We start from the raw sequence: 65,445 nt of genomic DNA on the forward strand, positions 1-65,445 counted from the left end.
CCTTATACTTTCGTTTCTTTCCTTTATCCTTCGAGGTAGAGGCATAATGAGCACTTTCTGTCTTGTCTTACTTCAACCTTTCCTCTTCCTGGACACAGTGCGAGATGAGCTCATTCAGAGACCAAGTCTCTTTCTGACAGTTATAGCTCACCTTGAACTGGTTAAACTGAGGAGGAAGAGATATCAAACCAGATGCACCAGCAAGTCCTCAGAGAGGTCAAGCTTCAGTGCTTTCAACCTTGAAGCAAGATGAGACATTTCCATAATGTACTCCCTGATATTGACCTTACCTATGTACCTCATTGAAACTAGGCTTGCCAAAAGTGTACCAATTTCAGACTTTTCACTTTTAGCAAACCTCTTTTCGAGGTCTTGAAGGAAAGCCTTAGCCGTAGCAATGTCGTTAGACATTGTGCCCCTGAATGTTTCTGGAATGTCCCTCTTCATGATCATCATACACATGCGATTCGATCTCTCCCACCTTTCAAACTCCCTCTTTTCATCAGAGGTACTCTTATCCGTAACGGCAGAAGGAAAGTCAACCCTTATCGCAAGGTCCAAATCCATGACTCCGAGAACTATCAATAAATTTTATTGCCATGATTTAAAACTAGAGCCATTTAACATAGGAATAGAATTTATGTTGGAGTGAATATTTGCAGGAGTCAAATCTGAACAGAGAACAAAAAACCAAATATACATGCTCAACCAAATATCCAAATAAAATAATCAATAAATTCAAATAATGTAAACCCCATAAAGAGAATATCGAACACTCCATTAATGTTTCATCTTTGGACAAAAGATTAACTTGTAAATGATATCCTGGCGCAGCAGTCAAACACTGATAGTAACTATCATGTCAAATAACAACCTTCCTTTGGGCCGATTTATTATTCACATGAAACCGAACAACTATCACATGTTTACCACCACAAGTGCATATGTAATTATATTAAATATTAACCTTCCTTTGGGCCGATCAGTATTCATATAAATCACATATACCCAAAATCCTTTTGTATTTCAAAATAAAATTAATTTCAATAAAAGAGGTCACTTTGGCGACATTTTATTTCAATTAATCAATTTTTAAAATACATATAACCTTATCATTATTTGAATTAATGAAAATTTAACCTTAACCGAATAAATCTGAACTGAAAAAAAAAATCGGAAATTCCGTACGGGTCGGGTCGGGTCGGCCCGGATCCGTACGACCCGACCCGAATCAGTATTTGTTTTTAAAAAAAATAATCCGAATTTTTCGATTTTCCTCTAAAATATTTTGTTGAACAAAAACCGGAAGGAAAATCGAAATCTTATACCAAATCTTTAAAATTTTACAACTAAATCTTTTTACCAAAACTGAAACTTTAAAAGATTTGGTTTTCAACCAAAATATTTTCCAGATCTGAAACCATATCAAAAATTTTCAGATCTAAACGAAAATAATTTTCAGATCTGAAACCGTATCAAAAATTTTCAGATCTAAACCAAAATAATTTTCAGATCTGAAACCGTATCAAAATATTTTCATATCTGAAAACATATCAATATATTTTCCAGATCTGAAGCCATATCAAAAAAAAATTTTAAAAAAAAATTTATTTTATTTTTTTTTCAGATCTGGATCCAAATAGTATCCAAAAACTTTAAACAAATCTCAATGATTCAAACATGAATGGCTCTGATACCACTTGTTGGGGAAAACTCATAAACCGCAGAATCCATCATGATAAATCATCAAGAATTTGACTGAAATCTTAAGCGGAAGCGTACTTGAAGCCATAATCCTGAATTCTTTAAAACGTGTCTTGATCTTCCAGATATACGCGCTCTTTCCTTGAGAGAATCCTTTAGTTTCTCTTCAGAACTATTTTCTTAATGGGGGAGAGAATAGTGAAAGTGACAACGCGAGATCTGGGGACCATGACCCATATTTATAGATAATGTTTATCAATATCTTCTGATATTTCTGTTTTAGCCCATCATAAAAACAGAAATTACACTTATGTTTCTACACATTAAAGGCCCACAGCCCATTAGATACATTAAAGCCCAACAACCCGAAACATTAATTGATCACTTTATTTTGGGCTTAACTTAATAGACAACCCACAATACATAATTATTCATATATAAGCCCATATAAATAAATTGATCCAACATCATTACATGAAATTAATTTATAAACTCTTTTATAAGCTAGGGTTGGCAACTTTTCCCACGGATTTGGGGCTCTGCGGGGAAAACCCGAAATGGGGATGGGGATCTCCGATTTTTTTCGGGTTTGGGTTCGGGTTCGGGGATTTTTTTAAATCCCCGATGTAATTCGGGGCGGGTATGTGATTACTATCTCATCCCCGAAATCCCCGAACCCGCCCCGAAAATAATATCAATAATAAAATAATAATATTATTAATATTAATAATATAATAATATTATTATTTTTTAAAATATTAATAATCTTATTATTATTAATATTATCTCTAATAATAATAGATAATAATAAGTTTTGGTTTGAGAAAATCTCCGAATTCGTTATCGTCTTGCAATATTAATATTTTTGAAACGGGGATGGGGGCGGGGATGGTAAGTTGATCCCCGAAGTTTCGGGTTTGGGGATTCCCCGAACCCGAAAAAACGAGGATTGGGGCGGGGATGAGGATGGAGATGGAATTCGGGGATGGGGATGGGGATGGCAAACCCGCCCCGGCCCCGGCCCATTGCCATCCCTATTATAAGCAATATGATAGTGTCTGCAAGAACATTAAGTTATGGTTAGCGTAAAGTATAGATTTTCAACTCATATATCCGAATCGAATCTACAAGCATTGATATATCGAGAGTTGCAAACGGATTCAATAACGATGTGATGTATCTTTGAGCAAAACAGTGACATGGTATATGCAACCGAGGAAACCACTTTCCAAAATGCAAATGTTTTACACTGACCAGGGATTCTTTATACTATTAATTCATCAGATCATATATGATATCTTCACATGTGGGTGGCTTGTAAATCCATGATTACAATGCATTGACTCTAATGTGATTCGAAACTATACCCAACCTCGCCACCTGATTTCTCTTTATAGAGTCGATAAACGGATCGAAGTGTCAGCTAGTACGTAGAGTATCCACGTTATCTCGATTCAAATGATTAATGGTGTACAATCATAACTATAGAATTTTTCACTCGACAAATGATAACCACTTGGAAAGTTCTAGGGAGGGTTGTTCAGTGCACCATCAAATAATCATCCATCAGTATGAATGAACCTCTACATGTCCTTACCAATGAAACATGACGTTTATATCACACATGCTAGTCTCAAACTTGAGAGAAATTTATCTTTATTTTAGGTAGCTGAATTGACTAGGAACAAGTTTAGAATTTACAACACTTCTTAATGAGTTTCATGATCTTACGTTGAGAGACAGACTTCATGATACCTATTATATATTCATAAATTTTATATATGCAGCTTGCATGAGTATATAAATAAAGCAAATGACATAATTGAATAAAACCGTAAAATATTATTAAATAAAGATTATTTTAAATAAGAGTCAATAAAGCCCAAACCACAAATTAGCTCACTGAAAACCTAATCGAACATCAAAAAGGCTAATTGTATTCGGATCATCAACTCCCACTTGCTCAAATTTTTGGGAAAAATGATTTGTAACATGCATATATTTGATATAAGCCAATAATCTTTTTTAAGATTGCAAAAACTAACTCGAATTCAATGAATAGTAAGCAGTGATGGAGCCAAGAGGGCGGGTGGGTGTAGGGGTGGTATACTGTACCGTACCGTACCGAAAATCCTATACCATACCGAAAATTACGGTATAAGAAATTTCATACCGATATCGTACCGAAAATTTGGCAAACCGCGTTGGTCCACTGCAGAACTAGCTTTGAGCGATCAAATGATAGAGCCAAAGGTAAATTACTTTCGAAGATAATAAAAATAGAGAGTAGCCAACATATGTGCTAGTCATTGTTTGAGTCATAGTTTTTATCTGTATTGCATGTATGGTTCATTTGTTTTCCACGGGTTTAAAAAATTTTCAAGTTGAAAAAATCAATTTTTGATATTTATCCAACCATTCACGTGCATATCTGTATATTATTGGACCTATTACATGACTTGACTTCATTGAAAAAATTAACCATAGTGTTGATTTTATTTACCACGTTTAATTAGAAATATTGGTGTCACACATTGATTTTCAAAATTATAAGGATACTGAAACAAGGAAGAGATGAAGAAAGAGTGCTTCTGCAATGGCAGAGCTAGAATTATGAATCTATTCGAATTAGAATTTTAAACTATAGAATTTTTTAATACTTTTTGATTGAGTCGTCCGAACTAATATCAAATTAAGCCAAAATTATATATATAAACTGCTTATTTGTGGCTTCGCTAAGAACTTAAAAATAAAAGTTAAGATGTCAAATGGAAAGGAGTTTATCCTAATTATTTAACAATACATTATGATATCGCTTAGTTTGTCACGCCCCGAGACCGGGATTAGTCGACATCGGCGTTGTTTTACAATCACACAATAGAAAACAACAAGACTGTAGTACAGTATAAACCAAAAACCAGTTTATTACTCATAATCAATCATAGAATTGTCTTTACAACGTAGATTCTTAAAATGATAAAAATATGCGGAATCGTTAAAACTGAATCAAAAGTTTAAACTTAACTAAAATCTTGAAATCTTGAATCTCACCAGCCCCAAAACTGGTATGAATCTTCGTCCTCAAGCTGTTCTTCGGATTTATCTAGGAGGGGAGAGTAAGGGGGGAGAGTGATATGGTTGTCACTCAGTAAGCGGGGGCCGTTCGAGCACATATATAACAAATACACATGAATTTCGAAAACCACATAACTTGCATAACGTAATTCATATCGCATGCGTAACATTGACCAGCACTGAGATTCATCTACTTTCTATGGTTTACTGATATCAGTCCCTAATTTTTACTTCTCTAAGGGACGAGGCCGTATAGCGGTTATATCCCCCACCGCGTAAGGTTACGTCATGGTTGGGATTCCTACCCATATCCAGTCGACTCCTCACAGTGCTCAAAACCATATGACAATCAACACAAGAAAGAAGTAGGAGAAGAATGTACTCGATCGTATTTTCAAAAACGAATAAGATAATATGCATAACGAGATTTAATCTTTAAAACAAGCCCATTTACCTTAGACTGGAAGAAAACATGAAGAATTCGAACATCATAGAAGAATCATGCAACCGGTACTTCGAAAACACATCAGCACATCTATCAAAAAATCAGCCGCCTTGTAAAATTCATTATGCCTTATTGCACCGTTTGATCGGGCTCAAACTTGATATATTTGGGCTTTTAATTTTTCTTTTTATAGATTACATATGGAACATTTAAATAAGATTTGACATTATCCATTCTATTTATCTTCTATATATTTTATCACAAAAACTTATATGAGATGATATAACATATCAATTTTATGAGACGAATCTATTATCTGATTCAACAAATGAAAAATATTATTTTAATGTTAAAATATTATCTTTTTTCTACAAGTATGTACCAGACTGACTCATCTCTCTGATATATATTCGTGAGACTATGTCATATAAGACCTACTCTTATTTTATTTAGAAAGAGACCATTATTGGAACGGTTGGTCTCTGGTATAGTTAAAGTAAAATTGCTAATTTAACCCTAGAAAATTTGAACATAAGAAAAATGTAGAGAGTGAGAAATAACTTTCCAATTAAACTAATTTTCTTTTTAAAAAAAGTAAATTAATTGTGCCCGAAGTGAAAAAGAACATAAGTTAAATCAAAATAGTTAATTATTTTTTTAAAAAAATTGATGTAAAATGTGTGAATTTTGTCGCTAGTATATTATTGTGGATAAGAAATTATTTCAAAATTGTAAGAAATCAGTTTTAAAATATAAATAAAATATATAGTTACCGTAAAATCTCTATAATTTAATACTCGATAAATTAATAGTAATTTTAAAATAATATTTTTTTTCTCGGTCCTGACTTGGACCAATGTATTAAATTAATAATTTTGATAAATTAATAAGATAATAATTTTTCAGAAGATCCTTGTATAAACATATAGTCCCATCAATAGTATAAATTAATAATTCACTAATATTACAAAAATAAATAGGACAATTTAATAACTATGATTATGTTGTTGTTCATTTTTTCATGAAATTTAATTCTATTATTGTTATTTTTGTTTATATAATGAATTTAATTTGATTAATCAGTACAATGAATATTATTTAATTAATAAAGACAATGAGTATCACTTAGTTATATATATTAATTCAAATAATATGATGTAAATGGTGAAACACAATAAAATTTTATGTGATTAAATTAATGTTAGCTGAATAAAAAAAATATCCTAAAATAATAATTATTAATTCATCGATTAATTAATACATCTTTAAAATTAATAAAAGTTCATTGTCTCGATATTATTAATTTATAGATGTATATTGGATTATTTAATTATATTGAGTAAATTGACTATTTTCTTCATATAAACTAATTAATATTTAAATTGATAAAATAGATAAATCATCTAGTTTTGATAACGTCGTGAAATTTAAAGAATCGAACTCTATATTATGAATTTAATATAAATAACTTAACTCTTCAATCAATTTAAAATTTTTAAAATATATTCTTTATCATAAAAACTCCTATGAGAAGATATCACATGTCAATTATATGATACGAGTCATCCATTAAAAAAAATTATTATTTATACCAAGAGACCATTTTTTTTACCTCATATTCAAGTTTTTGCGACCCTTATTCCGAACAAAATTTAAATTCAGAGAATATTTCTAATATTATTATTAATGTTTAGCATTTCGTATGATTATTAGCAAGATTTGTTTTTTTTTTAAAAAAAAAAACACTAATAAATTAAAAAGACATAAATCAAGAGAATAAAATTAGCTTAAATGTGATAAACACTATCGTCTTGGCAGAGGATAATGACATGCTCCTTGCTCCTTACAGGATTGAAGAATTTAAAGAAGCAGTGTTTCAAATGCACCCCGACAAATCCCTAGGTCCGGACGGCTTCAACCCAGCGTTCTATCAAAAATTTTGGCATCTGCTGGGGCAGGATGTATATAAAAATTGCACGAAGTGGATGGAGCGGGTATCTTTCCCTGCCGGCCTAAGTGATTCAAATATTGTGTTGATTCCGAAATGTCAAACTCCATCCTCTATGAAAGATTTTCGTCCGATTGCTCTATGTAATGTACTCTACAGAATTATGGCCAAGGTGATTGCAAATAGACTAAAGAAAATTCTGCCAAAAGTGATATCTTCATCGCAATCCGTCTTTGTTCAGAGTAGAACCATAACTGACAATATCTTGGTCGCCTTTGAGATTCTCCACCATATGAAAAGGAAAACAAAAGGCAAGGTGGGCGGTGTAGCTTTGAAAGTGGATATTAGTAAGGCATATGATAGAGTCGATTGGGGATATCTTCAATGCATCTTGATTAAAATGGGCTTCAACACCAGATGGGTACAACTTATTATGAAATGTGTAACTTCTGTCCGATACTCCATCCTGCTCAATGATCAAAGTGTTGGCCCTGTTCAACCTCAACGTGGCCTCCGACAAGGTGACCCTTTATCGTCTTATCTATTTATTCTATGTGCCGAAGGCCTGTCTGCACTAATTCGAAGAGCGGAAGCACATGGGTTATTGCATGGTTATAAGGTATGTCAAGGGGCACCCATTGTATCTCATCTGTTATTCGCGGATGATAGCTTTTTCTTTTTCAGATCCACAACTGAAGAAACTACTATCATGAGGAATATTCTCACAACATATCAGGAGGCATCGGGGCAAGCAATCAACTTTGGAAAATCAGGTATTTTCTTTAGTGGCAATGTACACCATGAAGTAAAAAAAAAAAATATCTCATCAATTTTAGGGGTGAATTCTCCGCTGGATACTGGAAGATATTTGGGCCTTCCATCATTGATTGGGCGAAGTAAAAAAATGGTCTTCAGCTATTTAAAGGAGAGAATTTGGCTGCAAATACAGTCTTGGAAAAATAAGCCATTGTCAAAAGCAGGGCGTGAGATACTCATTAAGACAGTAGCACAAGCTATACCATCATATTGTATGAATGTTTTTCTATTGCCGGAATCTATAACAGACGAAATCCAGCGTATGTTAAATTCGTTCTGGTGCGGATCCAAGAAAGACAGCCAACACTGTATTCATTGGCTTTCTTGGGACAGGTTGAGCGTTAGAAAAGAGAAAGAAGGTCTAGGATTCAGAGATCTCTACAGTTTCAATCTGGCAATGTTAGGGAGACGAGGCTGATCATTTATTTCCAGCCCAGATACACTCGCAAGCAGAATCTTCAAAGCTAGATATTTCCCTCGAGGGGACTTCCTCACAGCCCAATTGGGCCATAATCCAAGCTTCGTTTGGAAAAGTATCTGGAGCTCTCAATCATTGTTACAAACTGGATGCCGGTGGAAGATCGGAGATGGAACAAAGATAAATATTTGGAGCGACCCTTGGCTACGAGAGAGAAATAATTTTCGGGTTCAAACCTTGCGGGTCTCTGGAATGGTGGCTGAAGTGATGATTCCAGGGCGCAAGCAATGGAATGTTGAGCTAATCAATGAATTGTCTGATACAAGAGATAAATGTGAAAGCTTGAAAATACCTCTACAAGAGGCTTCAATGACAGATATAAGAATATGGCACTACAACAAAAATGGGAGATATACTGTAAAATCGGGGTATTGGGTGGTTTCTGAGATTATGTCGTCCAACATGGAATTTGGGACTTCGGGGGAATGGGAAAATGTCTGGAAATTACAGATCCCACCAAAAGTCAAAACTTTCTTATGGCGAGCAATTAGAAACTGCCTACCAGTTAGAGCAACGCTTCAACGCAAAGGTATTCCAGTCCCCCTTACATGTGTACACTGTGATTGTCATATTGAAAACACATGGCATGCTTTTCTACTATGCCCTCTTGCTCAGGAATGCTGGAATGAGTCCCATCTCTCCTATATTATAAACTCATGTGCAGCTAAGGTAGACAGCTTTGCAGAAATGATATTCTTGATGCTCAAAACACTAACGAATATGGAAGTCGGGAAGTCTGTTATGATCATGTGGGGATTATGGAAACAAAGAAATGATAAACTATGGAACCATAAGCATTGCACATCAGCACAGTTGGTCCGTGGAGCTCTACAGACATTGTACGATTGGCTACAAGCAAAAGAAAGAGGCCCTATCTTCAAACCAAACGTGCAAAGGGTTGAATCAGTATGTAAAAGATGGCACAAACCTCCCCCCACTTGTTCAAATGCAACACGGATGCAGCCATCTTCACGGACAATAATACATTCGGCCTTAGTTGTGTCTTGCGAGATGAAAATGGAGAATTTATGGCATGCCGAGTGCAACACGGCCCTCGAAATCCAATGGTGAAAGAATGTGAAGCACTTGCTCTACTCAATGCTATAACTTGGATCAAAGAGATGAATCTGACAAATGTGATTTTTGAACTTGATGCAAAGACTGTTGTGGATGCTATCAAGTCTTCTGCCGACGATGCTACCGAGTTTGGATCTCTTGTGCCCCAATGCCAGCTGCTACTGAATCAAGGAACCGCACTCTCGGTTCAATTTGCCTATAGACAAGCAAATGGTGTAGCCGATGCTTTGGCAAAAGCTGCTCATTTTTATGCTAGTCCTTCGATTTTCTTTGACAGTCCGTCTTATTTGATTGAACACTTAGATTATTGTAATTCTTTGCATGATTAATGAAATTTCCTTTCAAAAAAAAAAAAAATTAGCTTAATAATATATGGGTATTTTGACTCATCAATTTCTTATCAATAAAATGTCTTTATTTCAAGTTTTGCACAAGTTTGTTCAATTTTCTTCTCTCGCACTATGTTATGCTCTTCTCTCAGATTGAAGCAGCAACAAGTCATCATTGGCCCGGACCCCGGACTCTCTCCACAGCCTTGGAAGCCTAATTTCCGAACAAAATGTGGTTTTCATCCAAAATAGATTAGAATCAAAATAACTACATATATGGAGCAGAGTGCATACCTCTTTATTCCAATTAGCACGAGTCACGAGCACAAGCAACACCACAGTTTGAAGCAAACAGCCAGATAACATACCTAACCAGATCCCTTTCACACCAAGATCGAACTTGTAACCGAGCAACGCCCCGAGAGGGAGCCCAAATACATAATAGCACCCAATATTTACTAGTGCGACAGATGCTTGCCACCCTGCACCTACTGCAACTCCTACACAGTCGAGGAGCAAATCGTCGGTAGGCTCAAAACCAAGTGACTTCACGGTAATAGGTTCTGCTAGCAACTACTTTACACGTGCTTTTGGTTTATGAAAATAATTTACCCAAGTCGCGAGAAGGCTAAATTATTCAATCTTATAAGGTTATTCACATATTTCTTTATGATTTGATATGAGATATATATGTAGAATATTGTACTACCCACCATGGAGTACAGGCTGAATGCTGTTGAGGAGAATGGTTGCAGCCAAGAAATAACCCAACTTGGATGTCTCCTTTATGACTTCTGCTTTATCAGAAAACATCCTGGGAAACACATTCTTGGTTGCAAGAATGGAGACTGCGAATACAACTCCAAACAATATTGATGTAACGACAACTACTACGACAGAGAATTTCGCTGCTTTGGGACAGTTAGCTCCAAGTTCGTTTGAAACACGAACACTGCGAATCGTCGAATTGAACATTAAATGGTGGCAAATAATTCAACTATTTGTATCAATGAAATTAAAAGTGCTTTGTTCATGCTTCTCAAAAGGTATAGGCTGAAGTTTCACACCTGATTGCAGCATTGAAACCAAGAGTGATCATTAAAGTCCAAATTTCCAGATTCATACTGTCACAAAGGAAATATTAATGCATAATGAATCGATAATAGCTCAAATGAAGTGCTCGGTATTCAAATTTATAACAAACTCAATGCATTTAGACCACGGTGAATCCAGGGACTCAGAAAAGAACAGGCAAGACGGGACGGTTGACCCTCTCATCGAAAGCAGCATTCATTTTTATATTTAAGGTGTTGAAACCGTGACAGAATTGAAGAACTAACCAGATGGAAATGGCATCAACTGCAATTTCTGGATTCTTTAACCAGCCAACCATAAGTAACACCACAGTATAATACCATAGCTCCAAACTGCATCCACAAATAAATCGGAAAGAATTTATAAGCAATCACCTAAAACAAAAGAAACAGATCTTAAACATCTACATTCAAAATCCAACAACTTACCAGAGCATGATGGCTGATGCAAGAGACAATTTCACGAATCCAAAAAGGGACTTAAATGCCTTGAAAGATAATCCAGTCCATGATTCGGGGAAGAATCCGGATACCACATAAACCATTTGAGCTAAGACCACAAGGCACCATGATATGTTCCCCACCATAGCAGCACCAAACAAGCCTTTCCCAAGTTTTATCACGACTAGCCAGTTCAAGAAAACGTGGAAACCCAATACGAGTAACGAAATCACAGCCATAACCCATATTCTGCTCTGTGCTTGAAGGAATTTTTGAAGTGGGAAATTCAATGCATAAGCGAGTAACTGAGGGATCACCCAAAGAGCAAACTTTCCAGCAAGACTTGAGATATTTTCACTTTGTCGGAAAAGTATTAGTATCGGCGACGTAAAAACGTAAAGTGGGGATAGGAACAAGGCGGTGACAAGAGTTATAACGCATGATCGTTGGAGATAGATTCCAAGCCTAACATATTGTCCAGCACCAACTGCTTGGCCACAGAGTGTTTCCAGGGCACTTCCCATTCCGAGCTAATACAAGAAAATCAACAAAATCTTGTATAAAAACTAACGCTTTTGTGCGTGTGTGTGAGAGAGTTTTGGGTTAGTTTCACCCCAGTCTACTAAAATCTTGAATCCCATGTTTTTGTTTTTCAAAAAAAAAAAAAAAACACTGATTTATTCAAGATTCAAGACCTGAAATAATATTCGAAATTACATTTTATATTTCCCATCTCATCTATACAAAACCATTGTGATCAATAAAATAATGTAATATTATAAAACCAACGACTAAATTTTGTCCACAATAGAGTTGATCATACCATGATGCCAAACACAAAGCCCTCGAGCACATTCTGCACAATTGAAACAGCAGCAAGTTCCACCTCTCCAAGATGGCCGACAAACGCAACAGTCACAAACGCGATGGAAAACTGTGCGACGGAGGTAAGAATCGCCGGCGCCGCAATCTTCCACAACTTCTTTGATTCATCCCAGGTTCTTGATCCCTTTTTTCTGACATCAACGCTGGAGAGGTGAGCTTCTCTTTCTGTTTCGATTTCTAAAGAAGTGGGTTTCATGTTTTGTTAGCTTTCTTGATTTGCTCAGTTTCATGCAGGAATGTATAATATAATTAAAAAACCAATGTATTTTTTTTTTTTTTTGCAGTGTTTATCACGTACTAGTTTTGACCAATTTTAGTTGAAACTTGGCTTTATCTCGAAGAAAAAAGTCTTAATTTCTGGCGCAGAAATTTGTTGGTATTCGGATATAGATACAAATGATAAGGTGTACTTCTTGGGAATCTGCAAAATATTGGTTATTTTGACAGAAGCAAAATAGCACCGATTGCGAGAACGAACGAGGATATGACGTCTAGTCTATGTTCAAGACTTGTCTTATGGAGCTCTTACTTCATTCCGTCGGGGGAAATATAAAAAATTAAAATAAATAATTTATTGTTCAATTAATTAATAAATTATATTAATTTTAATTACTACTTTACTAATATTTCATATAATAAATAAAAAGGTAAATATCTTGTTTATTAAAGTGAATTTCTATTTTTCTTTCCAATAATAAAAATATTTACCACACAATTAATAAAAAAAAATTAGAGGAAGACGTACCTAGTAGTGGGGCTAAAATAAAACGTAGAGCAAGTCTTTTGTGAGACGGTCTCACGAATCTTTATCTGTGAAACAGGTCAACCCTACCGATATTCACAATAAAAAGTATTACTCTTAGCATAAAAAATAATAATTTTTCATGGATGACCCAAATAAGATATATTTCTCACAAAATACGACCGGTGAGACCGTCTCACACAATTTTTTTGTCTAAAATGTAATGTCCTAAAAATTAAAAAATCGGTTCTTTTTTTCGAAATTATATTTTAAATTTCGGAAATTTTTGACAAAGTATTATACTTTGTGGGAGATACACAAAGTATCAGATTTTCTGTTACTTTTTTTTTTTTTAAAAAAAACGTAGCAGGTGAAGATTAAGGTGTTCAATTATGGTTTGATTTAGTTTATATAAAAATGAGAACCAAACCATATTATATCTTATATATCTTATACAAGTTACAAAATTTTTAACTTATAAATAACATAAATTTTTTAAAATGTGCTTATGTTTATTGGACTAAAATCTACCATCAATAAATTCTCGATATAATAAAAAATGCACATAGCGACAGTAAAAAAAACGTCGCTATTTATATTAGCGACGATTTTAATGAATATTTGAAAAAATATACCTAATTTCGGATAGTTTTGGGAAGAGCGTTGTCGCTAAACCATCACTTTGCGACGATTTTTCCCTAAATTTAATTTTCAAAATATTAATAAGAATATAATTAGGATATTAATTAATTTGCATTGTTTTATGACAATTTAGATTAAAATTATTGCTAATTAGCGACTATTTTTTTTATGAGTGGGTCTCATGTGAGACTGTCTCACGGATCTTAATCTGTGAGACGGGTCAACCCTACCCATATTCACAATAAAAAGTAATACTCTTAGCATAAAAAATAATATTTTTTCATGAATGACCCAAATAAGAGATCCGTCTCACAAATATGACCCGTGAGACCGTCTCACACAAGTTTTTACCTTTTTTTATTCAAATGGTCGCCACTTGCGACAATTTTATAAAAAAACAATCATTAAATTAAAATTCTTTAATCAAAACTATCGCTAATCACGATTTTTTCAAAATAGTCACTAAATTAAAAATTTAAAATATTAAATAATAATAATACAATTATGATATTTACTTATTGTTCGTTAATTAGCAATTTTTTTTATTAAAACCGTCGTTAATTACGATGGATTTCAAAAAATGGTTTTCAAAAATCATTGCTAATTTTTTCAAAATATTAAATAATCATATAATTATATAATATAAGTCTTTTAAATATTAAATTATTATTTAATATTAATATAATACATTACTTTAAATAATAATTAATATCAATAATTATACACATAATCAGTACATGTAAATTTATATAATTATTTTCAAATTAACATACATAAAGAAATACACTATAATACATGCATATATATACTGGTTAGATCTAACATATAATTAAATATTACAATAAAATAAATAATTTAACATACATAATTTTCATATCAAAATCTTCTAGTTAACAATAAAACTATGTATGTGACATGTAAGTTACATCTAACATATTGGCAAAAATTCGCCCATAGCAGAGGAGAAAGACGAAAATTGCTAAAAAAAAATGAGAAGGGTCTATAGAGGCAACTAGCAATAGTTTTTGAAAAAAATATCTCGCAAACTTAGGGCAGTTTTTTAAATTTCAAATTTGAGATGGAATTTAATCTATAAATTCCGTCTTACTTATTGAAAGAAATTATATATAAATCGTCGCTAAATATTTAGATGCAACATTTTAAAAAAAATTATCGCTATTTTTAGCAACGGTCTTAAAACCATCTATAAATTTATCCACTGTCGCAAAACCGTCATCGTTAGTGACGTTTTTTAATATCCATTGACGTCGCTAAAATAGCGATGATTTATTTAAAATTAGCGCTAAAATTTGAATAAACTCAACAATTTTATAAATTTCATCATTAATTGACCCTTTTTTTAGCTATAATACAAACTAAAAAACAAACAATATATTTCTATATCAAAAAAATCACTCAATTAACAAACTATTACATAATTTTTTATATTAGTGTTTTCTGTTTGGAGTGGTTTGGTTCACTTTATTTGTTTCTAAAACTTGAACCAATTTTTTTTTTTGTTTGGATGGTTTTTAAATCATTCCAAACCGTGATTTACCGATCCAATATAGATTGGTTTGGTTTAACAGTTTGGTTAAATTTCTAAACGTTAAGGATTTTAATTTTTTAAAGAGCTCTAAGCCTTTAGTTTTAATTTGTCACCTTATTAGTTTATAATTATTTTTATATTATTAAAAAATTATTAATTAAATTAAATTGTTTCTAAATCTTACTCTAATTAAATTGAATTTTTCCAATAAAAAAGCTTTGTCATCCTCTTTTTAATACAATTCAATTCCATGTTTTTTTTTATGAAATCCATGTTAATATTGTACAAAGATTGTATGAGACCCAATAATTTGATTAACGTTAATTATGTAGATTATGAGAATAAATCAATTAGCTAATATAATTGTAATTGGAAATGGATTTGAAATAGTCTATACAAATGGAATAAACTATACAAATTGAAAATACTCCATATTTCTTTGAAAAATAATGCATTTAATTTTAATGACAAACTTGTAAATAAATTGAAAAATATTTCATTAAAATTCGATGGTAAAATTGTAAATAATTTGAAAAATAGTCCATTAAATTTTGATAGCAAAATTGTAATTATAATAGTCCATTAAAAAATTCGCCATTTTGTAATTCAAGGATATGGTGGCAAAATAGTAATTATAAACATAAATCTAAGTGGATGCATGTGAATTGTCAGTTGGTTCTTCATGTATATGTGTCCACAAAATTACGGATTGTTTCACCCTGCCCGACTCGGAAAAATTCGAGCCGTTGGATCGACCCTTGCGGGCACTGCCAGCAGGGATAGGGTCGAGTTAACCACAAATTACAAATTGAAATGGAATTCAAGTGCTTCACGTGGAGTGAGGATTGGCATATACGAAAAAATAATATTAATAATCTTAATATTGAACAAGAGACCTAAACTAGAGGTAAAAAGAAGGGAAAGAAGGGAATTTAAGTTCTATCCTTCAAAACTATAGTGAAATGTTGTCCAAACTCAGAACAAATTATATATTCGAAACCTCGTGTTGAAAGTGTCTTTTTGAGGTAATGTTCTCTTGAATTCGGCACTTTTATTTATTGAATTGATAGAATAGCATGTATTTGAATTTGATTTCAATATATGTGATAGAATAGCCGATGAAAAATTAACTTTCAAAGTTGAAATTGAATTATATCAGATTTAAATTTTATATGAATTTTTGAGGGTTTCAAAACAATTCTGAAACTTTAAATCTTGATTTGAAATGAATAGATATATTATTGATTGTATAATAATGAATTATTAGGATTTATTATACGATATAATTCTCTTAATAATTTAAATGTTAAACTGAATAGCGTATGAAAAATTAATACATTCAAATACGCTAATAGAGTTGCAACTGAATGAGTTCATAGATTGAAATAAATATTTTGTGAGAACCCGAATTTTCAGCAGTGGCTAGCATTTTGCAGCAGCTAACAATATTCAGCAGCAATGCAAAAATTTCAGCAGAAGTTTACAATTCCAGCAGCAACTAATATTTCAGAAGCTGATATTTTTCCAGCAGCAGAAGAGTTCATTAGCACGAGATTCCAGCAGACAAGTACTGATTCTGCTTATGATTTGTAACTGAAGCATTTAACATGGAATAAAAGCTGTTAATATCACATAATGACATATTATAGCCATTAATTGTGAGGCTAACAATAAGAATTTTGTCTATAAATAATACCCTCAAAATCTCTGAATTGGTGTTACACAAATTTTGAGTTATCACTTGAAATTCGAGCTAAGAGAGTGTCTTTTGCAGTAAAATCCAGTAGCGAGAGCAAGCAGATTCCAGACTTCAACCAAAACTTTCTGTCAAATTTCAGTAAGTGTGCTTATGTATAAATATCTTGAAACCATTTTTTAATTTCTGTTTTGAAGCAATGTATATGTATTTTTGATTTCTAATATCTGATTTTTGAAGCACTGAAATCTAGTGAACTAATTGTAGGAATATATATTTTGCAACATTCCTGATTACTGAATTCTGATTACTGATTACTGGCATCACCCCTTAGAGGAAAGAACATATAGGAGACTGATATCAGTTTAACCATGAAATTCACAAACGTTCTCATGCTTGCTTGCTAAATTTTAAGTTCCGATTTCTGTTCTGAAACATGTTATTCCTGATTATCGATTCCTATTCTGAAAGTATGAGTTTCTGTTTATTTGTGTTACTGTTTCTGTTGAAAATAATTTCGAAAACTGGGAGTTATTCCTGCCCCCGCTTATTGAGTGACGACCATATCCCTCGCCCAACAAACCATCTCAGATAAGAACAAGGAAGAATTGTTAGAAAAAAAAGAGTAGAATCAGTTCTGAGGCTGGTGAAGAAGACTGTTGTTTCTCAGTTCTAATTTATATTTTTCCGCTGCATCTGTTAAGACATTGTTATGTCTGAGTTTTACATTTTCGCTGTAAAACATTAGTTATCTGATTGTATCAGACAATGAAATATTCAATATTATGAATAAAAAGACTGGTTTCTGAATTTTGTACTTCTGAGGCTTGTTGTTTTCGAATGTAAATTTGAGAGCAACGCCGGTGCCGAAGAAAACTGTTGTTTCTCAGTTCTAATTTTTGTTTTTCCGCTGCATCTGTTAAGACATTGTTATGTTTGGGTTTTACATTTCCGCAGTAAAATATTAGTTATCTGAGTTTGTATCAGACAATGAAATATTCAGTATTATGAATAAAAAAAACTGGTTTCTGAATTTTGTACTTCTGAGGCTTGTTGTTTTCGAATATAAATTTGAGATTAACGTCGATGTCGACCAACCCCGTCCCTGGGGCATGACATTGAAGTGGTATCAAAGCCAACCAGGTTTTCATATTCTGGGGAAGAGCAACTAGAAATAATAAGTCCTGATAGACTTCTGAAAATAAGTTCGGATAAACTACTAGAATTCTGAAAATAAACTAATGTAATATACTACTGAAACGATAGACTAACTACGTACAGTTGGGAAAATCAGTAAGGGAAACAAATCAGAATGCAATAGAACTCTGAGTGCTTCAGCAGCATGTATGAAATGAGTGGGATTGATTTAAGTAGACCTATGTTCAGTAGAGGTGAAATCAGTAATCTGAAGTTAATATTTTGGAAATTCAGCAGCAAGTCTGAATCCAAAAGCAGTTAAAAAAACCAGTAGATCGAAAAACAGTAGCATCAAGACCAGTAGTCTGAAACCAGAACCTGTAAAAATCAGTAGATCTGAATGCAGAAGACTTGGTCATTAGACCCGGAACGCAACAGACTGGTTCTAACAGTGCTGGAAAGCAGCAGACTTGATTGCAGTATCATAAGAATTGCAGTAGAAAATGAATTCTAGCAAGCGCATGTAGTAGACCTTGCAAATTGTATGGAAGTTAGGGTGTTTTTCACACAAACTTCAAAAACGGCCATAACTATTGATCCAAGAGGAATTTTGACTATTGTAATATAACGTTGGAAAGATCTTGACGAGAAGAACTCAACCTAGAACCAATTATTCGTTCTAGCACCACCGACAGACCCCAAAATACTTCGTTTAGATAGTGATATCGTCATTTCCGTAAAATTTTCCAATTTTTCAAATTTTGAGAAATTTTTATTTGCAAATGCCTAAGTATTTTAGCACCAAATTTGGTACACTTCATGTTCATGATGTGAAAGATTTTTAGTAAATTTTTCATGTGAATCTAAGACCAAAAAATGTTGAGCTATTTTATTTTATTAAATGTTATAGGCTGTACTGATTCTGTTCATTCCAGTAATTGTCTATAATTCGACCTGTACTCTTGAGATCATTTCTGAACCTTGACTCTCATGTTTTGGATGTAGAATATTGCTGACCAGAGTAGCTACATTAAGATCTTAGAGAAGAAGATAGAGAAACTCAAGGGACATAACTACTGCTTAGAGCTGGACAAAGATGAATTACAGCGTAGAGCAAAACACTTAAGAGATGATATTCAACGTTATACTCACTATCTGCGTGAGGCAGAAGAGAGGAATAGGAAAACTCAAGAGGAGTTCGAAACCTTCCAAGAGACTGTTGCAGAGTTAATCGAGTTACGTGATAACTTGGTTGAGAATATCCAAGTGCTTAAGGATCAAAAAAACCAACTCATGCACAAGCATAATTAGTATTGTGAGCAGACTGATGCTCAGATTCAATAGTTGAAGAACACTGTTGAAGTTCTTATTGACCAGAATGCAGTTCTGCATGGTCATATTGAACATCTGGAAACAGTAATAGCCAACCATGAAGAGAAACCCGAGAAGGATCCCGAAGAAGAAGAAGTCGAAGAGGATCCTGTGGATTTGGGATTGAGTGAAGTGATATATTAGACCATCAGTAGTAATTCTTTGTAATAACACTTGTTCCATTTGCATTTCTGTTAGAATTTTAGAAGTTTAGTTGTAATTGTACTTTCGTGAGAAATCAATAAAGTTATTTTTATCCATTGATTTCATATTTAAATTTTTAGCAATTGCTCAATCATTTTGCTTTCTTTGTTTTGTCCCTATTCTGCCAAAAAACCTTAGAACTTTCATATTTGTAGGAAATGGACGGAAGACCCGTGAGAAACAATCGCGACCCTTTTTATGGAAATCGCAACAAAAATCACAATAACAAACGCAACGATGAGGATGCACAACAAACACCACCAACAGTTGGCCTCAGTCAGGCGGATTTGATGTCTATATCACGATTGTGGACAACCACGCTACAAGGGGTTTTCAACCCTAATGCTAATCAACCACCGCCACCACCTCCATCTCAGAATGGGACTAAGCAGCACTATGAGTCTCTCCGAAGAGCAAGAGTCCCAATATCGATGGAAGCTCTGATCCTGAGGTCAGACAGAATTGGATGAAGGAGGTGGACAATCATCTTCGACTACTTGAAGTCCCACAAGAGATCAAGGTAGATGTGATTACACCTTTTTTTGTGTGGATAAAGCAGCCAAATGGTGGGAAGGAGTCTCACCAACTATATTAGGGACGAGACCTATCACATGGCAAAGTTTTCGAGAGACATTTCTGAAGCAGTACTTCCCGACAGCAGTTCGAGTGCAGAAGCTGTCAGAATTTGAAAGCTTGGTCCAAGAACCAAACATGACAGTAGTGGAGTATTCATCTAAGTTCCACTCATTGGAAACTTACTCCCCAACCATCATGGGAGACGAGGCCTTGAAGGTACATCGCTTCAAGAACGGATTGAACAGCTGCATTCAATCTGCTCTTGCTGTTATCGAGCCCAATAGTTTTGATAAATTGATAGAAGCCGTCATCAGGGTTGAGAATGACATCAAGAGGCGTGAAGGTAAGAACAAACTCAAACGTCCTTAATCAAGCTAGTACCAACCGGGCCATCAATTCAAGAAGCCTAGGTTTTCAAGCAATCAATCCACCAGTGCTCCAGCCAAAGGAACCACTTCTTCTCAATCAAGCAACGAGGGAGTCAAGTAGGGTTGTCAATCGGGTGGGTTGGGTCGAGTTTCGGGTCAACCCGCGAAATTTTTTTTATTTTTTTTCGACCCGAACCCGAAGCAACCCGAAAACCCCCAACCCGAACACGAACCCGTATAACCCGACTCAACCGTCTAACCCGCCTAACCCGAATTTTATTAATTTTTTTTAAATTTATTTAAAAAAATTAATGAAAAAAATTCAAAAAAATAAAAAATAATAATAATATTTAATTTAAACACATAATAACAAAATTTTTGATTTAAATTTGAAAGTTTAATCGTAGAAAATTAAAAGTATATTTACTAAATCAAATAAAAAATTGGTAAAAAATAAAAATATGCAAAATAAATATTAAATGATGAAAATTTATCATATAAATATACAATAAATTTTGTTCAAACATACAATATATAAAAATATAGGTAATATTTTCAACCCGCGACCCAACCCGAAACCCGCCTAACATGGCACTAACCCGAATCCACCTAACCCGAACCCAACCCGAACCCGAAAAACCTCAACCCGAACCTGATTTTTTTCGTGTTGGGTCGTGTCGGGTTGACGAGTCGTGTCGCATTTTGACACCCCTAGAGTCAAGTGCCAAACTTGTGGATTCACTCACACTAGTGAATGTCGTAAGAATTCTGGAGCTTGTTTCTGTTGTGGAAAGATGGACCACCGCATTGCTCAATGTCCTTTTCCAGATCCAAAGAATGGTCCAGAAGGTGGAACAACTCAAAACAAGCCTAAGGAGAACAAGTCAAATGCTCGAGTCTATGCTCTCACTCAAGAAAAGGCTGACAACTCAAATGATGTCGTAGCAAGTACCATTCTAATCAATAATATATCTGCTTATATATTATTTGATTGTGGTGCTACGCATTCATTCATGTTTAAGAGATTTTCCAATAAGTTATGATCTAAGCCTGATAATTTAGAAGAACCATATAGAGTAGCAACTCCTGCAAATCGGATTTTTGAAACTCGCACTCTATATTGGGATATTAGTGTTCTCATAGAAAATCAGAATTTCTATCAAACCTAATCCAAATAAACATGGTGGAATTCGATGTAATTCTTGGAATGGATTGGTTAGCTAAGAATCATGCTTTAGTAGACTGTCATCTGGAAACAGTCATGAATGTTTCAAAACATTTTGCAAGGTAGTATATTTTCTGAGCAATATTTGAGGCAACTAACACCTACGGATGTTGCTCAAATAACTGCTAAATGTTGCAAGGGGATTTCTCGGGATGCCTCGAAGCATCGATTGCATGCACTGAGTTTGGAAAAATTGTCCAGCAGCTTGGGCTGAACATTATCCAAGTGGACACAGACAAAAAAACCTTCAATCATATTAAAGGCGGTTGCATTGAGATATTTATGGGTTTGACACGCATATTTTGGCATACCAGGATTCAACAACGACATCAACATGTGGAGAGCTCCAATTTGTTCGTAAACGTTGCAAAGGATGAAGCACCTCCACTGCAGTTTCATGTGAACGAGAATGGGTACAACATGGGTTACTACCTAAACAATGGTATTTATCCATTTTGGACTGTCTTTATGAAAACCATACCTCAGCCCTTCTCACAAAAACATAGGATTTTTTCATGATATCAAGAAGGATGCGAAAAGGCGTTGAACGATCATTTGATGTACTCCAAGAATATTGGCATATAGTGAGAGGTTTTTTATGCATGTGAGATCCAATTGATTTGATTGTATAACGAAAACTTGCATCAATCTCCATAATATAATTGTTGAGAACGAAATGGATGATATGCTGGGAGCTCGTGATTTCTCAGCTCGAGATGATGAATATGTGCCCCCAGATGTTGTACATTCAAAAAATCCTACCATATAGTTCAATGTCTTTCTGGAGCGACATGTCAGCATTCGGAACCGAGTATTACATCATAGGCTTCAAAAACACTTGATCGAACATATTTGGAGTTTACATAGAGATGCAAGTTGAATTACTTCACCTTTTAATTATTTATATGTTTTAATTTTGTGTAATAGTATTTTTTTTTTAAATTTTTGTAACTTCACTTTACTAACTTCATCTCATCATTGTACATGCTCTAAAAGATCTAGTAAATGTGAGGAATTACAATTGCAAGAGAATTTCGTACAAATACATAGAGAATGAGGAAAACAATAATTAATGTTTGTATATTTTAATTTTAATATATTTTTTCCTATCCTGGGAAGCAAGTTCCTTCAATTTTTCACTATCGTACTATTTTCTGTTCTCTCTATTTGAGGCAGCGATGAATCTGCATAGATGCGAACTCTCTCCTCAGCCATGGAAGCCTGCATTCCAAAGAAAAAATAATATATGACAAAATCATTGCATTAAAAGTCATCTAAAAATATTTCTCAAGAGCGACAGAGGTCGTTAGACCAGAGCGACAGAGGTCGTTTGGTCTATGTAATATCGCGTATTTTATACAAAATATTCATATTAACATCTAAATTGAAAACAAAAAAGTACTAACGAGTCTCATATTATTTGTTCTTATAAAACATATCCACATAAACATCTTGTATAAAAATATACGAGAGGTAACACTCCCGATGTACATATAACGAGCCATGAGTCGTAGGGGGACAGACGAGGCCGAGGCCACGGCCCCTCCCCCAACTTGTTACATGAACGTGTTAGGGTGATGGGTGCAGGGGTGGGGACAGTCCAACCCGAGACATTTTTATACAGAGTCGTCTGTCTCCATCTTTGCTAGTGTAAAATCCAGGTCGGTCATGTATAAGACTATTATCAGGGAGTAATTGGACAGGTCGGATCAGGTTTCAGGCCAATTTTTGGCCTGGAATGGAAGATAATTTCATTGGAAAGTTTCAGACATTGCTTAAACGATTTGAAAACTACTCATTAATGATCACTACTTCGCTTCGTTCGCTCAAAAACTAGAATCAGAACAAGAATGCAAACCTCTTTATTCCAATTAGCACGAGCCACGAGCAAAACCAACACCACGGTTTGAAGCAAGCAGCCAGATAACATCCCTAACCAGATCCCTTTCACACCAAGATCGAACTTGTAACCGAGCAACGCCCCGAGAGGAAGCCCAAATACATAATAGCACCCAATATTTACTAGTGCGACAGATGCTTGCCACCCTGCACCTACTGCCACTCCTGCACGGTCGAGGAGCAAATCTTCAGAAAGATCAAACCAAGTGACTTCATGCTAATAGGTTCTGCTAGCAACTACTTCACACGTGCTTTTAGTTTACGAAAATAATTTACTCAAGTCGCGAGAAGGCTAAATTATTAAATCTTATAAGGTTATTCACATATCTCTTCTTGATTTGATATGAGATATATATGTAGAATATTGTACTACCCACCATGAAGTACAGGCTGAATGCTGTTGAGGAGAATGGTTGCAGCCAAGAAATAACCCAACCTGGATGTCTCCTTTATGACTTCTGTTTTATCAGAAAACATCCTGGGAAACACATTCTTGGTTGCAAGAATGGAGACTGTGAATACAACTCCAAACAGTGTTGATGAAACTACAGCTACTGCGACAGCGAATTTCGCTGCTTTGGGACAATTAGCTCCAAGTTCGTTTGAAACACGAACACTGGAAATCAACGAATCTAGCAATAAGTGGTCGCAATTCGGAAATAATTCAACTATTCATTGTAATTCTATAATTGAAAAGTACTTCGTTTTGTTTGTGTAAAGTACTCGATTATTTTCTTCTCAAGATAAATCAAGAATACTAACCTGATTGCAGCATTGAAACCCAGAGCTATCATTAATGTCCAAAGTTCCAGATTCATACTGTCATGGACAAGGTTAATGAATAAATGAATCAATAATATCCCAAATCGGGTACTCTGTATTCCATTTTATAACAAAACTCAACGCATTTAGACAAAGCCGAACACGAAATTCGAAGAAAAATGGGCAAGAGAGGGATGCATAGGGTGAGGTGGAGGAACTGAATGGACTAACTTCTATAAAATTACATGAATAAATCCAAATAAATTTGTTGAGGGACATGATTGTCCCTCTCATCGACAGCAGCGTTCATCTTTATGTATTAAGGTGTTGAAACTGTGACAGAATTGAAGAACTAACCAAATAGAAATGGCATCAACTGCAATTTCTGGATTCTTTAACCAGCCAACCATTAGTATCACCACAGTATAATACCATAGCTCCAAACTTCGAAAATCGAAAAGAATTCATAAGCAATCACCTAAAACGAAAGAAACAGATCTTGTACATCTACATTTAAAATCCAACAATACTTACCAGAGCATGATAGCTGATGCAAGAGACAACTTCACAAATCTAGAAAGGGACTTGAATGCTTTAAAAGATAATCCAGTCCATGATTCGGGGAAGAATCCAGATACCACATAAACCATTTGAGCTAAGACCACAAGGCACCATGATATATTCTCCACCACAGCAGCACCAAGCAAGCCTTTCCCAAGTTTTATGACAACTAGCCAGTTCAAGAAGACATGGAAACCCAAAACGAGTAACGAAATTACGGCCATAACCCATACTTTACTCTGTGCTTGGAGGAATTTTTGAAGTGGGAAATTCAATGCATAAGCGAATAACTGAGGGATCACCCAAAGAGCATACTTTCCAGCAAGATTTGAGATACTTCTACTTTGTCGAAGAAGTTTTAGTATCGGTGACGTGAAAATATACAGGGGAGAGAGGAATAAGGCTGTGACAAGAGTTATGACACATGATCTTTGGAGATAGATTCCAAGCATTTCATATTGTCCAGCACCAACTGCTTGGCCACAGAGTGTTTCCAGGGCACTTCCCATTCCTAGCTAATATGAGAAAATTAACAAATTCAAAAATAAAAAACGCGTTTCTTGTTAACTTTGAAGTTAGTTCCACAATGAAGAATCACCCCACTCTACTGAAATCATGGATCCCTTGAAAAAAAATTGAGATAATAAAACGCATAAGATTCAAGATCTGATATACAAAGCCCTTTGTAGCTTTGTGATCAATCACATAATGTCAGATTATTACCACAAAAAGTAATTTTTTTGATCCACACAAGACTCACCATTACGCCAAACACAAAACCCTCAAGCACATTCTGCACGACTGAAACAGCAGCAAGTTCCACCTCTCCAAGATGGCCTACAAATGCAACAGTCACAAATCCAATAGAGAATTGTGCTACGGCTGTAAGAATCGCCGGCGCGGCAATCTTCCACAGCTTCTTCGATTCATCACAGGTTCTAGATCCCATTTTCCTGACCTCAACATTGGAAATCTGAACTTCATTTTCTTTTTCCACTTCTAAAGTAGATGGCTTCATATTCTGCGGCCTTTATTATTAGCTTTGTTTCATGTATGCATGTGTATTTAACTATTTGTCACTAACTAGGTTCGAACAATTCAAGTTTTGTCTCGTGGAAGATCTTTCTGGTGTGGAAATTTGTTTCTTTATCAAATGATTAGGTGTAGTGGTTGAGGATCTTCAAAATTTCTTCGTTGGCCATGCATGTGTGGCCTACGTAAATAACAACATTGAATATCTTTTAATATATATAAAATAGTAAAGTTATATCTTAATAAAAAAAATATTCATAATTTAAATATAAATTCCTTTTTCTCCCTCTGTTTGACAAAGAAAAATAGCACCGATTGAGAACTGGAGATGCCTTTCAGTTTGGCCATTATTAGTATGAAATAATAAAAGCAAATATATTTATTAAATAATTATTTTTATCTACACCGACCATTATAATAAAACTTGAGTCAACGAAGATACAATGATGAGGTTGTATTTTGCTAATTTATATTTAAAATCCATTTTTATCAAGTTTCAATCTAGTATTATCGTTTTTTAACGAAGTATAAACTACGCTATTGAAGTAAACCATATTGGACAAATTATGGACGACTGGTTAGCCCGAAAATGTATTTGGTAGGTTGATAGTATTATGTTTTCTTTTATATATTTGATGCATCAAGATAGTTATTTTGACTAGTCTCTTATTTTACTCTACTAGGTAGGTGCACGTGCGATGCACGTGGAGATATATGTTTCAATAATTGTGCAATAAATATTATAGAGTAAGCAATTCATTGACAAAAGTTTTCAAACTAAGCAATAGAGAGATAAATCTATATAATAATAAGACTTCGTGTTTATATAAGATATAGTATGATAATAATTTTCAGTTAAGGTTGCAAACAACAAAACAAAGGATTACACAATGTACTAAGATCGTAGCAAACAACCTATGCAAAGCAATAGACATGTGAAAACTTGCTGCCTCATTTAAACACTCAAAATTACTCTTATTACTTTCTATTAGCCCCTTACGTTCTGCTGCTTCCTTGAAAGTGAAACAAAATATTCCACGAACAGTGAGCAAATCAGAGTAGGACTTAGGGCCTCGAACATGAAGAAGTAATAAACGATGATAATACCTCTCACCTTCTGCCGGATTTGTCGAGTTAACACGTCCGATAACCTGTCTTTGTTTCCTTGGTTTCCAAGTTCTAGTTGTTCGATCCCAAACAAAATGCTCTGGGAATTCAGAATATAAGAACTTTGTTGCTTCCACAATGTGCGAACAAGTCTTAAAAAATTCAGTCAACATAGTTTTGGAGACACATTCTGATGCCAACACATTGCCCAAGTTCTGGTAATTTGAGAAGGTAATCATGTGCTTGTCCGGTAAATGTAGAGGCAAATTGATAACTGCATGAGAGATTTCATTCAGATCAAATTCAAAAATGCGCCACATTGATTCTGGAGCAAACACCCAGCGAGCATCCTGAAATGCTCGTATTTCATCTACAAATGAGTTAGAACTATGAGGTGATAAATGAACACTTATTTTGTCATGGCCCTTGTAAATATATTTGAATAAATATTTTACAGCCGTTAGCCCTGAACAAATTTCAACATTGATATAACAATCATAGCGATAGAGTAGATAATAAGGAACAACCCATTGAGAATTCAATGTACATTTCCGAACCTCAACAGAGCGACCATTGTTTTTCCTCCTGTACATATATATGGTAACCATCAGATCGTGAACAGAATGTTCTAAAAAAGGGCGAGGATGATGGTTTTTGCATTTTTCATGAACCATACATGGACATTATAAATTTAATGTGCCACAAGGTCCATGCATCATATGTCGTGAGACCAAACCAAACAATCGAGGAAAAACATCTTTATCTGGAAGCTCAGCAACAACGTAAGAGTCGAACCTTTCAGGCGAGTTAATCTTATAATTAGATTGCAGGATAATAATCATATGACAATAAGATAGACCTCGTTTCTGGAACTCGATAACATAAACATAAGCAACAACAGGGCCAAATATAGACTTTTTAAGAATCTGGTCTTTAAGATCAAGTAATTTTGCACGAAACACTCGAGAGACCAAATCTGGACGATCATGAGCAAGCTGACCTTCAAATAAATTTTCTCGAATCTCTTTCCAATCCGGATTCCAAGTCATCGTAATAAACAATTCAGGTTTTCCAAATTTCTGAACCAATGCAATTGCATCAAGATATCGACGTCGCATGTCTCTTGGACCTCCTATGAAAGATGCTGGTAACACAACACATTGCCCGACCTCACTCCCACGTGATTCACCATTGGCTACACTATCAACCATACCCTGGTACAATTCCGACCTTATCTCACTTTGGTGCCTTCTGTAGTAATCTAATCTCGTTGTTTCTAGTTTAATGTACATATCGACAACAAATTGCTGCAATAATCGACCACCATACAATATTAACGAAGTGTTGCTGCCATGAATTTGCAACATGTAACAATAGTACTCCCTACAAGAAACCATCCTATCATTTTTTCCACGAACAACTGCATGAAACAAATAAAATACACACAAATTAGTTGCGGGACAAATATATAAATATATGCAGCTGACCATTATCTTGTTTGTTTGGGGGAAAATGCAAGAAATAATTACTAAAATTGAGTATGTGGTAAAAGATTAAAAACGCACCACGACTTTCACCAGCAATAATACGATCGAAGGAATTAACATCTGCAAGTGGTAGCACACTCTCATGCACGTCAACATGGGCATACCCATTTTTTACCTTCAGAATATTCTGTTGCCACCCATTGTCCTCATACGGGAAAAAAAAAACGGATATTGCAAGGAATCATAATAACCATAATAATGTTGTATTTGATGGGTTTGACCATCACGACCACAAGCAACTATGTCCCTGTTATGTGGAATGTTAGCATCATCATTGCCTTCGACCAAATAGCCGCAACTTGATCAGCGGATGGGCTGTTATAACATCTCTGGTCAACATGAACATTTTTGGAAATATGCAATCTTAAGTTTCTGATTGAAGAATACTGAGTTATCCTCTTTAGAAGTTGTGCATAAGGGTTTACTTTCATTATGTTCATCAGCAAAACCATGAGTTCTCTGTCAACATAAGCGTCCGGGAAAACGGACATCCTATTTTCCAACTCATTATCGTAGTCCCAAAAATAAAGTTGGAAATACCTTGGACCATCCGAATTAGGTATAAGTGGTGGCAATGAATGGAAAATCTGGCCAGGCGCACGAAATGTGTATACCCCACGTTGAAGAGAAGTCGATTCCTTGTCAAGCCTAACCCCAAATGAAGTGAAAGAGAAAACATTGTTGTACAATCGTACTTGACGGCGGAATAAAATAGCTAAGGGAGACGATGAGTCCTTGAATAATTACAGCAAGACAATCTGAGTAATAGGAGATGCCAATCTAATCTTACCACATGCGCAACAAAAAGATGGAGCTCCACAAGGGAATCTATGTGCGCCATAAAATTGACATGAAGGAACCATTGGCAAGACACTGATACCAGCAATATCTCCTTCATTGTCTGAATTTTAAAAAGAAATGCAATTGGGGAAAAAATCCACGTATTTCAGGTGCGAAAAAATGAACATAGGAAAGCCGAGCAAAAAAATCCAAGTAAAAAAAAGACACGATGAAAACAACAATAGATTACTTACGAATAGGAGAACACGCCAGAGGAACGGACACAATATGTGCTGCATGATGGAATTATATCATTGAACGACAGTAGCACATGCGATAAAAAAATATAAACAGATCAAAGGGGAAAAACAATCCAATCGATGCAAATAAACATGGTGAAAATAACAGAGTAGCTAACCGTTGGAAGTAGATAAACCGGCACCACCAACACACCGAGATTGAGCATCGCCGCTGTCAAATTAAAATGATTACATGAAACTCTTTAAGATAACACACATAGCTAGCTAAGAGGGAAAATAACGTTAAGAGAACACATAGAAAATACAGAAACTCGGAATATGCAAAGGGGCCGCAACAAAGCAAGCAGGAGAGAAATGAAGAGAGCGAAACACATACCCTGAGACAAATCCCGAGATGGCAGCCGGCCGTCTACCCATCAACAGTAATGACCATGCTGAAGCAGTAATAGGAAAGAAGTAAAACCAAAATAACAGAGAGAAATTGAGGATCACATCGACATAAACAAATTGCAGGCGATAGAAATCGGTGAGTTCACTGGAAGGTGGATGAAATAACCCATCAACAGTAATGACCATGGTGAAGCAGTAATAGGAAAGGAAGAAACGTAAGAAGAAAATAAATGAGAAGGAAATAAATGGGCCCATATATCTATCAAATGGTAGTAAACAGTGAAAAAATTAATCCTCCATGAAGCCAAATTGCAAAATCTAGAAATATAAGGGTACATAGGGGAAAACACAATTGAAAGTGACATATATGTATGTTAGATGTTAGACTAAAAATTTCTAATCTTTGTCATATTTCAATATCTATATAATATATGATTTTATTAGTTCATATTTGAAAATAAACTTGTTAAAAGAAATGTGTATTAATGTCCAAATCCATTTAAGATGGACAATGAATTACAAAAAAACTCTTAAAAAAACCTATTAATTTAATTTGCTAACTTAAATTAGCAAGAAAAGTTAATATCTATATAATATATGATTTTATTAGTTCATATTTGAAAATAAACTTGTTAAAAGAAATGTGTATTAATGTCCAAATCCATTTAAGATGGACAATGAATTACAAAAAAACTCTTAAAAAAACCTATTAATTTAATTTGCTAACTTAAATTAACAAGAAAAGTTAATAAATATTTTTTTTGGCATAAAAATTAGGAAAAAAAGAAGAATGTGTATTGATGTCCAAGTTCATTTAAGATGAACAATGAATTACAAAAAAAAAAAAAAAACCTTTAAGATAATCTATTAATTTATTTGCTAACTTAAATTAAATAAATGAACAAGGATATATAAGGAAATTCACAAATGAAAGTGATATATTTATATGTAATATGTTAGATTGATAATTATTTTCTTTATATATTTAAAACCTGTTAAATAGGAATGGAGTCTGATATTAATCATCTCTCTTTTTTTTTTCTTTCTTTTTTCATTTGGGTTTGTCTGTCTCTATTGTTAAATGGCAAATTTCAATTACTACTACACAAAAAAATCTTTTTTTTTGCATAAAAAAATATCTCTACATGATTTTGAATAGTTATGACGAAAAAATTTGCGATGTCAATCTTGTATTTTTGTCTCTTTGTAATTTTTATAAGAAATATGGTCAAACTTTAAATTTAGTGTGTTATCTTTGTTTTTGTTTTCGATTTTTAGATTTTTTTTCACGATATAGCATTGAAGTATTTTGTGAAACAGATATTTTATTTGGGTCATCTATGAAAAAATATTATTTTTTATGCTAAGAGTATTACTTTTTATTGTGAATATCAGTAATGTTGACCCGTCTCACAGATAAAGATTCGTGAGACCGTCTCACAAGAGACCTACTCTATACCAAAATGGTAATCAGGATCAAAAAAACAGAAACGTTATAGTTATAACAATAGAAGCATGATCATATTCAATATGGTTGGTATATCATGTGGGCCAATAATATGTGCATGCATTTCTTGAAATTTCAACGTCAAAAGTGTTTGGTGAAAGCTTGAAACCGAAGGCAATCTTTGACTCGTATACTTAGCAGACGTAACTAATAATAACCCAATTAATATTATTATCATATTAGGTTCTGAAAGTAGCGAACCACATAACTAAAATTAACCAATTAAATATTTTCTTTTTTGACACCAATTCAAATAAATTTTATCCTTGTTGAGGTTGTGTTTAGATCGAAAGATTTCAAGGTCGTGATTTAAAAAAATTCTTTGTCTTCTTTGGATGAACTAAATGCATAAATTCAAATAAATTTAAATCTATTATACATCAATTTAAAAACTTTGAATAATAATTACGGAGGATTAAAAATACACTTAAAATGAAGACAAAAACTTGTGTGTGACGGTCTTACGGGTCGTATTTTGTGAGACGGATCTCTTATTTTGGTCATCCATGAAAAATATTACTTTTTATGCTAATAATAATATTTTTTATTGTGAATATCGGCAGGGTTGACCGGTCTCACGGATAAAGATTCGTGAGACCGTCTCACAAAATACATACTCTAAAATGATTTGTTATTAAATCATTTCTTAGATCGAAGTCAAATATTCTCTCAAATACAATCGAAATTGTGATACCCTTGTCCCATGTCTTAAAAATGAAAGATTTAAAATGAGTTTATAATTGCTACAATGAACTTTTATAACAATTTGAGTTAATCATTTTCGTAAACCAAAGACGAATACGAAGTAGTTGCTATAGGGGTCCATTGTGCAGTCACGCGTACGCGGACTCGGGCTCGAGACGTGACAAAAATGATTCAAATTCCGATATTTGAGTCCACTCACCGAAACAAGTCAGATTTTGAAAAATAAACAACCAAGCATACGGAAACTTAAATAAATCAATTTATTTTTTTTAAAAAAAACAATAACTCATGGATCGTATGTTAATTTCAAATTAAATAAAAGTAAGTGATAATATATTAAAAAATTATAAATTTAATAATAGTAAATATTAAATTAAAACTTATAATAATGTTTGCATATATATATTTTCTTGGCTATTTTTTTTATTCTTCAAAAAATCAATGCTCTCCAACGAGACCTTGTGCTATTTTTTTTTTCTTTTCTTGTTTGCCCCACAAAAAGACAAAATTAATTTTTATTTTTGAATCTCTCAAAGACGATTATATCAAGGATGTGAATTATGATCGTGTTAATTAAATTTAAAAATTAAATTATTTTTTTATATATTATCTTAATTAATTAGAAAAAAAATCATGTGTATACTTTTTCTGACGTAAAGTTCACTGACTCACTGAATTAATTAGTCCCTGCTTGAATTTAATTGCACGAGGATCGACTGGCCATCTAAATGCATTTTTTATGGGTTTTTTTTTAATATAATTAAGTCTCAATCACAAACTCATCTGAAATGTAAAATGCTATTATCATATAGGTTATTAGTCATCGACATGCATCTAAATGTCTTTTTCTAGTCATAGTTTATGTTTATTGAGATTAGGTACTCTTGTGTTTGTGGTCAAGAATTTAATCTTGTTTGTTGTGTACAATGATTGTTTCTGTTGGATAGAGCTATCGAAATGCGAAGCTTAAGTTGTTGTACATTTAAAGGATTTGAGTTGCACAATTACCATTAGCTATAATTTTTATTAAATCAGCAAGTGGTCAGTTGTATAATTGGTTTCAGAGTCAAGTTCACACGTTTGATTCTCATTTATCGCAAGGAGTGCAATTATTGAGAAATAGAATGTTGGATGCAATAATTATCTATGTTTAATTAGAGCAATCAAATATTTTAAAATAATAGCTCATTTACCTATTCTTTCTTGAATTAAAAACGTGAAGATGATAGGCTCGAAAATGACTAGAACTTTGCTCGAATTCGGACGACGCTTGGACAACACTTGTGCTCGAAATCCTTGGAAAATTGAAGCAAAATTAGTTCCTCCCTTGTGGCTAGTGATGCTCAAAATTTAGACAGTGATTGTGAGGATTTGTTTGAGAGCAAGACTTTCGACTAAAATCCGACAATAATTAATTTTATTTTACGGGTTCGATTCTTTATCGACACTTTCTCAAGAGACTCGAGCGAATGGTAATTTATCTAACTAATGCAGTTTACACGTTAGTCAGTTAAAGAAATTGTATGTTAAAATATATATTTTTTCAAATGACACAAGATACATATAATTTTTTTTTTGAAAGAAATTATACAGCTAAATATCTACCTTTTCAATTATATATAATATATCCACGCTGAGTCTCCTTATCTTTAGGTGAAAGAAACCTTGCTTCTATGTTAAGATTATTTGGTATTTTTCTCAGGAAAAAAGATGTCACCACATTTATTCTATGCATTGAACTATGTTTACTTCACATTCAAGAACAACGGAAAATTCCAAGTTACACTTTTCCGTTTCAGTTCTTTGTGCACAGCTTCACATTAATTTTAGGTAGGGCGGACCAGCGGAGGTATATTATTTTACGAGTAGATCTCTTGGAGATAATTACACGGATTTATATTCTTAAGACGGATCAACTCGGTTCAACATTGAGAGAAAAGTAAATTTTCATGGGTCGAGTCGGATAGTAGATTCGTCTTAAAATTGACTCATAAAACGACTTAATATGATTTTTTGTGTTATTTCAATTACTCAACTTGTTTAACTATATATATTCCATAATTAGCTTAATAAGTAATACAAATCCACCAATATAACAACATTTTAAATACATAGAAACCAATTAATCATCCTAAAGTTTAAACCAGTAATGCTTAATAACAATTGAGTAGCTTGCAAGAAGCTGATTAGAACCAAAAAGAATCAAAGAATGAATAGACTATCCAATTATTTATGGTCTTACAACACTAATCGTCTAATTATTCAATGAACTGCATATTTAATCATCACAATTAGTAGTATCAATGATTCGGATGTTTGATGATCCTCTGCAGAATCACGGTCCTTGCTTTACGAATATCACGGCTACAATTATCTGCTTGCGCCCCTAGTTCATCGACATTCTTCATGAAAACAACCAGTTTCTTTTTAATCTCATCTACACCAACTTTGACTACCTCTTCATTCATTGCAAAGTCGAAATTTTTGAAGAGGGACTCGATCTCGATCTCCAACTTGCTAATCAGCACGCGTATATTGTCTAAATCCTTGATCGTTACGTAAGTTCCCACGCTCATTGAATTGATCATCTCCTTCTGTCCCTTCACCACATTCTCATAATTCTTTAGCAATGAATCAATCCATTTCCCCATCGAGCCTAATGGAATGGAGGTTGCAGCTGCTAAGGCGGCCGCAACTGGTGGTGCCGCCATGGCTGCAGCCACCACCGAGCAAATCAGCACAGCTGCAAAAGTGGCTGCAAATATAATGCCAGACACTTTCCTCCAAGAGTGAATTGACTTCATCTTCTTATCCAGCTTGTTCTTCTTCAGCTGTAACCTTTGTAGCATAAGCATCTGCTGTCGATGCACAGACTCGAAGTCTCGAAAAAACTCTTCAGTAAAGGGGTCACCTATATCTCGAAACACCCTCAAGTCCTCCAATATTTTAGCATAAGTTTCCTTCCCTTCAACCCCATACCCTTCTTCTTCGAATCGCAGAAGCGCCACGTGAATCATTAACTGGCTATCTCGGGCACGTTTCAAGCATTTCTCCAATGCCGAGCAGAAGTCCAGAGTCATGAGACTGTTTTCGAAGTACTCCTCTACTAGCTCGAATAATTCTTTGCTCTTCCAAACGTCTTTCTTGCAGTCAAGAATCACCTTCACCACTTCTTGGTTCATCTCTAAAAGGCATTCAGTGACTTCCCGGAGTGAATCGACGGATAACGCTCGGACTTCAACTCCTGCAGCAAGAGAAGAGATGACATTGGTGGTACGAGCTTGGAGGGTCGTATCAAATGACTGCAAATCTGCGTCCAGCTTGCAAGCAGCCTCATAGGAGTTCAACTCAGCTGTATACTGAAGATTGTTGATAGGATTTGCACCCGAAGTTTCACCAACTTTCTTGCTCATGTGACTTCCCATAGTACTAAAATATCAGGTCTACAAAGCATGAAAAGGGGGGGGTGGGTGGGACTTCATTAATAAGATTTGAAATTACTAATATGATCTGATTAAATTTTATTTTAGTGAAAAAAACATCCAACCATATATTCACCTATACAAGAACACAGAATATTTTCTTCAAAACTCAACTAGGATTCAAGAAAAACACCATAAATTTCCAACTTTTGCACGTTGTTTCACATTCAAACATATGGGTAAAGATATCAAACTTGGCAACAAAAAGAAGGGACACACAAATTCTGACTTCTATTTTCTAAATCTAGGACGTAAAGTCATAATAATTCAAAGATCACAATTTCCATTAAAGAGACTAATCAATTCTAAATGAGCAACAGAAAAGGTAAACATATCAAACAGTTAGAAGGTCAATCAAGTTTCCAATAATAAATCAGTTTCCTAACGAAATAATGCTTGAAAAACAAATTTATAGCAATCCCACATGAAATTAGTCAGAACCCATCAAAACAAATTAAGTTACAATCCATAAAACCAAGACAGAAACAGAAATATTCGAATGTCGATTCAAAACGAACCCACCTCGTTAGATTCCTCCAAAATAAGCAACAAAACGACTTTAGCACAAAAGCCTCGACATAAATCCAACCCGAATCAAAAAGTACTATTCCAGTATCGGAAAACGTAATCTTTTTTAAACAAACTTGATTTGGTAACTTGATAGAGAAAGAGACAGGAACAAAAATGAAGTTATATTTATAGATATTAAAAAAAAAAAATGGGACTTAGTGTAACGATTCAGATAAGGATTGGGGCAAGGGTGATGAGGAAAGAAGAAGCTTAAAGAGAATTGGAAGCGTTGATGATACAATAAACAAAATTTGGCGGTGGTGTGAGAGATGATAAAGAAATAGCTTGCACGCATGAGTCCTTGTTGCACATGGAAAACGCGGGAAGCAACGCCTACTTTTCTACTATATCAATTTAATTTTTTTATTGAACCAAATATTTATTGAATTCAATTTTTTTATTTTGTTGTTGTTGAGAATTTTTTGTAAAGATTCTACGGACGTTTGAAGAAAAAAAAATATGCATTTTGTGAGACGCTCTTAAAAATCTATACTCGTGAGAAAGAATCATGAACCATATCTTTGAAAAAAAGTAATATTTTTTTATATAAGCACAATATTTTTTTATGGATGAGCTCGAATAGAGCTGTTACACATTCTTACACGAGTTTTTGTGTTTGAAAGAAATATTTTGAGAAATAAATTATATGACGTGTGAATATATTTGTCAGAGATATGTTTTTTTGTGGATGTCAAATTATATTAGATATTTCCTAGAAATTATGGAAACTATGAATTATGATATAAATTTTGTTAACTAGTAAATATGTTACACGTATGTTGACGGTTAGTGTATATATATACACAAAAAAATCGTATGAGACTATCTTATATATTAATATTGTGAGACAGATCATCGATCCGACTGTCTCGCAATTCAATTTTTGTGAGACACATTCGAATATCATTTAGAATTTCAAACTATTATATTCAAATAAGTTTTATTATTTTAATTTTATAGCAATGGAGAACAAACAAACAAAAAACATTGGTCTTCTTATTAAAAATAAAATTAACGAAACCGAAAAAAAAATGTAAAAACAAGAAATGGCTTATTGTGTGGGCGTGTGGGATAGTTTCAATTGAAATTTATTCTTTTTTTTCCGCATAAAACTCATACTATTTTCCCTAAAATTAATTTTTCTTCGGGCATTAAAATAGGTCAATGAAAAAAAAATACGAGGAGTTGTAGTAATCGGGTCACATATACGAAATGTATGCGTAACGTACTGTGATTAAAAAATTATAATTTTGCTATATGTTTTAAAAAATAATAAATTAACGCACCAGATGTTCACATAAACATATTGTGAAATACATTAAATGCTTCCAAGATATTCACATAAATATCTTGTTGGGCCGAGTTGTACGTCTAGAGTATCAAAATTATATATATATATATATATATATGCACGTGCGTTGAGCGAGTGAAATATATAAAGATGATATGAGGAGAATAATTCTCACACTATCTTTTATTTTTTAACTAAATCTATGATACATCGATAAAGTCCATTATTTATTTTTGTCTGAGTTCTTGAATATTAATATAATTGAGTTGTTTTAAGTTTGATATACATATAATTATATAATGTTGCAATATTATGTCTAAATATAAAAAATATTTATTAATGTGATCCATAATCAGAACCATATTCGACATGAGTATTCAAAATAATAAGAACCACAATTTCTAAATTTCTAATGATATATTTTGAAGTTATAAAGTTCTATACATAAATAATGTCATAAAAAAAGTTACAAGTTCTACAAGTATTCATCGATGAAAATTTGACAGGACATAAAACATGAAGATAATTGTATTATTTTTTTAAAAAAATTATTTTTCGAGAATTTTTTTTAAAAAAAACGTAAGAAAATTTTAAAAATCTTATAAATCATTTTAAGTAACTGTAGATGTAAAGTAATTTGTTTTACACAAAAACAATTTGAATTCATTTTTATTTATCTTTTTTTATCCCTTTGATGTATATAAGAGTAATTATTACACATAAAATTAATTTAAACTCATTTTGATTCTTTTGAAGTGTTTTATTAAGGTACCAAACAATTATTTGTGTTTGTCATGCATAGGATTTTACAATTTGGCAAATTGACAGCCACGTCAATGCAATCCTTATTATGTTCACTATTAGCTTAGTATAGGGCTTTGCACGATAAATCACAATTGTAAGAAATAAATATTGTGTCGTGGGTAACAAATATAATTTTTGACATAAAGATTAAGAAACATTCGAACTAAAAGATAAATCTTTCACTATCATTCAGTTTTGTTGGATTAAGCGTGCAAGAGTGAGGGTAGTACTGGGATGAGTAAACTCCTGGGAATGTTCGTGAGTTAAGCTGCTGACATTGTCTCGTTTATTTTAAATTTCATTATATATATATATATATATTGAAAAAAGCTGTAAATTTCATTCCAAAAATAAAATTTCATTTTTCTTCAATTATTATAAAATTCATTAATACCTGAAAACGAACAAAAAAAGACATCTATTTATTAATATTATTTAACAAAAATAAGAAAATATATGTAAATTCACACACTTTTATAAGAGTTTTCAAACTTATTAGTCGTGTATTATTTACATTATTAATAGATGTTAATTTACTCAAGTTAAAAATTAAAATTGCATAAAAACTCCTACGAGACTGTTTCACGGGTCAATTTTATGAAACATGTTTTCTATCATACTCTAATCATGAAAAATCATTGTTTTTCACTCTGAAAATTGATCGGTTGGCCATCTGAAGGATATATCCATAAGACCGGCTCACAGAAGACCCATTCAAAAATTGGAGAACTATAAAATTTTGAACAAGGGTGTATGTATACTTAATTTTCATTCAATTTATTTTAAATGCATTAATTAATGTAAAAAAATCAAATAAAGGGAAAAAAACTAAATAAAGATAGAGTTCACAAATAAAAAAAAGAATTATTTTTAAATAAAAATTTAATTCTGTGAAAATATATTGTAAATTTTATTATTCTTCTATTCATTTAAATTCTATTAAATATATATTTTTTAAAACAAATAAAGTATAAATTTCATTTAAAAAAATGGTGGCTAAATTTCATTTTTCAATTTTATTTACGATTAATTAATAATTGAGAAAAAACAAACAATAGAACATGTATTTATTATTATTACTATTATTATTTTAAATTTTATTAAAGATATAATTATTTTTTAAAAAAATGATGTATAAATTTCATTCCAAAAACTGAAGACTTAATTTAAATTTCATTCTAAAAATTGGTGGCTAAATTTTATTTTTCTTCATTTTATTTTAAAATATATTAAATAATAGATGGAAAAAACAAACAAGCGAAGAGAAATATATTAATTATTATTATTTACGTTATTCATATATGTTATTTATTTAAGTTAAAAATAAAATTGACACAAAAACTCCTATGAGATTGTTTCACGAGTGATTTTGTGAAACATGTCTCATATCCGACTTGAATCATTAAAAAAATTATTTTTCACTCCGGAAATAACTGGGTCACCCCGTCTCAAGACTATATAAAATGAAACTGATCCATAAAACCTACTAAAAATTGGAGAACTATAAAATTTTGAACAATAGTGTAAACTTCATTTTTATTCGATATAATTTTTTTAAAAAAATGATGTGTAAATTTCATTCCAATTTTTTTTTTAAAAAAAATGATGTGTAAATTTCATTCCAAAAATTGAAGGCTTAATTTAAATTTCATTCTAAAAACTGGTGGCTAAATTTTATTTTTTTCAATTTATTTTAAAATATATTAAATAATAGATGGAAAAAAACAAACAAGCTCAGTGAAATATATCAATTATTATTATTTACGTTATTCATATATGTTAATTTATTTAAGTTAACACACAGAAACTCTTATGAGATTGTTTCATTTACTCCGGAAATGACTGTGTCAGCCCCTCTCAGGACTATATAACAATGAAACTGTTTTACATAAAACTTACTAAAAATTGGAGAACTATAAAATTTTGAACAATAGTATAAACTTCATTTTTATTCGATATATTTTAAAATTCATTAATTAATAAAAAAATAGAAATCAAACAAAAATGCAAATTTCATTATTCTTTTATTTAATTTAAATTTCATTAAAGATATATATATTTTAAAAAAAATAGAGTGTAAATTTCATTACAAAAAATGATGACTAAATTATATTTTCTTCAATTTATTTTTTAATACATTAATCGCTGATAGCAAACAAACAAAAAACATGTATATTTTAACAAACTCCAATTTTTAGTTGGTTTTAAATAAATTCTATAGATTAATAGATGAAAAGCAAAAAGTAGGTTTTAAATTCTATAGATTAATAGATGAAAAGCAAACAAAAAATAAACATGTATATTTTAAATTCCATTAATTAATAGATGAAAAGAAAATAAAATAAAATAAAAATGTATTAATGATTATTATTAAATGAATAGGTGAAAAACAATTATTAAATGAATAGATGAAAAATAAAGAAAAAATAAACATGTATGAATGATTATTATTGAATGAAGATAAGGACATTTATATAAATTCACAATTCAAATCCATATATTTATATTAGTATAGAGTTGATATGTGGGGACCCGGACGCTAATTCATATCTTAATAATTGTTAATGTTAAATATAACAATTTAGAAAAGTGGGACTAAATTTTATTTTTTTTTAAAATACAAATACGGAAACGTAATGTAATTTATCTCATATACATGTCAGTATAAAAGTACAAATCATGTACTACATGTCTCTATCTCAACTAAGTTCAACAGCTATACATCAAGTGCTGAATCCTATTCTGCTTCTGGGCCCGGATCTCCACGCTACCTATAATCTCTCATCCTCTTCCTGATCCTGAATCCTGTCCCATCTGTTGTTATGCACACATACAAACAAGACAACAACCGGATAACTCCGGTGAGAATTATATTCCCAGTATAAACCATGTACACATGCAATCATATAAATTGATATAAAAGCATGAATTAAATCTCATTACATGTATCATAATCGAACAACATGAATCGTTATCAAACTGTAAATAAACATGAATCGTAATCTACGAACATAAATCAATACAGGTCTGCAAATCAACTCCTGACTCGACATCTCAGACTCGACTCATCTCTCATCTAGGGATCCCGGTCTGAATAAGAACATAACAAGTCTCCCACCTAACTCTCCCGTTCACGGTGGTGGTACCTCCATATTCCTGGACTTTGGTCTACTCTATATCGACCAATCAGCATTAAGGACCTCTCTGTCTCTTAAGCCCATCGATATACCAAACGTCCAGTTTCTTGGCACTTAAGCCAATCCTACTCTGACAATGTGCAATGGGCCAGTGACTACTCTGTCACATTTCAGCCCCTCTGTCAGTGACTCTCACTCAATAGCTATCTGCTATACACTGCTGTTCTATACATCAATAGAATAAACATACTCAGATAGATAATATAAAAGTATGAAAAGAATCAACCAAAGACTATATGCTTTGCTATAAATCAATAGATTAAGCATATTAATCTCAGGAATCACAAATATCAATGCAATAAATAAAGTATGTGGTTTAGGGAAACAAGAGTTAAATCTAACTCAAGTCGATCTCCCATTTAACATCGATTTATACCTTTCTCTTCTCGATCTGACGAAGTCAAAGTCTCTAATTCAAATATGTCCATACCCAATCTGTCAATGACAATATCGAATAGATACAATATCAATATACAACTCATTCAAGACCTGTTCTGATCAATACTCAATTCAAGACATAATCTGATCAATGTCAACGATATAACGATACAATCTATCAATACTGAATCTGATCAAATGTCAATCTGCTGGTGTTTCAACGGCATAACCATACAATCTCAATAACCCCGTCAATCTCAACATCACAGATATAATACCACAACTCATAATCGATATCAATACACTCATAATCTCAGCAATAACAGATCATAATCTCAAACCTGTACAATCCCAATCATATCGATTCTGAAAATCATAACAATTGCATAAACAGTCTGTTCTTCGATCTGGTTCCCATTATACGATGTATACTATGTCAAGAACCCTATATATCAATCGTATCTGATTCTGGAAATGTCATAATTTCATATCATATTAAAAAAGTAAGAAACTTACGTCCAGTTGAAGCTTTCGTTGATAGCAACCCGGTACTGAAGTCGGATTCAAAATCTAACGGACGGATCGAAATATAAAGGCGTAGGGATTTTCTAAGAACCTTTCTCGTTTCCTTTCTTCGTTTATGATTATTCTGAAAGAAGAAAACATATATATATATATATATATATATATATATATATATATATATATATATATATATATCTCAACTGCATGGCTATGATACGTGTCTCATTTTCTTAAACTTCGGTCGGCGCTCGGGCGGTCGAGAATTACCGCCCGGGCGCGGAATGTTCTGCCCAAATACTTTCGTATCGCACATTGGCGCTCGGGTGGTCACAAACTACCGCCCAGGCGCCACATCTTCTGCCCAAAACATCTTCCTGTTGAACATTGGCGCTCGGGCGACCCTTTTCTTCCGCTCGGGTGCCAACAGTTCTGTACAAAATATACATAAATCTCATGCTTCACCCAATCTGGTCTCGGAGTGATCCGTCTATAATCATATCAATTCAAAATCAATAATCTCAGATTAACATGCTATAAAATCTCGGGCATTACATGATAGATAGATAAAAAATCATAATTAATAAAGGTGTCAAAGTAAATTCACAATTGAAGTGACATATTTATTGAGGTGACCTAGTGACATATTTATATATAATAAAGTCATAATTAATAAAGGTGTATATATATATATATATATATATATATATATATATATATATATATATATATATATATATATATCACAAGCATTCGTTTGAAAAAAATGATTTGTTTGATTGGAGTGTGATGATATCCTTGGGACAGCCTGGGTCATGGGTGGGAATTGTGCCCGGGTCATGGATGACCCGGGATATTAAATAGATTCTCAAAACAGGGATGATTTGACATGATGGAAGAGTAGGGTGTCATGATGGAAGAGTCTCCCAGGCCTTTGTAAACTCTCGGATGATTTCTACCCGGGCTACCTCGATAACAGTACCGCACTCAAGTGATTCAGAAGATAAGATCTTGTCTCGAGAAGCGTACCTGACAGAATCCTATTGATGTGACATGATGGAAGAGTAGGGTGTCATGATAGGAAGTCAACATCAAAGGCTATGAGTGGTAGGTGTACGCGCAAATCGAGGTAATCCTTAATTTCTCTTCCTATAAATAACATGTATACTTCTCATTTAGGGGGGTTTTTTGGATGCTAGATCCCTCTCAGGTTTTCTGGAGAATTCACCCTTACATATATGTTAACACATATATTTATACCAGTAGTCTTTATCTCTCTAAAAGCTACACTGGTTATCATCTTCACCTGCTGACTTAAGCATCGAAGTGGCTACGCCAGATACTTCTTTGGCGCCCATTCACAAGTTCCTTTCTTGTTTTCAGGTGTTATCGAAGCCATCTACTTTGCTTATTTTCCTGAACAACATTATTGAATCGATACGATGGAGCACCCGACCCGGCTCGTCCATTTCACCAGGATCGCATCATTGGCGCCGTCTGTGAGAACTTGAGCTCAAGACGTAGATATGGTTTCCATTCAAAAGCAAGTCCGACCTTGCTCGGAACCTTAGTAAGCCCAACTCTGCTTGGCAAACATACAAGTCCGACCAGCTCGGCACTCAGATCTTATATCTGGATTTCATATGGGCTCAAAGCTCAGCAGCTATCCCGGATTGGCATGAAGAGCATTTGCTATGTACTCAGTAGCATACAACTATATTAGTCACCTAATTTAGCTCAACCAGAGAAGTTTCACTCTACCGAAAATGAATTCGGATTCAATATTTTCAGGTTAGTGATTTGATTTTTAATAAAACTAATATAGCAGGAGGAGCAAAAAGGTTGAAAGCCCGGGTGATATGAAGCCCTGGCACATTCTCTTAAGTCCGGGAGACATGAGGCCTCGACTCATTCTTGAAAGTCCGGGAGGTATGAGGCCTCGGTATCTTATTTAAAGTCCGGGAAATATGATGCCCCGGCACATTCTTGAAAGCCCGGGAGGTATGAGGCCTCGGCACATTATCTTAAGCCCGGGAGATATGAGGCCCTGGTATCATATTTAAAGTCCAGGAGATACGAGGCCCTGACACATTATTTAAATTTCGAGAGGCATAAGGCCCCGGCATCTTATTTAAAGTCCGGAAGATATGAGGCCCCGACACATTTTTGAAACCCTGGGCGATAATATGAGGCCCCGGCACATTCTCTTAAGTCCGAGAGACATGAGGCCCCGACACATTCTTGAAAGTCCGGGAGGTGTGAGGCCTCGGCATCATATTTAAAGTCCGGGAGATATGAGGCACCGGCACATTATCTTAAGCCCGGGAGGTATGAGGCCCCGGCACATTATTTAAAGTCCGGGAGGCATGAGGCCCCGGCATCTTATTTAAAGTCCGGGAGATATGAGGCCCCGACACATTCTTGAAAGTCCGGGAGATATGAGGCCCCGACACCATATTTAAAGTCCAGGGCTCCGCACCCTGGCTCGGGGCTCTGCACCTCGACCAATCTAAGTCCAGGGATTTGCACACTGGCTCTGGGCTCCGCACCTCGACCAATCAAAGTCCAGGGATCCGCACACTGGCTCGGAGCACCGCACCTCGACCAATCGAAGTCCAGGGCTCCGCACCCTGGCTCGGGGCTCCGCACCTTGACCAATCGAAGTCCAAGGCTCCTCACCCTGGCTCAGGGCTCCGCACCCCGACCAATCTAAGTCCAGGGCTCCGGACCCTGGCTCGGGACTCCGGCACCCCGACCAATCTAAGCCCAGGGCACTACTCCCCGGCCCAAGGCTCCGCACGTCGACCATTTATTAGGCCCAGGGCTCCGTACCCTAGTCATCCAGTAAGTCCGGGAGACATGAGTTCCCAGCATTTTATCTCTAGCCTGGGAGACTGATGGCCTAGCACCTCATCCCATCTCTGGGATATTTGAAGCCCCCGATGCTTTTATAGTCTGGAATTGATAATTTTTCTATTGAAGTCCATGACCGGGCACACAAGACTAATCGAGACAGCGAGTATGACTCTAGCTCGACTATTTAAGGAGGGAGTGATGATACCCTTGGGACAGCCCGGGTCATTGGTGAGAATTGTGCCTGGGTCATGGATGACCATGACTCGGGATATTAAATAGATTCCCAAAACAGGGTCCATATGCAGAGTGCTTTCTTCAGCAGCCGGGCAGGGAGATGCCCGAGCTCTACTCCCCGGGCCTTTGTAAACTCCCGGATGATTTCTCCCCGGGCTACCTCGATAATAGTAACGCACTCGAGTGATTCAGAAGATAAGATCTTGTCTCGAGAAGCGTACCTGACAGAATCTTATTGATGTGACATGATGGAAGAGTAGGATGGCATGATAGGAAGTCAACATCAAATGCTATGAGTGGTAGGTGTACGCGCAAATCGAGATAATCCTTGATTTTCCTTCCTATAAATAACAAGTATACGTCTCATTTAATTTTAAATTTTAAAATCGATATAATATGTATTAATTGTGTTCAAACAAAATTTATACATTTGTGATGTGTGTGATTTTATGTTTTTATGCATTTGTATAGACTGTAATATTTAAGAAAAATTACATATATAATTAAAGTTAAATCACAATTTTTTTAAAAAAACTAATCGGTTTCGATTTTAATTCGGTTCGATTTTCATCGGTTATGAAAATTAATTCGGTCGGTTCGGTTATGACTAATTATTTCGGTTCGGTTCGGTTATCGCTAATTTGGTTCGGTCGGTTGCTCACCCCTAGTGGAGGTGGCTGTGGTGGTTGTTTGCGGCAGTGGTGGTGGTGGTTGTGGCCGTGTCATTAGCCTTATAATTGTGATTGTCGTTTCGAAACCTTATGTATGGTATGAAAATAATAAGGTTGATATTATTGTATGAACAAAACTGGTACTTTCTTATGTTCATTTTTTGATGATTTATGTTTTGTTGTTCCGTCCTTCCTATAAATTACTTTTTTTTTTAGTTTTTTTCAATGATTTTTATGTGTTTGTATTTTATGTGCATGATAATCCATATTACCAACATTATCACTGACATTTTGTAAATTAATAATTGTGATGCTCGTTTACTCTAATGACAATTAATGATCAAACAATAATGATTTGATTTAATTTTGCAGCAGAAAATAGTTTAAAATTTTAAAAACGGACTTCAGGGCCAAGAAAATTTCGTCATTACCTCTCCGTAAATAAGACATCCCGAAAGACTCAAGCAGCAGTTCAAATAAGTCAGCAAGGCTTTAAAACAACTAAAACTAGTCCAATTAGAACAATAACATGCCAAATACTCATACAAATATACGGGGCATTTCCCCGGCAATTAAAATACGACATAGTCTGAAACAGACTCCGAGACATACATAAAGACTAACTGGGAGACTCCAAGCCGATATAACCACAACAATCCAACCTTATTCTCTAGCTCAAGGTGCTGCAAAACTATTTGGGAGACCTATCATGTTCCCCCAATAGCATAGCAACCACAACAGCCCCCTCAATAAAGAACTGAGGTTAGGATTTTAGTTTGAAACAGTTAAACAAGAACAATAAATATATATCATGCATAAACATATATGAAATGCATGAAACAGGGCTCAATAATGACGGGATAACTAGAGCCAATGAACGGTAGGATAACAACAGGAGCACTGCTCAAGCAACAATGCATAGGGGAGATACATCGTCATGCAACTTAAACCGTCATGCATGTCGTGATGCTAACACAAACATCCACAGCACCGTCGTGATGCTACTGTTGTGTGTTACTGAACTGTAACATAACTATATCAACTTGACAATTCCAGTTATCAACTTTACTTAAAGATCATTGGCCTAAAACACATAACAATAAGGAGAATAATATCCCATTTCCACCGACAGAAATAAATAAGAATTCAATAATCTCGACATGATTTAATGCCAAAAAATAAAAATAAAAAAATCACAAAAACTACATTATGTTATAATTTCATATTCGGCACTTAATAGCATAAAATTCATATCTCCCTCAATAATAACTCAAACTAATATCTGCCAAATGAAAATAAAAGATAACTCAAATATCTAAGTTTGTCTAGAAGAAACCATTTTCAGAATCTTAGAAGATTAATCATAGAATTAAGAAGAACACGCTGCTACTAAGAAAATCGCAGACAAAATCTAGCATACTGAGCAGTTTCAGAAAAACGATCATAACTTTCTCAATTTTTTCTGGAATTTAACGATTTTAATCTTATTTCAAAGACAACACATAGATCTACAACTTTAATTTTAATCATAAGTCAAAAATCCAAATGTAAAATGGTCATATCCTCGAATAACAGAAGATATTTTACACGTCACAATTACAGATCTCGGTTTTGACACATTATAGTAGAAAAATCATATCAAATCTGTTTTTGTTGGGTGCAATAATTGTCCCTGCTTAGTAGAGCAATCGAATCGTGGTGCTTGAGCTGCTGTGCGGTTTAAAAGATTTGAGTTGCATCATTATTACTAGCTATAGCTTTTGGTAAAGCAGCAAGGGCTCGGTCCTACAATTAGTATCAGAGCCAAGGTCACGGGTTCGATTCACATTGATTGCAAGGAGTGCAATTATTGGGAGGGAGATTGTTGGGTGCAATAACTGTCCCTGCTTGGTAGAGCGATCGAATCGTGGTGCTTGAGCTGCTGTGTGTATTAAAAGATTTGAGTTGCACCATTACTACTAGCTATAGCTTTTGGTAAAGCGGCAAGCGTCGGTCCTACAATTTTTAATCAAGATACCGCTTTTCTAATGCTATAGACAGCTAACTCGAATCACAACTAGATTTGTTTAGGTAATATTAACTAATTCAAGCTGTAAAAATCGTAGCAACAAGAAGAACATCTCACCAAATCGGTCGAGAAATCGCGCAGAAAAAGAGCACAAGAACAACAGCTTTGATCTAACCGAATCCTTGCTAAAAATGACTGATTTATGGCTTGAATCGAAGTTAGGATGTTATAAAGACAATCTTTCGAGAATTTTCGGCTTCAGACGGAAGAGATACGGCAATTCTACCGCAGCCGCTACAAGTGGGTGACAGGAAAAAGGTTGGGGAAAGCTTCTTTCTTTCTTTTTCCGTCTTCTCCCTTCTCTTACCTCTTCTATCTCCTTTTAATGATGGGTGTGTAATGTATGTATATGCATTTATTTTAATAAAATTTGGTTACTAAAAATAGTAATTCAAGCTCATTTATTCAGATTTATATTTATTTTGCTCTAATGTGTTATTTAAACTATATATGTATTTTAATATCGTTTATAATTCTCTGATATTCTAAGCATATATATTTATAACACTCTTTCAAAAATTATTTGACATAAATAATTATTTTAATTTACAACTCAATAATTATTTTAACTATGGCAAATTTCCGGATAACATAAATTCTAAGGCCTTACAATAATCTTACCAAATCTCAATATATTTTATCGAATAAATACTATAAAGAAAAACACAGTATTTTGACTTTTAAATAATATGTTATAATTTTATTCTTAGGTAGTATTGTCCATATTGTTTAGAAAGTTTTGGATTCCAATTAAATTAAACATAAGTTTATGCAAAATCCAAGTTTTAAAAACAATCAAATATGATTAATGTAAGAGATTTAATGACTTTTGTATATTTTAAAAGTCTAGAAGTATTTAATCAAGATTTTTGCATATTCTATAGAAGGCTAGTAATATTTAAAATAAAATTTCATAGAGTTTTAAAAAATGTTATTCAACATCGACTTTAAAAAACTCTATAAAAATCTAGATATATTCAAAATTTCAATAGATTTTTAATACTTCTATTAAATTCATTGGCATACAAACATTAAAATCTAATGTACAACTATAGATTGTCAAAAAATGTTTTTGGCTAAACCCAAAGATTTGGATGTATTTTTAAAATTTCTAACTCATACACGAACTCTTTCTTTTCCTCTCTCTCACCTTATATCACTTCTATTTTCTTCTCTATTCGCAACTATCTCTATCACTCTCTAATTTTCGGAATTTATCTCAACTTACATTTTCTTTTTCCCTTTTAAGTTTTTTCATTTTTTTGTTCATTTCTCATTTAATAATTTTTAATTTTAATAGAATAGAAAATTTTGAGTTATATAATTGATTCTGTGATTTTTAATTTATGGTTTATATAAATGAACGTAATATTTAATAATAACAAAAGATGACCAAAAAATAATATTCTCTTAATTTTTAATAGTTGATGAAAAAATAAAATAAAAATTAAGATTTCAATTTATAATTTATAAAGAAATTTTATAATATAATTGATAAAATAATTTGTTTCCTTTGTTGTTTAAAAATTACATTTTATTTCTTTATTTTATGACTTCTAATCTTGAAATATATAAGGTTTAAAATTATAATTATGATTTTTAATAAAGTTATTACAATAGATATAATAAAATCATATAATTTTATTGGCTCATAGAATTGAAATTAATAGTAAAATTTTTAATAAATAAAATTAATTTTTTAAAAAAATTTGACTTATAATTGATTTTTAAAATTATTTTTAGCATTTTTAATTAATATGTGAACTATCATATTTTTATATAAAAAAATTATATTCACGCAATGGCTTTTTCACATTAAGATAATATACATACACGTGAAGATATTATTTTTTTGAAAAATAGTTAATCTTGTGTTTGAATTAATAATATATACTAGTAAAAAAGTTGTATATGTTATTATTATTTTTAATTTGATCAAACAATATTAAACAATTAACACAAAATTATTTTCAATTTAGAAAAATTGTTCGATTTAAAAGAGAAGTTTTATTTATATTTTTTTCTATGTAAAATATGGAGTGACTTGAGAAGATTTTTGGTATGGTAAGAAGAAAAGTTATGGAATTAAAGATTTTGGTGTCCTTTATGATAGTTATTTTAAGGGTATTATATTTAATAATATAATAATATAGAAGTATAGATATCTTATTATTATTATTATTAGTATTATTATTATTATTATTTTTATTATTATTATTTATATATATATATATATATATATATTCATGTAAAAAAATATCATTTATCATGGTGTGAATATACTTTTTTCTACTAAAAATATGATAATTTACATGATAATTGAAAATGCAAAAAGAGTTAAAAATAAGAATTTTTTAGTCAAAAAAGTAATAATAAAGTTTAATTTTATTTATTAAAAAATGTTCTATTAATTTCTGTTGGAACATTTCATGTTCGCAATTTTGATTTTTATGTTAACAAAATTTGCAATTTTGTTTCTAATGATTTACCTTAGTGCGCAGGAAAATGGAGCTGATCAGGCTTCAAACTGATTAGTTAAACGAGGAAAAACTAAAGTTATCGAGACGTAAACTGAAAACACCAACTGATTGACCAAACTGAATCAACTCAACTGACATTTCAAAGAACAGATCAACTGATTGTCCAGCTGATAGATGGTTCAGCAGAAGACTTTCAGAAGCCCGACCAACTGATGAACAGTTCAATTGATGAAGAATCCAGCTGACCAGTTCAACTGAAAGAGTAAAATCAGTTCAACTGACGAGTCAACTGATTTCACCAGCCCAACTGAAGATCAGTTTAGATGACCAGTTAGGAATCAATCAGTTGCAGATCTAGACAAGCTTATCTAAGAAGATTCCCGCTACGCACAAAGATCCAAAAGCATATGTACGATCAAAGATACAATAATGGACGTTGCAGCTAAGATTAAAGCCGAGAGATTCCTGGAGGCATGTCAGAAAAGTCAAGACACATATATCAGGGAACACATTCAAGCTGCAACGATCACATGTGATGAGTTTTGGAGTACGGTCTCAATGTCTCTATAAATACAAGCTCAAGATCATCAGCAAGCAAGAAAAATATACAAAAGTGTGTGAAGATACAAAGAAATGACACACTTATTTACTTATCAGCTTACAAGAAGAAATTTTCCCAGAGGGAATACTCAAGTCATATCAGCTTAGTTTAGAAGTTTACTTCCCTCAGTGTGTGAGAACACCTTCGTGGTGCATTCCTTGTTCAGTTCTCACACACACACACACACCATCACTCAAATACAGTCTTACACAAAGACAATAAACTTGTGTATATAGTCTTTGACACACAGACATTAAACAAGTGTTGACTGGAAGGTGATGCCTTCAGTCTAATCTAGGATTTCAGTTAGGCAGTGGGTAAGTCCTAAGCTGGGTGGGTTATTACACTTGTTGTAATCGATCAAAGTCTTCTAGCGGATCTTTTTCAAGAGGAAGAAGGGGTGATGTAGGAGCATTTGAAGTCTCCGAACATCCATAAACATATCTTGTGTATTTCATTGTTTAACTATTTTTTTCAAACTGATAAAATCAGTAAGAGCATCCGTAGGTTCATTTTTTTACAATAACTGAACTGATATATGTCACAACTGATTCCTGTTATTTTTTCAGTTATTCAGTTACACAGGATATAAAATATATCATTGTTTCTTAACGAATGATTATTTCGAGTGTTTTCCGCTTGGTTTAATACCAAACTCGATTTAATTCATTGGTGTATACATTCTTAGAACACGAGCTATTGCAGCTCTTGGAGAATATTTTGTTTGAAGCACCTCAAGGTGCTCAGCACATGATCCTTCAATTTCAATTCTATGACTAGATTTACTTTGCAAATTCCCCGTTAATTTTATTAATATATTTATGCATTTTTAAAATTTTACAAACATAAATATAAACCCACATATATATACATATATATACGTGTAAAGATTAAATGCTTTACCTTTCAAATAAATTAAGTTTATTTACTAATATATATAAATTTTTAAAAACTATTTCAAACTGAATATGTTATCTTTGTCAATTAATCATTAGTTCAAATAAATTAGTAAAAAATAATATGTTATAGTGTTGAGGATCGGGTTGAGTTTAGAAGGGGGGGTTGAATAAACTCAATGGCCAACTTAATAAATTCTTTCGAATGATGTGCTAAAATCCTGTTAGAGATTTTAACGATTATTGTTCAAGTATAAAGACCAGCAGATCACAAGATAATGTGCGGAAAACGATCTGTTGGTTAGTGGGTGAAAAATGATAAAGCCGAAAAGCAGTAGATAGCACAAGGTTTGTTTCTGGAAGTTCGAAGATGAATCTTCTACGTCTCCCCTTCTTCTGTTTCCAGAAGGTATCACTAAAAGACTTTGGTGAATACAGCACAACAATTGTACACACACACTTCAACAGGACTTACCCTTCGCCTATTGAAACTCTTAGCTTTACAACTCAACTTCTTGAATGATCTTAAATTCTGGAAAAGACTCTTTTCCAGTTACAAATTCTTCTATCAATGACATAATGAAGTGAATAGCTTGAGAAGATATAACGAAAATAGCTAGCACAATATGATCTCAATGATCAAGAGTATGCAATGAAGCGTGTGCTGCATTTTCAGTGTTTGAGCTCTTTAGATAACTGAAAGTTCTAACAATGCTCGAATGATGTTTTTCAATTCAGATTTTTGTTCAATGCTACATCTTTCTTCACAAAATCCTTCATCTCCATATATAGGCTCTATTCAACGTTCAAAAACTGAATGGTTCTTTTCTTTTTGGTGGTTCAGCTTTATTGCTTAAAATGGACCCTGCAGAATACATCAAAAGTAATCAGTCGCAGTTCATACCAAAAATGGTATACCGTCTTAAATGTTCTTGTGTAGCATTTAATGGCATTTAATGAAGCAATAAATGCTGGTATCACGTTAATAGATCAACGGTAATATTTAGAGACTTTGGGATACGCAAGATTCTGTTAGTGTATATTTCGAATTTTGTATCCTTCTAGTTCTGGTTTTAGCTAAGAAATTATTTAAGCAGGTTTTATCGCGACACAAGTACTTCTGGTTTACAACATCTACTGGTTCTACTGGTTTTGTACTAATCCAACATCTACTGGTTCTACTGGTTTTGTACTTAATCCAACATCTACTGGTTTTTCCTTAGCATCTCCACAATAAATTTAATTCTAACAATTTCTCCCTTTGTGGTGATGCCAAAACCTAGATGTTCTGTGTTAGTAAAATAGAGATAAGAACGGATTAGATAATCAAAACAATTTATATCCAGAGAAAATCACATAAAGCATAAATATAAAAGAGACACAAAGAAAACAAAGAAAAATTAGTTTGTTCCAATATCCCTGAAGATGGCTTCATCTGGATTTTGATTCCTTCCAGTTGCTCTCTGCTGCTACTTGCTCCAGTTCTATCGTCTTCCCCCTTTTTGGCATCATCAAGAAGGACCCTAGCAAGTAATTCATCCATTCTCCCAGATAAGTTGTGAATGCCATTTGTCAGCATCTCCAGATAAGGAGTCTGATTAGAAACTCGATCATTAATAGCAGTGAGCGTTTGAGATTGAGAATCAATCTTGGCATCCATCAGGTCCATGGTGGTGGAGATTGATCGAAACATTTCATCATGCTCGGTGATCCTGGTAAATATATCAGATTGAGCAAGGGCGATCGGACTGGAACTTTTGGATATGGCCTGTCGAAAGACGATGGTCTCAGCATGCATTTTACTCAGAGATTCCGCAGTGTTCTGTATTTCCTTAGACATGCGTTCTCGGAAGAATTGAGCATCATGAAATTCGGCGGCATTTTCATAAGATATCCGCTTGACAAAGTCTGAAAGATTTACAAGATCCCTTTGGAGAGCATCAATTTGAAATTCTAGATCAAATGGTTCCATAGCTGGGGAAGGAGTCCTTGCTTGAAATTTTGTCTAATTTCCTCCATTCGGGCAATGCGCTCAGGAGACTGCAAAGAAGGAATAATAAGAGCAGTAGATTGTGCAACTTCTGCTTGAGTGATAACAGCTGGTTCTGGTTCAGCAGAAGGTCCTTCTGAAGCAGTAGATTGATCTATTGGCCTTTCTTCTGGTTGCTGCAAATCAGCAGCGGGTTCAGGTATGGCTTGTGGCTCAACAGTAGATGGTGAAGTATGCAACAAAGTTGCCATTTCAGCTTGATGAGCTTCTGAAAAATGCTCAAGCTCTGGAAGAGATGAAGAAGCAGTAGCCGTAACAGCAGCAGTGGCAGTAGCAGTTGCAGATTCTGGAATGGATTGGACTGGAGGATGATCAGCAGAGGTAGAAGTAACGGGCATTGTGTCATCCTATGTAGTTTGAGTCTGCACAATCGATTCGATCACCTCATCAACCGATGCCAGATCATGAACAGAAATTAGAGAGGATGATTGAGTAGGAACTTCTTGAGGTGCAGGAGTACTAGAGACCTTGACTTCAGAAGAAGCTTTGGCCGGTTCCTCAACTGACTGAGTCTTCAAAATGGTGGGGACAGTGGTGACACTAAATTTTGAAGGCTGAGAAAAAGCCTTTTCCTTAGTAACAATTTGCTCAGATAGAATTGTCAGCTGCTCCGACAAAATTTGAATGACATTCTGATCATGAAAAGCAGTAGGACTAGTAGAGTCAAAATTTGACTTCAACGTTGTTAGAATAGTGTCTATCTTTTGATGTTTGATTTTATCCAGAATGTAGCTTCTGCGATTGATGGTTTCTATCACATTTTGTGTGTTGGCAACAGCAAAAACATTTTTCTCATTTTTCACAGTTTGAGTATAAACACCAGTAGTTTTCAAAAAAATGATTGGATGGTAGACTTTTACCTTGAGCCAATCGTCAAAGAATTTCATGTCTTCTCTGGTTGAATTATCAATTTCTTCCAGATGAAGATCAATTGCTGTTTGAATGGTTGATGTTGCCACCGGTGACTGAGACAACTCAGCAATCTTTTCTTTCCCTTTTTCAGAAGTAGCAGGGACTACTGTTTTAAAAGCAGAAGAACCAGTAGCAGATTCTCTAATGACCACACCAGAAGTTGGTCTGAAACTTGGAGCATTTGAAGGCCCTGATTCAATAGATTTGGCTTTGATGGATGGGACAACTGGTGGAAAAACTTGTCGAAGAGGAACATTCTTTAATTCAGCAAGAGCTGCTGTTTTCTTGATGCGGATGGTGGTGCGAGGCTTCTTCTTAGCTGGGGTGGGAGGCAGTGAAGCTTGCTGAGTGGGTGCTGCTGATTCTCCAGATTCTGTTTTGTCAGAATCAGACAAGACAACAACTCTTTTTCGTTTAATTTTCTTCTGCCCCTCAATTTGAGATTCTCCAATCTCCTTTTTAATGGCCACAAACTCACCAACGGTTAGCTTTGGCCTTAAAGCAAGCACGCTATCAGCATCAGTCATTGTTACCGAAGAGCCATCCTCTTCTGCTGTTCCAGGAAAGCCAGCATCTTTCAACATCTTAATGATTTGCACAGCAAATCCAGTACTTTTCCTGAGAATCATATCCTTCATAATGCGAAACAGAAAACGTCCCCAATCCACTTTCTTTTCTGATGTGATGGCCACCATCACTTGAACCTTTTCTTTTGTTAGTTTGTCAAAGGTTCCAGCCTTAACTAACAAGGCTTTTGCCACGATATCAGCGAGTACCAGGTACTCAATTTTCAGTAGCTTTTTGAAGCAAGAGGGTGAAAGTTCTTCTCCAGTGGCTGAAAAATTTGTCAAGGCGATGGACATGTCTTGTCTTCCTTTGAAATGTCCGAGAGCTCGGAAAGGCCAGAAATCGGTAGGAAGAAAGTGGAACCCAGAAGTGCAGCATCAATAGAGATCGATGCATCTCCCTGTGTATAGGTAATCTTGCCTTCCACAACTTCTGCTTTGGCATAGAAATCCAGAAGAACAGACTTGTAGATAACAGCAGGCGATTCCAAGAATATTCGTAGCCCAGACTTTTCCAATGATTTGAACATCTTGACAAGATTCTCATCCTTAATAGTGAGAAGAGAAGCAAAATTCATCTGATAAGCATTCAATGTATATGCTGCAGCCATTTCTAAATTTGAAAGAGAATATAAGTATGTTAGCAGTAGATGCGAAAAAGCAGTAGAGACAAGGAAATAATCTGAGTTCGTAAAGCGTAGTGAAAAAAATGAACGGTTAAAGCAAAATATACAGCCGTCAGTGAACATAGGGACACGAGTCGATATGTTAGAAGCGAGAGAGGCAAAAGTGTCAGTTACTCTACTTATTTTAAAATATTTTAAAAAATTGGCGGGCTGTCCGAGGCGGTTGCTAAATAAACAAAAGCTGATTTGTCATTTTATGATAATATCTACTGGAAGTGGATAAGATGCTGAAACAAATGCAGCACTTCAACAACTTCTGGTAGGTATACTGTTTTATCGAAAAGACAAATCAGTTTCTAATATAAATGTCATAAAGATGTTCCCCCTCAATTAATGCAGTAGTAATGGATATTAAATACTAAACGACTCTTGGCAATCTTTCAATTTAAACCGTTGAATTTGAACAGTCTCAAGGATCCTTATCTCCTTTGAATATCACTATAAATACCTGCAAGTGTTAAACAAGGTTAAGTAAACATAAAAATCAAATGAAAGAAGAGGTAACAACTGATTCGGAAGCAAAAGCAAGAATGTTCAGAAGATAGCTTGCTGCGATTTCTAAGAAGATGTTGGAAAAAGTCGTTCTGCACATAATGATCCTTGGATCATACTCCTGGAGTTGTAATATTAACAATCAAAAAGATTGTTTGCTTTCATTGAGATTGATATGTAGCATCGATCCCTTCCAGAAGCATGCTAATGCAATAAGAGAGTGCCGGTGGATCGATAATGCTAATATCATCTATAATGTCCTGTAAAGTATCTGATTATACATTAGTGCTGACAAGACCCAAGCTTGCTAGATTCTTTGCAAGACCTAAGCTTGCTGGATTATTTTCGAAAAAGACTCTCCTTCTTCTGCTGAAGTACTTTGCAAAAATACTACAAGCTGCTGATATTACTGAAGACATAAGCTTGATTAGTCTAGAATTTCAGAAGACGTTTCGATTGTCTTGAGATTTCTGTAACTTTCGCTTTGTTTAATGTACTGGAAAATTTCTAATAAAATTTCAGTTGAAGTACTTGATGTTCCTTTATTCCTTTCTGCAAACAACTCAATGTTAGAAGAATAAAATGAATAAATGATTAAGTTCAGAAGGAAGTAAGTCGTCTTATGATAGCTTCTACTGGAAACTGAAGAAAGCCTTGTTTTGTTAATGAGACAAAATACTTTCTGCATCTGACACAAAATCACAGAAGATCAGAATAAAGTTCTACTTAAATTAGTGCAATTATTAAATGAAAATACTTGGTAAGTGAACCGATGATAGCTTGATATTGGGATGTTTCATATATATATCTACTGTAGTCAAGACTTTCTCGAGCTTTGGTGCCTGATTTTCATCTATAAATATGAACATGGGGTAAACCAGATAATCAATCTTTAAGAGAAATGGCAAGAGATAATAGTCCTGATTTGGCTGATGAGTTCATGAGGGAGGTGACCGCTGCAAGAAAGAAAGCAGTAGAAGACAAAGTGCTGAAGAAGACACTTGCTACCTGGACTAAAATCCAGGAGCTTAAGTCCTCCTTCGAGAGTGGGCGAGCATCTTCCACCAAGGAGTTGTTAATGATGAAGAAATATTATCGAAGTCTCCATAGTGCTGACAGCGAAGACGTCTTCTCTGATGATGGCGTCTACCTCCTCATGCTCTTAAAGGAGCAGAGGACTCTGAAAAAGATTGCTTTTTCAGAGGAGTTTCTACGTACATCCACCGGAGAGCTGACCACTTGGTTGGCATTCTGGAGGGAGTACGTTAAAAAAGAAGTGAGAAATGTACGCCCCCGCTTCTATTATTTTTAATGAAATTTTATGTCTACTGATTATCTCTATCGTTCAGCTTTTACCTTCTGCAAAATTAAAAACTTAATAATCACAGAGGAAAAGTTAAACCATAATATCAGATGATGATAAATAATCAAGTTAAATCTATTAATCCAAGTGTATTTCGAAAGTAAGAAAACTTATTCTCAGGCAGATGTTTTGTAAAAATGTCTGCTGCTTGCTGATCAGTAGGAATGTATTCCAGACGAATGTTCTTCTTTTGCACATGATCTCTGATAAAATGATGTCTGATATCAATGTTCTTAGTTTTGGAATGGAGTACTGGATTATGTGATATAGCAATTGCACTGGTATTGTCACAAAATATTGGTGATTCAGAGGCTTGAACTCCATAGTCTTTGAGTTGTTGCTGTATCCAAAGTATTTGAGAACAACAGCTTCCAGCAGCAAGATATTCAGCTTCTGCAGTAGACGTGGCTATGGAAGTCTGCTTTTTGCTAAACCAGGGGATCAACCTATCACCAAGAAATTGACAAAAACCACTTGTGATTTTTCTATCCAGTTTACATCCTGCATAATCAGCATCTGAGTATCCAATAAGATTAAACGACGAGTCCTTGGGATACCAGAGGCCTACATTTTGAGTACCCTTAAGATATTTTAAAATTCTTTTACCAGCAATGTAATGTGATTGTTTAGGGTTTGATTGAAATCTAGCACAAATGCAAACAACAAACATGATATCTGGTCTACTGACAGTAAGGTATAACAATGAACCAATCAAACCACGATACTGAGTTACCTCTACTGAAATTCCCCCTTCATCTTTATCAAGTTTAGTAGATGAGCTCATAGGAGTGGAAGCAGCAGCACATGCTTCCATCCCAAACTTTTTCAGTAGTTCTTTTGTATACTTAGTTTGGTTTATGAAGATTCCAGTATCAAGTTGCTTGATTTGAAGTCCTAAGAAAAATGTTAATTCTCCCATCATGCTCATCTCGAACTGGTCCTGCATTAACTTAGCAAACTTTGCACATAATTTGGGGTTAGTTGACCCAAATATGATATCATCAACATAAATATGAACTAACAATATGTGTTTGTTTTTGGCTAAGGTAAACAAAGTCTTATCTACAGTACCAACGGTGAAACCATGATTAATGAGAAATTGTGAAAGTGTGTCATACCAAGCCCTATGTGCTTGTTTCAGACCATACAATGCTTTATATAATTTAAAAACATGATTTGGTAACAAATGATTAGAAAAACCTGTAGGCTGTTCAACATAGACTTCCTCTTGTAGTAGACCATTAAGAAACGCACTCTTTACATCCATTTGATATACTTTGAAGTTTTTGAAAGCAGCAAAGGCTAAGAATATTCTGATAGCTTCGAGCCTAGCTACTGGTGCAAATGTTTCATCATAGTCTATTCCTTCTTCTTGTCTGAATCCTTGTGCAACCAGTCTTGCTTTGTTTCTTACAACTGTTCCTTCCTCATTTAGTTTTTTTCTGAATACCCACCGAGTTCCAATGACAGCTTGGTGAGAAGGTCTAGGTACTAGAAACCAAACTTTATTTCTCCCAAATTGATTCAGCTTTTCTTGCATAGCTTCTATCCAACTGGGATTCAGAAGAGCTTCTTCAATCTTCTTTGGTTCATCTTGAGAAATAAAAGCAGCATGCATGTATTCATTTATCATCTGTCTTCTAATCCTTAGTGGAGCTGCTGGATTTCCAATTACCAAAGATGGAGGATGAGATTTTCTCCAAATAAAAAGATTTAGATTGTCTTCATATAAAGCAGTAGATTGTTTTGGAGTATCGACTGCTGGTTCTGGAATGTCAGCTGCTGGTTCTGGAGTATCAGCTGCTGGTTCTGGAATGTGAATGTCTGGTTCTGGATTTTGAATATCCCTTGACACTTGCTTCTGCATCATCTTTACTGTCTAATTCCATATAAACCCTGTCTACTCTTTTACTTAAATTAGATATGTTAGTAATCTCGGGAACACTGCTGTCTTCATCAAAGACAACATGAATAGATTCTTCAACATTAAGAGTTTTATTATTGAAAATTCTAAAAGCCTTACTAACTGCTGAATCGTTCATCAAATTCATTCATAGTTTCTCCAGCCCTCATCTTCATATTTTCAAACTTCTGCATGGCTACAGACAGTTTGTTTTCCTTTGTTTCTTCGATTTCTTCACAGATCTGAATTAATTTTTCCCAGATTTCCTTGGCAATATGGCACATCTTGATTTTGCTGAAGGTATTTTTGTCGAGCGTCTTGTATAAAATGTCCTTCGCAACGTTGTCAAGATTGGCTTTCTTCTTGTCCTCACTTGTCCATTCATATCTTGGTTTTTCAAGCATCTGAGGTGCACCTTCGGTGATAGCAATAGCTGGATTTGGCTTTAAGATCTTTAATGGACCATCAGTGATGACATACCACATGTCATCATCTTGAGTCGCAAGATGAGCGTGCATTCTGATTTTCCAATCATCGAAATCTTCTTTTGAGAACATTGGAACTTTTCTGAAATGAGCCATGTCTATTAAATATTTTTCAGAACAAGAATAACTCTGCTCTGATACCACTTGTTGAGGATCGGGTTGAGTTTAGAAGGGGGGGTTGAATAAACTCAATGGTCAACTTAATAAATTCTTTCGAATGATGTGCTAAAATCCTGTTAGAGATTTTAACGATTCTTGTTCAAGTATAAAGACCAGCAGATCACAAGATAATGTGCGGAAAACGATCTGTTGGTTAGTGGGTGAAAAATGATAAAGCCGAAAAGCAGTAGATAGCACAAGGTTTGTTTCTGGAAGTTCGAAGATGAATTTTCTATGTCTCCCCTTCTTCTGTTTCTAGAAGGTATCACTAAAAGACTTTGGTGAATACAGCACAACAATTGTACACACACACTTCAACAGGACTTACCCTTCGCCTATTGAAACTCTTAGCTTTACAACTCAACTTCTTGAATGATCTTAAATTCTGGAAAAGACTCTTTTCCAGTTACAAATTTTTCTATCAATGACATAATGAAGTGAATAGCTTGAGAAGATATAAAGAAAATAGCTAGCACAATATGATCTCAATGATCAAGAGTATGCAATGAAGCGTGTGCTGCATTTTCAGTGTTTGAGCTCTTTAGATAACTGAAAGTTCTAACAATGCTCGAATGATGTTTTTCAATTCAGATTTTTGTTCAATGCTACATCTTTCTTCACAAAATCCTTCATCTCCATATATAGGCTCTATTCAACGTTCAAAAACTGAATGGTTCTTTTCTTTTTGGTGGTTCAGCTTTATTGCTTAAAATGGACCCTGCAGAATACATCAAAAGTAATCAGTCGCAGTTCATACCAAAAATGGTATACCGTCTTAAATGTTCTTGTGTAGAATTTAATGGCATTTAATGAAGCAATAAATGCTGGTATCACGTTAATAGATCAACGGTAATATTTAGAGACTTTGGGATACGCAAGATTCTGTTAGTGTATATTTCGAATTTTGTATCCTTCTAGTTCTGGTTTTAGCTAAGAAATTATTTAAGCAGGTTTTATCGCGATACAAGTACTTCTGGTTTACAACATCTACTGGTTCTACTGGTTTTGTACTAATCCAACATCTACTGGTTTTTCCTTAGCATCTCCACAATAAATTTAATTCTAACATATAGTTATGTACAAATTCATAGAATTCTCTACAAAAAATTTACAAAAATCTATAAAAATCTTAGAAAAAAGTTTTCAGGAATCCACATAAATTAATCGTTTTGTAAATCTGTGAGATTTTATAAAATTCAATAAAAATCTATCAAATAATCAAATGTCTTTCATTTAAAATGCAAAAACTTGTGTAAGACGGTCTCATGGGTCGTATTTTGTGAGACAAATCTCTTATTTGAGTCATCCATGAAAAGTATTGCTTTTTATGCTAAGAGTATTATTTTTTATTGTGAATATCGGTAGGGTTGTCATGTCTCATAGATAAAGATTCGTGATACCATCTCACAAGAGGCCTACTCAATTTAAAATAGTCAGTAAAATTAATCAAAATTCCAAATTAAATATACCTCATTAAGTCTGAAGAAAAGAATAACTTTTTTTTAGTGATTATAAACACTCCCTTAATTTGCTTTCTAGATTCTGGGATGGATAATAATAGTTAAGCTTTTGTGTACTATTCGAATATTTAAAGACTTTATATTTAGATTAGATTTTAGATTTAGACTACATTTGTGATATGTAATTTTGGAATAATGAACACTAATTAATTTTGATTAAGAATTTTGTCTTGGGATGGTATTGCTCGTAATTGTTATCTTGCTGAAGAAATGGTGGATGGATAGTAAAATTTGAAGAAAATAAATTTTAGTAAAATTAAATAATATGTAATTGATTAATATAAAAATTAAATATAAATTATTTAATTAAATTTATCAGATCCAAATTTTAATTTTTCCAAACCATCCATTACTAAATTAATACCCCGAGTTTAAATCTTTGTGTTTTACTGTAATTTGCAAAGTCGGCCGTCAAGTCGTATCAGAGAAACCAAACCAAACCAATGGTTTTTAGTCGAAGATTGCTTTAAAAATTAAAAAAAAAAAATCGAATGATTTTTTATTCCAAAACAAACCGATTTTATAAATATATAATTTGTTTTAATTATATTAATTTTTTGATTTTTAGTTTATATTATATTTTATCATTAATATTATCAAAATTTGAAAATAAATGTTGCTTTTATAAATTTTATCTTTTTATGTTATTTAAACTTACCAATTTTATGATTAAAAAAATATACATAGTTTAACCCACAAATTTCAACTTTTAACTTTTTACCCTAAAATAAAGTTGCGTCTTAGGAGGGAAGAAAAAAATGTCATTCTTGAACTACTATGCAGAAGTATTTGATGAGAATAAATCTTTTTATTTTGATTAACTTATTTAATTTTGAGTTTTGATCCATTAATTTTCAAATTTTGGTTTTGGTTCAATTTATTTAAAACAAAGAAAATTAAACTTATAATATAAAATGTAAAAAAATACTTTCCAACTATATTTATCATTTAATTTTATACTTAGGTTATATTGTCCATATCAGCAATTTAAGGTTTCAAATATGTTAGCATTTCCATAAACAGTAGGTCTTTTGTGAGATAATATCATGAATCATTATCCGTAAAACATGTCAAATTTGTCAAAATAATACTTTTTTATGAGTTATCGAAATAAAAAATTTGCCTCACTAAAAGTTTTTGAGTTCTATGAAATAGAAATGAAAGCCAAAAAAACAAAGTTAATAACCCAGGACCAAAATTCCAACACTTATGGCATGCCATTAGAGCTCCCGATAACTATCCATGCATTCTTCCTTTCGACACGAGCTCGTAGACTTTTCAACTGTTACACCTCCATGATAGTTTCTCTATCTCTACACCAGAAAGGGAGCTGAAGCGGATGCGTTAAACGATAGCCTCACAGCCGTTCGCTGTAACAATAGAGTCCTATATTCCATTCATGGACACCAAAAACGTGAAGGAAAACAGAGGGTGATGCTTGTGAAACGATATTCGCTCGCCAGAAAATGGAGATCATGTTGAGGTGTTCTCCTTTTCGGACCTATCGATTCCAATTACCGATGATTTTTACGGTCATCTGCATATGATATGGCAAAGTTTAGCCACCACCATGCGGAGAAGGTGAAACTTGAGGAGTTCCTCGAAGAATAGATGGAACATCCCTTGGCAACGGCACTCAAACATCCTATTTCACGGCCCCTGTAATGGGCTAGTTTGCATTGCTTTTCAAAAAGCTGTTTTCTTGTTGCGAGAATTCAAGCTGCTTCCCCGTCCGGGATTTCCTGCGGGCTATATTGCCCTTCCTTTTGTTTCTGTTTAGATATTCTCCTTCTTCTACTTTTTCCAATTGAGTTGTGTTTCACGTTCTTGATAAAAATCTTATTAACAAAAATAATTTATACTGCTATTTTTTATTCTAAAATCGTAACTCGGAAGTCAGACTCAAAACCCTAAAACACTTTCTACAAAATAATAATACCAATAATAGGTCTTTTATGAGAAGATCTCATAAATCTTTACTCGTGAGACGGGTTAACCTGCTATATTTACAATAAAAATAATATTTTTTCATGGGTGACTCAAATAGAATATATGTATCATAAAATTGACTTGTTTGACTATCTCACGGGAGTTTTTGTGTAATACGAATTCAACTTCAAATTATAATTTATGTGATTCAATGAGAAACCTATATTCCACGATGTTATTCAACAATCGACCAGAATAAAATGTATTTTTGATAAATTAAATACTAAATTTCATGATCATAGATCAATCAAGTAATTGGATATATCTATAAAATAATCGACACTAATAAAATTTTTCAATTTATTTTGCCCACTTAGATTTGATTTTATTCTGGTAGAATGCTGTTATGCAATGCAAATCTATGAAAAATATATTATCTTTACATATATTTGTTTGCACGAATTTGTAAATGCTGATGTGTCAGGTACACAACGATTGTGAATCCTTAATTTGATCGTTAGATTTTTTAAACTAATATATAATAAAATAAATAAATAAATATGATCGAAACGACGTTAAAATTTACAAAATAAACTCCAGAAATGATTATTTATATATTCACAAATCATTAGCAATTTATAAAATATTGAAATTATAATAAAATTCCCTGAAATCTGGAACTCAAAAGACATAAAATACTTGAAAATAGATCACTAAAAAACATGAAAACACTTGAAGATGACAATTGAAAATTTTGCAGAGTTTTGCAAGAGTTTGTGCCGTTGAGTTGTTTTCTCCCTTTTCTACCGATACTCTTCTTTTTCTTCCTTCATTATTCCATGATTTTACCCATGATCCATTCCTATCTATAGGCATTTAGATTTATTCAAATCAATTTAAATTAACGATAGACTCTTATCCAATCTTTTCATCTTTCTCCTTGGGCTTTATCTAATTAAAATTTAGCTCTAATGAAGT

General features: G+C 33.7%; 4 protein-coding genes across 5 annotated transcripts; all 4 read right to left on the bottom strand.

Annotated features, from left to right (window-relative positions):
• Nucleotides 1-9,903: 9,903 nt before the first annotated feature.
• LOC142518769 (protein DETOXIFICATION 33-like) lies at nucleotides 9,904-12,488 on the bottom strand. Its single transcript, XM_075621582.1, has 7 exons — nucleotides 12,231-12,488; nucleotides 11,396-11,937; nucleotides 11,213-11,299; nucleotides 10,940-10,996; nucleotides 10,586-10,824; nucleotides 10,167-10,372; nucleotides 9,904-10,086 (listed from the first exon to the last, which is right to left on the bottom strand). Exons 1-7 carry the CDS (start codon nucleotides 12,486-12,488, stop codon nucleotides 10,045-10,047), a joined length of 1,431 nt encoding a protein of 476 aa, XP_075477697.1. The 3' UTR covers nucleotides 9,904-10,044.
• A 10,269-nt stretch (nucleotides 12,489-22,757) lies between these two features.
• On the bottom strand, nucleotides 22,758-26,184 carry LOC142518272 (protein DETOXIFICATION 29-like). Of its 2 annotated transcripts, none has more exons than XM_075621014.1 (7): nucleotides 25,785-26,184; nucleotides 24,998-25,539; nucleotides 24,821-24,907; nucleotides 24,464-24,520; nucleotides 24,079-24,317; nucleotides 23,661-23,866; nucleotides 22,758-23,023 (listed from the first exon to the last, which is right to left on the bottom strand). In XM_075621014.1, exons 1-7 carry the CDS (start codon nucleotides 26,040-26,042, stop codon nucleotides 22,931-22,933), a joined length of 1,482 nt encoding a protein of 493 aa, XP_075477129.1. In that variant the 5' UTR covers nucleotides 26,043-26,184; the 3' UTR covers nucleotides 22,758-22,930. The 2 variants fall into 2 exon arrangements, with proteins under 2 accessions (XP_075477129.1, XP_075477130.1); XM_075621015.1 differs by having other exon boundaries at nucleotides 24,998-25,535; nucleotides 25,785-25,918.
• A 723-nt stretch (nucleotides 26,185-26,907) lies between these two features.
• On the bottom strand, nucleotides 26,908-28,884 carry LOC142519833 (uncharacterized). The gene is made up of 3 exons (XM_075622852.1): nucleotides 28,729-28,884; nucleotides 27,864-28,583; nucleotides 26,908-27,533 (listed from the first exon to the last, which is right to left on the bottom strand). The coding sequence occupies exons 2-3, from the start codon at nucleotides 28,558-28,560 to the stop codon at nucleotides 26,908-26,910; spliced, it is 1,323 nt and encodes a 440-aa protein (XP_075478967.1). The 5' UTR covers nucleotides 28,561-28,583; nucleotides 28,729-28,884.
• A 5,530-nt stretch (nucleotides 28,885-34,414) lies between these two features.
• Nucleotides 34,415-36,684, bottom strand: LOC142519375 (UPF0496 protein At4g34320-like). Its single transcript, XM_075622370.1, has 2 exons — nucleotides 36,357-36,684; nucleotides 34,415-35,795 (listed from the first exon to the last, which is right to left on the bottom strand). The coding sequence occupies exon 2, from the start codon at nucleotides 35,775-35,777 to the stop codon at nucleotides 34,653-34,655; it is 1,125 nt and encodes a 374-aa protein (XP_075478485.1). The 5' UTR covers nucleotides 35,778-35,795; nucleotides 36,357-36,684; the 3' UTR covers nucleotides 34,415-34,652.
• Between the last annotated feature and the right edge of the window lie 28,761 nt (nucleotides 36,685-65,445).

This window comes from Primulina tabacum, chromosome 11 (assembly GCF_025594145.1).
Source record: "Primulina tabacum isolate GXHZ01 chromosome 11, ASM2559414v2, whole genome shotgun sequence".
NCBI lineage: Eukaryota > Viridiplantae > Streptophyta > Magnoliopsida > Lamiales > Gesneriaceae > Primulina > Primulina tabacum.

Excerpts from the sequence above, each read along its gene's own strand:
- LOC142519375 (XM_075622370.1), bottom strand. The coding sequence starts at position 35,777 with ATGGGAAGTCACATGAGCAAGAAAGTTGGTGAAACTTCGGGTGCAAAT.
- LOC142519833 (XM_075622852.1), bottom strand. The coding sequence starts at position 28,560 with ATGGTTTCTTGTAGGGAGTACTATTGTTACATGTTGCAAATTCATGGC. Across the intron at positions 27,534-27,863 it reads TATGATGCATGGACCTTGTG|ATGAAATACGAGCATTTCAG; the intron begins GCACATTAAATT and ends ACTCATTTGTAG.
- LOC142518769 (XM_075621582.1), bottom strand. The coding sequence starts at position 12,488 with ATGAAACCCACTTCTTTAGAAATCGAAACAGAAAGAGAAGCTCACCTC. Across the intron at positions 10,997-11,212 it reads GTTGATGCCATTTCCATCTG|TATGAATCTGGAAATTTGGA; the intron begins GTTAGTTCTTCA and ends CCTTTGTGACAG. Across the intron at positions 10,825-10,939 it reads GGTTTCAATGCTGCAATCAG|TGTTCGTGTTTCAAACGAAC; the intron begins GTGTGAAACTTC and ends GACGATTCGCAG.
- LOC142518272 (XM_075621014.1), bottom strand. The coding sequence starts at position 26,042 with ATGAAGCCATCTACTTTAGAAGTGGAAAAAGAAAATGAAGTTCAGATT. Across the intron at positions 24,318-24,463 it reads GGTTTCAATGCTGCAATCAG|TGTTCGTGTTTCAAACGAAC; the intron begins GTTAGTATTCTT and ends GTTGATTTCCAG. Across the intron at positions 23,024-23,660 it reads GTGCTAATTGGAATAAAGAG|GCTTCCATGGCTGAGGAGAG; the intron begins GTTTGCATTCTT and ends TTTGGAATGCAG.